We start from the raw sequence: 72,089 nt of genomic DNA on the forward strand, positions 1-72,089 counted from the left end.
GTCTACCTTTGTCCTAGGCTGGCAGCACTAGGACTGTTTAAGCTGTTTTGGGGGGAGCACACAGTTTTATTATTTATTTATTCATTTATCTGCCTTACAGGACCGCTGCAACTGACACACTAAAGTGTATCATGCGCACCAGCCCATAAGGCAGACAAAGAGGTGTGTCAAACAAAGTGTGTGCAATTTACATAGTTGGATATAAAGATTGTGCGACTTGGAAACCTATGTAAATTACAGGATACAATTTACACTTACCATGTAGGTGTAAATTGCGTCCAACTTTACATCAGGCCCACAGTTCTTTACATGGATAGTAGAAATTTCTGTCCTAGGAAATGATCTTATATTTCAACATTAACTAACTGCACAATAATATTACTCTTTTTCAGCCTCTTAGATGCAATTTCTATCATTTATTCTTATTTTATGGGGTTTTAAGTTGATATTTATTGAAGAGCATTTAAAATCCGAAAAATATATTATAATCAAAGTGATATAATAGGGATTATAGTGCTCCTACATCCATGAAACATGACATGATAGAGATTATAATGCTTTAATGTGCACTGGTTCCTGGAAACAATATTAAATGTTGGCAATTATGTAGTACTCAAAATACCTTGTATACATTAACAGATCTTTTCTTCCTTCTGTAACCATGACTATAATCTTGCTGCCTCTTTATGTTTCAAAGTATTGTGTGACAGGCCACACCTGAATAGGTCTAACACAACAAACGTCACATAGAATGTAGTCTATTGGTCCAGCACTGAACTCCAGGATAACATTGAAACTAACAAACAATAGAAAAATATATAAGCACTCCTTGTCTGCACGATTATTCCTTAACTGTAACTGAATCTAATTTATATTCCCTATGATCTTTACATTCCAGTAGCCAAAGATATACAATTATAATTATTATAGGCAGATACATATTTGCTGGCACTCTAAATATATAAGGAAACATGTACAAACACTGAGATAAATTAGTATAAAACACAACTTTGTATATCTAATGACAAACATTATGTAGTGCTAACCCAATAATACATACGTATTTATAGACAGATATAGACAGAAACTGTTTGGAGTCAATGTCAGGATATATGACATCCAAAAACAAACGTTTTTTGAGTCTACAGAATAATCATGTGGGATGTTTGATCCAAAAGTGAGGACACACTAGAATTAGTGTACTTCTGTCACAGACTCATAATATGCTGTAAATCATGGGGCCCATTACAAATTAAACAGGGTCATCCCTTCTCCATGATCCCTCACACCCATTCCCCTCAGTCTGGTGATAGTGTGGAGCCATGACACCCAGAGCAATAATATGTCCCCCAGACCTCCTCACGTGCCCCTATACATGCCCATCAAACCTCCCCACATGCCCCTGTACATGCCCATCAAACCTCCCCACATGCCCCTGTACATGCCCATCAAACCTCCCCACATGCCCATCAGACCTCCCCACATGTCCCTCAGACATCCCATAGGCCCTTTACCACAGAGAGAGAGAGAGAGAGAGAGAGAGAGAGAGAGAGAGATGTCCTTTGATGAACACAGCACAGATACTGAGAGGGAAAGAAATATATCCTGCATATTGCATTGAGTGTGGGAAAAGTTTTACTAGTATTAGCACCAGCCCAGTGACTGCCTTTGAACACGGGAAATATCCTGGTGAACACTGTTAGTTTCTGGGCATTTTCAAAATAGCCCCACCAGACCCCACATAACATTAATACCTGCCCCACATTTTATAAATAACACCTCAACTTTACAAATAATACACTTAACAGTTATACCCACCTAACATATTATATATCCACCCTCCCACATAACATTAATCACCCCATACCACTTACCTACCTTGAAAAGCAAATGGTGGCAGCCACAGGTAGAGAGGAGGGGTGAAGCAGACAGACTACAGAAGGGGAAGTAGGAGGAGAGGGGATGACTGGGATCGGAGAAGAGAGGTGGAGGATGGGAGACATAGGGGAGGGGTGGGACTAGAAGCGAAGGCATTTTATCTGTGCCTGGTTCCAGGGAAAGAGCTAGCCACCTGTAAATACAGCAATGTCGGGACTGCCCTCTTTTCAACTGTAACTTCAAAACTGGGGCCCCGCTCTGAGTGAGTGGGGGCCCTGACAGATTACTGGGGAGGGGAAACGTTGACCTTGGAAGGCGGGCCCCCTGATCAGTCCCTCACTGACACTGAAGAGCAGCAGCCACAGCAACAAGTAAGAAAGTTTCCGGCTGTTTCTCCTCTGTGTCAGTGGCTGGTGGTCTGTGGGGGTGCACCGCAAGAACAATAAAAACTCTGGATTACTTTATGTCACTCATCCAGTGTTTTAGGCACCCCTTACCATTGGCGCCCTAGATGACCACCTTTATTAGCCTAATGGTAGCGCTGGCCCTGATAACCATATTTGCAAAAGTTCTCTCGTATTAATAGGGGTGTATGAACAAAAACATTTGAAGACATGTCCAATAAGCTTAAGGAATTTGAAAAGAGTTTCACAAATGGAGTAATATATTTACTTGTTTATATTGTCAAACACATTATATCTATCCATGATTGAAAACATATTATACCCTGCTACAAAATCATTAACTACAATGTCATCTGTACAACCATGCCAACTGCTCATATCTGAAGATTAAACACCAGCTTGCTAAATTAATTGGAAGGTATTTGGAGGTGTTATGCTAGCTGCCTTTATTGCAGCTTCCAATTCCCAGGAGGACTCCTTCAAAGGGCATGAGGAGTCATTTATTTAGTTACCCCACATCCTACTGCTAAGGGGACCCAGAAATGACCTGCAAGCCATAAATGTATGTGCGCCCACAGGATATAAAGATTTTTTTAGCTTTATTTTTGCCTTTTATTTTTTTTACATCTGATGAGACCAAGGACAAAGGATTCAATTACCTACGCAGGGCATCAGAATTAATAAGGAAAATTATATTTTAAAAAAAGTGCTATTTGTGTTTATGTGTATTTTATTTAAATTGTATTATTTTTATTTTATTTATTAATTGATGTGCCTTTTTTTTTTTTTTTTTTTTTACAGTACTAGGTTTAAGCAACATGTGGCTCACCAGCTGAAGGAACTTGTAATACTACCAAAGTTCTGTTGTGGAACTACAAGTTTGAGCAAATTAATTCTGGTACGTGTAGTTCCACAACAGTATAAAATAGTATATAATATTTTTAGTATTACTTTTGGTCATGTTTTTTTTTGTTTTTTGGTGTATTTTCCAATCTGTATTGTTTTAATAAATATATAATATTTTTATATGTGCAACCTAGGTGGTTTTGAGTATAATGCTGCCATATTCTACGGTATTATATTTGTATATATTAATTTTATTTAGATTCTGGTGCCCCTGATTGTTTATATTTAGTTTGTTTTTCTAGAAATAATAACATAAAGATAAAAAAATACAAAAAAACATATACAGAGTATAGACAGGGCCGGTGCAAGGTTGCTCGGCGCCCTAGGCAAAGCTTAAGCTTACCTCCCCTCCTCCCCCAAAATTTTTTATTTCCTAATACACTTGACATTTCTAAAATAAAAATAATAACTCTTAACTCCTCCTGGCTGGCTAGGATGCAGTCCAGATGTCTGATGCAGCACTGATGTCTGACGCAGAATGCTGTCCAGGCTTCACTGCTGCCAAGGAGCAAATGCAGGATATCTAGAGGGGGGTCTCCAAATGTTAGACTTCAGAAAAAAAAAAACAAAAAAAAAGAAAACTTGACATCACCTGTTACACACTGACATGTGCCCCGCTGCCCACCAACTTCTCTCACCCATCTGCCTACTACCTATTATCATGTCACCCCTTGCCCATCAGCTGGTGTCACATATGCTAGCTGCATAACACAGCTTTACTCACATGCCCTCCTGCCCACCAGGTTATCTCTCACATACACCGCTGCCCTAAGCGCCCTAGACAGCTTTTTGCCCACCATCATTTCTTTAAAATGCTCCCCAGCCAAACTGCTTACCTTTCACATACCCTCTTGCTAACCAGATTTTTTCTCACATACCCTTTTGTCTACAAACTTTTAATAAATAAACAACTTAATGCTTAATGGTTGAGCAACCATTTTTTTTTTAGTATTTGCCCACTACTTGACTCTCCTCTGTTGCTGTCTATTAATCTATTCTGTAGATGTAATATTAAATACGCTAACACATGCAAATAGAGAAAGGTAATCTACATTACAGAGATAATCTAGTCCATTCTATATTTATTTGCATGTGTTAATGTATGTTGTAGATGTAAAATGAATTATACTAATAGAAAGCAACAATGGACAGCCAAAGAGGGAGCAAATACTAAAAAACATAAATGGTTCCTCAAGTATCCTAGAGTAGCCCCAGCAAGGTGAATTAAAGCAGTGCTTCACTATGCATGACCGCAATTTGTCACTATTTTAGTACGTTACACTATTTTGCACTATTTAAGTACATAGACCCCATAGTCTCTAACGCAAGGGGGTTTCTGAGTGTAACCCCCCCTGCCCCCTTTCCATACTCTATAGCATCCAATCTCCCCCTCCCCATTTTCTGTAGCATCCATTCTCCCTCCTCCATTTTCTGTAGCATCCACTCCTCCCCTCTTTTCTGTAGCATTCACTCCCCCCCCCCCATTTTCTATAGTATCCATCCTCCCTGTTCCATTTTGCTGTAGCATCCATTATCCCCCTCCCCATTTCTGTAGCATCCACTCCTCCCCCCTTTTCTGTAGCATTCACCCTCCCTCCCCCATGTTCTGTAGCATCCACTCCCCCCTCCTCCATTTTCTGTAGTATCCATTCCCTCCCTGTTCCATTTTGCTGTAGCATCCATTATCCCCCTCCCCATTTCTGTAGCATCCACTCCTCCCCCCTTTTCTGTAGCATTCACCCTCCCTCCCCCATGTTCTGTAGCATCCACTCCCCCCTCCTCCATTTTCTGTAGTATCCATTCCCTCCCCCGTCCCCTTTTGCTGTAGCATCCACTCCCCCCCTCCTTGTTTACTGTAGCATCCACTACCCCATCCCCCAGTTCTCTGTTGCATACACCGTTTTCTGTAGCATCCTTCCCTACCCCCCCCCCCCAGTGCTCTGCAGCATCCTTCTCTCACCCCCCCCCCCCTTGTTTCTCTGCTGCATACTTTCACTACTCCTTCCTGTTTTCTGTAGCATCCCTCTCTACCCTCCCCCCTGTTCTCTGTAATATCCTTCTTGTTTGTACCATTCCCTTTTCTGTACTTACCTTCACTTCTTCACTTTTCTTGTTTCTTGCTTCTTTCCTCTGTCTTCACTGCCTGACTCATGTCGGCGCCACCATACTGACAGCGTTGTGACGTCACAAAGCTGCCAAAAGCCAGGAGCCAGGCGCCAGGCAAATTTGAAAATGCGGTGCTTCTATAGTGCAGCATCATTTAGGTCTGCAAAAACTCTATATTGTGGGCGGGCGATCCGCTCTGGGCTATCGTGCCGCCCGCATAAACTTTACTTATTATTACCTTTTTTCAATAATCATTATCTACTCAGCCACAGGGCTACCCCCCAGAGAATATTAGAATATCAACTTTGCCCCTAGGAGTTGTTTTTTTTTGAAGAGCCACATGTTACTAACCAACGGCTACATATGGAATTTATATTTCCACCCCTACCCAACACCAGTTTCCAGTTTCCTTTATTCAAACCAAGGGGGGAAAATAACCCTCAATAGCATGTTGGGGTAATTGGATACTCTGCCTCACAGCACTGGGGTCATGAGTTTAATTCTTGACCATGTTCTTATCTGTGAGGAGTTTGTATGTTCTCCCCGTGTTTGCGTGGGTTTCCTCCGGGTGCTCCAGTTTCCTTCCACACTCCAAAAACATACGGGTAGGTTATTTGGCTGCTAACAAATTGACCCTAGTCTGTGTGTGTGTGTGTGTGTGTGTGTGTGTGTGTGTGTGTGTGTGTGTGTGTGTCTGTGTGTGTGTGTATGTGTGTGTGTGTTAGGGAATTTAGACTGTAAGCCCCAATGGGGCAGGGACTGATGTGAGTGAATTCTCTGTACAGTGCTGCGGAATTAGTGGCGTTATATAAATATACACAAGTAATACTGGCGCGTAGTATGACCTGATAATAGAATAGGGATGTAGTGGATGAGGAAATGACAAAAGAAGTTATGGATATAGAGTAAATAGAAATTGTAATTTATATAACATTAGTAATATTAAGTGGGAACCACATTTCGTATTAATGACGTGCGATATCACTTCTCTTTATTCAGTGATAGATCATAAAGATGGCTGTGAATATTTACAATCAATATTATCCAATAGCTCTGATATAAAATCAGAACAAATAACCTTTCTAATAGATGCCATTCAATTTATACTAGAACACAACTATTTCTGGTTTCAGGACACCCGCTACAGACAGGTTCGTGGCACTGCAATGGGGACTAAATTTGCCCCCAGTTACGCGAACCTGTTTGTGGCGGAGTGGGAAAATCACAACATTTGGAGCAATAACCCTTTCCTATCATATATCCATACATGGAGGAGATACATAGACGATGTCCTCTGTATCTGGACAGGGGACATAACACTATTGAAAGAATTTATAACATCCATCAATTCTAATAACATTAATCTTAATTTTACTGTCACTTACAGTCAAGATAAAGTAAACTTTCTAGATTAAGAGATAAGTATTCAGGACAATCAGGTTATTTCTAAAACATACATTAATGAAGTAGATAGTAATACCTTCATTCCGCGAACTAGTAACCATCATCCGCTGTGGCTGAAAAACATTCCAAGCGGACAATTTCGGCGCCTCAGAAGAAATTGTTCAAAAGTAGAAGACTACACTGAGCAAGCTAATAACATGAAAATTAGATTTGTTGAAAGAAATTACATTGAACAAGAAGTAAATACTCGAAGAATATATTAAGAAGATAGATAGAAATACATTATTGATTCCTGCAAATAAGGAACCAGCCATATCGGATAAGGACGTACTTTTCATCACAAGATTCACCAATCAAGCCAAAAATCTGGAGAAAATTTTAATAAAACATTGGCCAATATTACTACAAGACGAAAAACTAGCAACATGTTTGATGAAGAGACCTAAAATCATCTTCAAAAAAGCAAACAATCTGAAGAATAAATTAGTAAAAAGTGCCTTTAAATCAACAGATAAAGACAACACAACAGGAACTTGGATGGGTGAAAACAATCCTGGGTTCTACTACTGTATGAACTGTCAAGCATGCAGATTAAGCAAATCTATATGCACAAAACCGATAACACAATTTAAATCAAATTACAATAATAAAGTATACACAATTGAAGAAAAAATTACTTGCAACAGCAAAGCAGTTATATATTTACTCGAATGCCCTTGCGGAGCTCAGTACGTGGGAAGGACTATTCGTAATCTAAAATGTAGAATAGCAGAACACATTAGAAATGTGAAAAAAGGATTAACCACTCACAGTGTATCAGATCACTTTCTTAATGTACATTCAAAAAACCCCACAGGATTGAGATTCTGTGGAATAAAAAAGGTGGAAAAATCCTGGAGGGGAGGAAATTACATAGCGGAAATAGTGAAAGAAGAAACCCGCTGGATATATAATCTGAAAACACTGACTCCAAAAGGCTTGAATTTAGATCTAGATCTAGGCTCCTTTCTACATAATTAAATAATATACACTCTCTTGTTTTCTTTCTTTCTGCTCCATATGTATTTTTATTGTTACTTATTTCTGTTTATGACCAATTATGATTTCATTCAAAAATCAACTACAGTTTTGAAGTTCCTTCATTGAACATAAATCAGCTGTGATTCGAATCAGCTGTTAAACTCACATGATTTCAAACCACGCCTTCAAATTTAAGAGGATTTATAACGGACCTTTATCAGTGATCAATATTACACATCCCTGAGGAAGCCCGCATGACGGGTGAAACGCGTTGGCTATAAGCCCTTATTTTTCTATTTTTATCTTGATTTTAAACATTGTAACTACGAACTCGTTTTTACACATCCAGACGATCAAGACTCATCCACGCATGCGCGACCACATAGATGAACGCTACGTTCACTCGCTCGCTGGAGAGCCCATTGAGAGGTCGTTTTACACCGGATAACCACTAGTGAGCCGAAAATCGTCACGGGACGCCAGCACAGCACTGGTAAGACCCTCTTTTAACATACCATCGACAAAGTGTGAGTGAAAATCTGCCTCGCATTTTCACTTCTTTGGATAGAACTTATCGCATGTCATCCCGACATATCTAATTAAGAAACAACTGCGCAGATGCGCTACTCTTTTCAAAGGAGTGTTCATTTCAACTTGGTCCACAAAACTATTCCTCTGGAACTCTTTATATGAATCCTAGGAGGGATTCATTTTTATATGTTAACTAAAGTTTTGTCTTCTAAACCCTCCTGATTATCTCATATATTAACAGAATACCATTTGTTTGCATGCACTCTGGTCATATAGGACTGCATGTTACAGTATGGTTGCAGCTGCTCAGCCAGTCAACCTATATGATTATGTTACAATCTATGTCTGGTCATATTTGTTACATCATTTGTCATTACACCAGTGCACTGGCTATTGTGTTTTTTAAAACTGTTATATAAATTACGATTTTTATTTACTCTATATCCATAACTTCTTTTGTCATTTCCTCATCCACTACATCCCTATTCTATTATCAGGTCATATTACGCGCCAGTATTATTTGTGTATATTGTTGTATGTAGGGGTGGGACATCCCCTGCTATTCTGTGCAGCATTGTAGACCTTTTTTCTAGAGCAGCGCCATCTATAGCCTTTGTATATTCTGCGTTATATAAATAAATGGTAATAATAATAATAATAATAGCCACTAGCTATTCATTCATTTGATTTACTAATGGGGTGAGTGCAGGGGGTTTCTCATGAAAGAGGCCCTTTACTTTAATAATTCTATTTTAACACAGGGTGAGAGGGCAGCATTAGAAGCTACAACTGTCTTGCATCATGGCTCTCTTCACACTGACTTCAATGTTAAATTTGACACTTTGGCATAGTGATAAATGTTAGAAACCTCCATTACGCCTCAAAAGCACACAGTCTAGCAAAATACTTTTCTATTGACAAGTTTCATGGATAACGTTTCTAGGAGTTTTTAGTTTAGGTGGCTAAAGTTTATTTCTGACAAAGTTATGAAAAAAAAACCTCTATTTTTTATAATGATTTACGTTTAAATTTGGTGAATTCCCTAAAAATTCTAAAAATCACCTTACCGATAACGCTACGCATGCCACTTTGCGTGCAGTCCTGTGTTTTATTCCAGAGTGATTAGCTCCTATAAATAGCTGTTTATAATGGTAGACTCTGTTATACTTTACAAACGGTATACAGAAAGAAAAAAAAAAAAGTAGAGCCTGGCACCAGGGGAGGGCTGGCAAAGTTTAGCCCGGGGGACAAAACCCGACTTAGCTGCCTATTAGGAGCATTTTAAAGGAGAAAAAAATGCAAGCCCAGTGTGCCAGCCTAAGGTAGCCCATTATAGGACAGGCTGGGGGGCATATGCCCCCCAGTCCAGCCTGCCCCTGCCTGGCACTGTATGTTAAAGCAATGAACAGTAGTTAGGTCTTTATAAATGGAGATCCTTTGCAAGTTCAATATCTTTCTTATCCCCAAAGGTTGTAGAGTTGGTGTCTTCTTTATTCCCTTAGTGTCATTCCAGCAGAAACAGGGAAGTTATTGTATGTTATTGTTTCAACTAAACTGATACTCCAAGACTAAACAGTACAGTCTTACCGCTACGTATGTATGTATTATCCAGTATTGTTTTATTACTGTTTGTTCCTAATTGTAATGCGCTACGGAATCTGCTAGCACTATATAAATAAATGATTATGATGATGATAAACATACAGCATTGTGACCAGCCAGGGTCTCTCGTGAGCCCCTAGCGGCTGCATTTGTTAATACACCTGCTGGCCTCTTCCTGGGTGACCTCGTTTCCATGGTGACCGCATTGCACCTGTGCCCTCCTGTAGACCGCGGCGTACTGACACATTACCAGGAGCGGTGCTGGGCTCACACTGCTGCAGAGATCAGACCCCCGGGACTGGTGCACAGCAAACGTCTGACACATGCAGGCTCCGGGAGGCCTCCCGTCATGCATTGCTTTATTGTGACCGGTAGCTCAGGGAGATAGGAGAGAAGGCAGCCGGACAGAAGGACCAGGCCAGCGGACATGACCCACAGCTTCATGTGTATGTATACCTCCCATATCTATCTACAGGTCCCTGCACGGCTTTATAACATCATGTACTGTGTCACTGCACTGCACAGTAGTCTATGTGTGCTCTGTATGTATGTTTCCAGGTGATAAACTGTATCCCACATGTATGGGAATGATTATGTAACACAGGGTATATTACTAACTTATTTTCTGATGTGATGACTCTTACATGTATATATAGACTACCGTCAAACCATGCATTTTTATAATTTTGGGACATTGGCTATATTAATGCTGCAGTTGGCGTAGTTTGTTATATATGAAGATATATAGGCACTTTTAAATATTTCAACTGATTGCTGGCAATGTTATAGCAAAATCTGCTTAGTACGTTTCAACTTATCTAGAGCATTGCCCTGTAATTAAACTGATTAATCTATTTGATGTGATTATGTTTCTCTAGGATTTCACTTCCCCATCAATTGTTTAATATTTATTTTGTTATAATCTATGTCGGTATACTACATTGTATGCTCTTATTTATCCCTACTGTGTAGCCTTGTTGTTTTATTTATAAAATATTGTCTTGTTTTTCTGCCATTCCCCCTCCTTCATATTTCTTCCTACTATTGTTGGAAACTAACAATAGCTTACATGCACATAATGTGTCTTTGAAACGTCACCTTTGTAATATAATGTCTTAAAGGCGTGGACTATTATCCTCTCTATAGATGATCTCTTAAGAATGATTGTTTTCTGTCCGGTTACAAGAGTGAGAAAGAAAAACAACACCAGATTAAAATTGTAGTGTAACACCCCTCCCCCAAATAGTGCAAATTGGGGATCTGGTGTAATATATTCGGCATGAGAACTTAAAATGTAAGCGATCTGACACCTCAATGCATTCTAGTGCTGAGAGAGCTCAGTGGATGGTTGGACCTCATCCAATCAGAGTGTAGACAAAGGAAGTGTCAGATCACTTAAATTTAGGACTTCTATACCCTCCCACAATAGGCGAGTTGACCTATGACTAGGCAGCAACTGGATGGGACACCCCCACATCTAATTGTTAGGAGGCAGGAGGTGGCATTGTAATTTTTGCTGTAGATATCTTTCAAAATGACCGAACTAATGATCTGCATATTATTAGTAAAAAGTGTAAATAAAAGTCTTAATGGAATGCATTTGTAGCGTTATCGGTTGATCTCCAATACGGAAAGGTAAACATAACCATTGATGGGTAACTAGTGTGCACAGGCAATAACATATTTTACTCATAACGTATATACATACTGGTATTAGTAATAATTGGAAACTTGTAAGATACCCTATTAAGAAAAACACATACTCGTTTTAAAGAAACTATTATGACAGTATATTTTCCATGGCATGCATGCAGCTAAATATAACTGTACTTTACAGTTTATTTAATTGGTTAATTGCATGAAATATTTCATTATAGTTCGTGTTTTTAACACTGTTTCAACCTTTGCATTATGGAGGCCTGTTCCTTTTTGTAACTGTTTCTAGTGAAATCCATAAAGAAGTTAGTTTGTGACAATGATTGCCCAAAGACAATAATATACTAAACACAAGTGACATCATAATAATAGTGATACATACCACCAAACTATAGCATTCTTTTTTGATCAAGTAATTGCAGCATTTAAATTGTAATTTTGCACAGCAAAATAAAAGATATATTTTGAATATAGTATTCCTGGTAACCTTTTACACATTTATTGGTAAATGTTACATAAATAATCGTAATGCTAAATACATTGGTATTTTCACAGTAGTTTGATAGTCTCATCTAATGCTCTTTCTGTTGAAGTATAGATACCGGGCCAAACACACGATTGCGGATCGCATTGTACACAGCCAGGAACTGTTCATAACGTATGAGTGCTGCAGAGTGTAATACAATGCTGTCCAGCATATACAGGGAGCGGGGATACCGGTCCCACTGGTTCTATGATGTAATATAGAATGTACTTTATTCTGCAACTATGATGTCAGCCTGGTGACTAGTTATTGGAATGACAACCTCGTTCTAGCGTCCTCTCCTATTGTCTGATGTATCTTGCACTTGCTATGATTTGCCAGAGAACCCATAGAGCTGCGCAGGGTATCTGTATGGCATCAGTTGGCACAAAGTTGGTGCATTCTGCAGTGTGTGTCCGATAACTAACATATCATTCCCGGTAAGACGTGACTATCCGCGGGTTGTTCAGTTCTCAGATGCTGAGTAATTCTATATTGTGTATATATGGACCACATATCATTCATATGATGTGTATAGTATGCAGCTAGTGGATTTAAATGCAGATACTGTATACTGTATGCTGTGCATATCCTTGAACTTCTGGAAATCCCTTTGTAGTCGTACTGATGACATTGGTATCGTCTTATTTATGTATATTGGGATCAGATCTGTCTGTAGATATCTTGTGAACGGATGTAATTCAGCAGTGGTGGATCTGCTGGTTAGTTATACCTTTGATCTGGTTCTGAAGGGAGGGGCAGTGTCATCTTCCCACCCTCCCATCTCTCGTCATCAGTATGCGGGGCATCGCCTTGAAATAAACGATCCATATCATACCCCCGGGATGAGAAGGGCGTTTTCCTCCGCTGATCACAAGAGGACTAGGGGCTTGGTAGCATCATCCTGCCGTGATCTCTGTGTGATAGGGCGGGGACACGTTGCAGAGCCTGTGTCTGCATACAGACAGTACCTGTCACCCCTTCCAATGTGTGATCAGCAGCGCTGCACTTCCTCATGAGCTGACCCTTTACACGTGGTGCTGAAATCTATAGGGTGAGTTTTCCTGCAGAGGTAATGTGTAGGGATTTACTAACAGTGATTAATCCTCTTTAGGCTACCGGTATTTTGATAAGGAATGTGGCTGAAGATCAGATGGTCCGCATTGCAGATGTTAAACTATGTGTCTAGAATGGTACCTTCCTAATTTGTTCACTTTTCTGTGGAGGGGATGCTGTGTGTATGTGTTATAATGTTTTGTAATTACCTGCGTTTCTCACTGTGCACAATGCCAGTAAAGTGATCCATTGTCATTCTGATTATAACCTATCATTAGAGCTACAGTACCTGACCATCCTTCTCAACATTCTCTATTGTCTGTTACTTTGCTCTGTTAATGCATGCCCTTGTGCCCTGTTTGTAATGCCACCACTGCCACAAGGCATTCTTTTGTTTAGTTCAATTGTAGAGCATCTCCTCAGAAGGATAACTCAGCTGCAAGAAACTGGGTCAGCTTTTGTGGCTATTTCAGGGACTTTCCATTTTTACAGTGAAATTACTTACTCCTGAAGAGAATATAGGGTGTAGTGATTTGTCCTTATGGTCAACCCTCTTGTCTGGGAAGTAGACAGTGATATCAGCGGTGCCATCTGTAGGTTACCTTGAAATAATAAAACCAGAAAAAGTTTTAGATTACAAATGCAAGACGTTCCAGTTTCCATTGTGGCAGTGAATTGTTCTGAGTTAAACTTGGTTTGCAGCTAATGCCATGTCCATATCTCCTTGGGAGATTACTTTGTTGATTACTTCATCTTGTTTGCCAAAAATAGTCACTATCAAGGCAGATTTTGTGTCAGTCCCCCCCTCCCCAAAAAAAAAATTTATGTTAAAATTCTGGCAAATTCACAATATCACTAAGGTGTGATTTTAGATTTGCCTGGAATTGTAGGTTAATTTGTTTGCACAGTTAATCTTTTATCTGTGAAAAGAGCATATAACAATTGCACTGCTCTACAATCCATGGTCTGTTCTTGTTCTAAACAATTTAAAATACTGCTTTGTATGGCTTCTATTTATTAATAACAGTTATATTTGTAGTATGTCAGTATACATGGTTTCAGTAATGCTATTATTTAATTGGTGCGCAAAGAAAAAGTATGACTTTTTAAAGCAGTTATATTTTATTCCCCTCCATCATCCGTATCAACGCAGTAGCTTTTGGTCAGCCAGAGCGTGGCTTCATAAATCAGTCAGATCATCATATTGATTGGTTATAAAAATCAAAAACAAAAAACAAGTGAATCTTTAAAACGCAGTGTGTGTCTAGGAGAACCAAATCTATTATGTCAGCTGTCAGTGTACCATTGTTCTGCACAGAGCACTTTGCTCTAAGACACACCCTTAAGAACACAGACCTATGGTTATCATAGGATTTCATGCTCTCTACAGTTTCCTCCCTTTCATTTTAGCGTTCAACAAAGGTCATTTGGATAAGTATTGCCCTGCAATGAAATCCTTTTTTGTAAAGATTTGTACAGTATACACAGGGACATAACAACATTATGATGATTGCACCATTTATAAAATGTTGCACAACTAAAAATCTTGTCTTCTTTAATCATGGTATAAATTATTGTTACACCAGAGTAGATTCATTTGTCAATATCATTCAAATAAAAAAACATTTTAACAAGAGCAATAGATACATCAGTAATTTTCCATAACAAATACTATGATTACTTTAGAGAGCAATCGAGCAAAATAGCTGCACAATAATGTCAAGCATTTTGATAACATCGTATCAGACTATTGCTACCATGTATCGCAAAGTAATACAAGTATTTTAGATTTCTGAACAGTTCACCTGTAGTATGAAAGCAGTAGAATGGATCAATTGGCTATTTGAAGTCAATAAGCCCAAAAAGCTCTGCAAGACTTTATAAGTATAGGTTTAAAATTGCATAAAACTAATGCTGCTCATGTATCTAGGGATTCTACAAACAGCAATTCCATGAAAAATCTAAGTGTGTTTTTTTTTTTAACCTAAATCACTGTGACAGGCAAAAGAAGAATATAGATATTTACCATTTCCCTTGATTTGTTTGTCCTTCAGGCTGCTATTAATGATTTATGGTTTTGGATTACTATGGCAACCACAGTAACATGGCATATGATGCAGTGAGCAGAGAGGCTTTGAAACTCCGTCTGAGCTCTGTCTGCATTGTGACATCCTCTTTCCTCCCTTCTGCTGTCACATGATATGCTGAGAGTTTGTGAGTCTGTTTGTTAGTCAATAAAGTATTTTGAAATGGAGATAATAATTTGTAAGAGGATAGCTAGGAAAAATGACAAATCAGGAGTATGCTTAAAAGGTACTTGCTATTTAAAAAAAACTTTTAAGCTGGATTGCTGCTTCACTGTTGTTACCTGTCAATGACAAGTAAATGATTTACCTTTTTCACATAGCTTTGATATTTCATTTTACTTTGGTCGAGCACTGTGGTAGCTCCTGTCTAATAAGTGCAATAATGCATTGATGGTTGTTTTCCTTACTATTTCTAAACAAACAACATAAAAACTGTCACTTTTTTGTTTGTTTACACAACACCAAAATATAAATGTAATATATGCTGGGCCATTTATGGAATCTCGTGTCAAGGTAACTGTACAAAAAAGTTCTGCAGCCATAAGCAAATTAATCAGACATGCTTTATTTTTTCTAAACTGCTCTAGAACAATGACAGGGTAATTTACATTTGTGATGACACTCACCTCTTTCTGCACAATTGCCCCTGTTTTATGGCAATGACCGTGTATTGCGGGCCGAGGTGGTGGTATTTGCATTTATTGTTCCTTACCGAGTGTGGTCCAGCTGCATAAATGTTCTTTATTTTGCACTCAAAAGCAAAAAGTAGGGTTTGTTTTCTGTGATGTGATTTAACTGAGATTTAAATGGTGAAGAAGAAGCTTTAAGGGACATTTTTCTTCCAACAAAAGGGCTTGATTTCAGCATGTCTTCCGAGGTGCTGCAAGCCAGGCCCGAGGCTATACTTTACAAGGGGTCTCCCAGACACATATTCTATGAGAAAGCACATTTCTAGGGACACTTCAACCAATGTAATAAAAACAGCCAATAATGGCACAATTAATAAGACCATTCCGATGTCCCCTCACTTTCCTGATTCATTTAAGACATCAATTAGTTTAATCTGTGCAATATTTCAGGAGGAAAAGGGAGTTGAAATGAATGAAGGAGATGGTCCTAAATTAGTAGCAGGATGAAACTGCCACCGTACCCACAAACCTAGAAGTGGCAGACCAAGTCCGTAATGAAGGCAAGCTGTGAGTGTGCTACTTGTTACACATGACATGGACCATTAGGCACATTCGCGCACATTGAAATGTATGAAACACCCACATATTTTGCAGTTTGAATACCTTCGGAATATGATTGCTTCCTGTGAGTTACAATACTTATTTTCACAATTAGACGTGCAACAGTTTTCACAACTGTCGTTCATGATGTTTACTTCTTTCTTTTTTTTTTACCAAAAAACAGTACTTGTCTTCTCAACATTTGTCCTTTAAGATGACACTCAGATTCTAGGATTAGCTAGAGGGTGGCTCAGTGGCACTCATTCCTAATACAATGATAAATTTATTGTGAGTGGTGATGTTGATTGAACAGTGATTAACTAGAATAATTTGAAAGCTCACACTGTGATTTTTATCATATCTATTGAAAACAGAATTGAATAATACAAATTGTTCCATGGTGGTGCTTCGCTGTGACATTTTTTGTACATGAGCAATGTACCATACAGCCTGCATGTATCACTACTGCAATTACTGTTCTGAAGAGGAGTTTTATATCATGACTTCCCCATGAACAATCCAAAGTAAATATGAAATCTGCTGGTTATAAGACATAATTTCTCTCCTTACAATATATTTATTCAAATCGTTTGCATTGGGCATCCTTTAGCAATTATAGTACCCTGGTTTATTCAGCAGGGATTATTGTATAGTCTGAATTGATGTTACAACTGCATTAGAACACATACGTTATAATACATGTCTAGCATAGGGCCAGGCTCTCATTAATAGTTGCCAAAAATGTGTTGACACAGCCTTCTCACATAGATCACATGCAACAGGATAACGTATTTTGATGTGTCTTGTGAATGGAGATGATCATGCTTTATTTTGTTTTTAAGGACCACTAAGCCCAATATACAAGTTACGTCATACAAAAGTGCTACTAACACATTCACAAACATCCTACACCTTGCTGGAAGATAAGAAATGTGATATTGTACATTTGGTAACCAGTTAGTGGCTTGTTTGCTGCCACTAGCCATTTCAGGTGGAGAAATGACCACCGTCTGTGCCACTCTATAGTCTTAAACACAGGTGCTCATTGGATAAATATGTCCTCCCCACCATCACAACTTTATGTAAAATATGTTTGTTTCTGATAAGCTTTTAAAATGTGTTCTTATATATTTGTGAATGTTACTAGCCCTTTTAAATAAAGCAAATTGTATTTTAGGTTTAATGGCCCTTTAAAGTCAATGACAGAATCAGTTGCAGTAAACAGCTGTAGTAAAGCAGTTTTAAAGCTAGTCCCACACGCTGTAATATCAGAAACAATATCAGACAGTTGTCCTGGTATTGCAGTATGTTTAGCCCCCAAATAAGCCGGATGCCTTATAAGAATACATACAAATCCTTTGGATTATTTATCGTGACCACTATTGGCCTATGCCAATACCACTATCGGGCCTAAGTGACACCAGAATCTGGACACTTGTCCCCATGGCAGTATGTGGTCAGATTGGACATTGATCTTGTAGTTCGGTACCCAAGCCAAGCGTTAAGATGAGCCCGGTGACCAGCATCAGTTATAGCTTGCCTTTCAATAGAAAGACATAAATATGCCCTTGTTACTGGAATATGTCCTTCCTGACGGAGTCTGCTGTCCATCCAGAATGTTTCCCCATCCTCTATTTTGAAGCAGATTGTCCAGTCTGGTTTATTGCATTTATACGTCCTTTGCACTGACATATCTATCATGGGTGCAGCCTGTGTAATGTACCTGAGTCACGTGAGCATAGCGCCATCATAACCAGGTTTTCACTGTAGTAGTGCAGCTGTGGTCACCATTAGAGATGCTGGTATAGATGCTGGGCGCTTGTTCTAAATCAGTGTTTCTCAACTCCAGTCCTCAGGACCCCCTAACAGTACATGTTTTCCATATCTCCTTGCTGGAGCACAGGTGTTTTCATTACTGACTGCCAAAATGTAGCAGGTGGTATAATTATTTCACTGGTCACCTGGCAATCCTGCACTGTTAGTGGGTCCTGAGGACTGGAGTTGAGAAACACTGTTCTAAATGGTTACAGTCTACTGCAATGGTTAGTAGGGGACAATGTTTAATACATATAATGTCGGGATACAAGGCGAATACAATATGGCTATATAAGGCTATAATATGGCTATATACGTCTACTGTAATGTGGGCACAGGCCGAAGTGGAGTAGGCATCTGAAATTTTGTGTTCTAGTAACTGTGGGCCTAAATACTATGATGAGAATCATTAACAAGACACACCTCAGATTCAGTTCATCTTACTGGTCAAGGGTTAAGTGGGTACTGTGGAGTAGGCACTCTTTAATGTCTTAACAGCTATTTATACATAGATTACATTGTAATCCTTTAATAGGTAATACACACCTGAGCAGGGTTGATTCAAGCAAGACTTCAATAAACTTTACATGGAGGTTGTAGCAATAGGACTTTATCTGAATAAATGGATGACATGTCAATGCTGAGAGGTGCTGATCAATCCAACACAGTGAGATTGGGATGATTGTTACATATACATATTATTCCAGTTTTGATGTGTAATTAGGTCTCATTAGTATAAGATGTCACCACATTTTCAATGGCGAATGCTAAGTTTTACAAAGAAATAATGGGTCATTTATGAAGCTGCAAAAATGCAACTCTGCTGTACAGATATTTTTGAGTGAATGTTCCTGGCTTGATGGATGGGGGTTAATTGGGGTGTTGTTTGCTAACTGGATGTTATGTGAATGAATGTGCTGCATGTTCCATCCACTGACAAATGAAGGGGGTGGGGACTGCACATTTTTTGTGCTTTTCCGGGGGTAGCAAAGCATAAGCGTTGTTGATAATGGGGCCTGAGACGTTTTGAAGCTCAATTCTACCAATGTAATAGAAAATAGAGTGTGACACATAGAATGCATCTTCTGATTACAGGAGCTGGGTGAATAGGATGTTCCTTGCAGAGTGCGCCCTAGGCACTTAGTTATGCACCCACATGCACAGCTATTTTAAAGTTTTAGGAGAGCATTGCCCTGTTTAGCAACCAGTCACCAATCATTTTCCTCCGTGTAGAATCACTTGTTTCTTATATCAGAGGATGTGAGAGCTAGGCCTTGGCCTATACTCTCAGTAGGGTGCCCTTTGCACCTTCTGGGTGCACTTTAGATGGGGCACTTTGACCAATGTAATAAAAACATTAAAACACTCAAAAGTGACACATTCCAATGTCCTACTTCTTTCTAGACTATATTAAGGCATGCAAGATGCGGGAACAAGCTGTATTTTAGGAGAATGAAGGTTGTAAGTAATTAAGTTGGTGGCTCAAAAGTGATAGAAGTAGGAGTTGAAGAGACATTTTCACCTTTTCCAGCATGGTCATTACCATCGGCCCAGAATACCACAAATAGTCACCACACAAAACAAATTGCTGCATTTACATAATTTATATTGTGCTGTTTATTAGCGCACCAATCCCATATACAAGATTTTCTTTCTTTAAATAGCAAGTTAATTACCTTATAAGCATGCATTATATTTAACTATCCTCATACAAATCATTATCTCCTTTTCAAAAGCTTTCTTGTTGGGAAACAAAAATGTCTACCAGACACAGTCACAGCCAGGCCGCTACACAGACACAGACTCCCAGCTCTCAGCATGTCATGTGATGGCAGAGGGGGAGAAGTAGGAGGTTACAGTAAGGACCAGTGATGGGCAACAGACAGCCCTCCAAACCTTCATCTGCAGCCTCCAGCTTTATTGTCCGCTTTTTGTAACACTTGTTTAAAATGCATGCTGATATGTTATTACAGAAAGGGACTGTTTCTTTGATTATATGTATTATTTTAATTTATTACTGAGATTAAGGCTAATGTGCATCCTTATTGAAGTTTTGAGGGCTACACTATGTGGCCCCCAAAGTGTATCAGATTGCCCCATCATTGGTACAAACAAAGCTCAGACGGGGCATTCCAAAGCCTCTCTACATCATGTGCCATATGACTGTGGTTGCCATGGTAGTGCAGAATTATAAATCATTAATATTAGGGAAAGTAAAACAAGGGAAAGTGTTTTTTTATAGTCTGCCACATTGATTTATGTTAAAAAAAAAAAAAAAAACATTTCATGTGAAATGTGTACAAATGAGACAAATTTATTGCTACTGAAATAATACTGTTCTATTGTCATGATTTCTAAACAGCTCATCTATTATTTGTGTACAGCATAATATACAATCAGTTAAAACATGCAACAGTTATTGGCAGCAGTTCCCAAACACCTGCTTCCTGATCCATTTATAACAGTGCACCTTAATAGTTCAGCAATGAATACAGAAATATGGCAATTATTTTATATTATGAATACAATTGACCATTGACATAATTCTGTCTTACATTGATTATTACTAAATTGCTTTGTTAATATTTGTAACTCTTTTCTGATTAACAGTATGACTTACTTTAAAAAAAAAAAAAATATTTCTAATTTCTTTATTTCTACTGAATAAACTAAAGGTAGCAGATAGTATAGCCATCATGGTAAAGTAGGAAGTTCTATAGACAGACTAACTGCACAGAATTGCACTGCTTTCTCACTTGCTACACTAGGGTGTTGCAATAGGTATAAGCATACTATAACACTGTTATGATTATAGTCAGAGTCGGATTAACAATGGGGCTAAAGGGGCTACAGCCCAGTGGCCGCAGGGCAGCTTGGGGGCCCGCCGACATTCATCGGATCGGGGGAGATCCCATACCCGGCTCCGACTGTCACCTGTTCAAGGAGAATGGCAGGCAGCTAACAGAAAATGTTATGCTGTTAGCTGCCTGCTGTCACTGTAGCACCTAGCGGCGCGCAGTACAGGACGCCGAGGAAGCACTACAGGGAGTGGAACAACGGAAGGAGGTAAGGTCACGGGATGGGGCCTCCTGGGTGGGGGGACCACATGGTGGAGGGGGGGCCCTCACAGTACCCTTAGCCTGGGAGCCTCCCTTCCCTTAATCCAGCCCTGATTATAGTTAATGTTAATTGTTATATAGTTTCAAACCCACAATTCCATATTTGCCTGTCTCACAGGAAGCTGTGTGCAGAAATAAGCTATTCAGTAAAATTTACCACTGGTGCTGTCTGCACACGCAGCGATTCTGACTGCCAGAAACCATGTGGATTTGCTGATCAGAACTGATAGGTTTTTTTTTACTGGTATGCAGGTAAATCCCGTCTGCTGTTAACTACATTAGTGTGTGTGCAGTTATTGCCTACCCGCTCTGCATGGGGCCACTTGTGATCAGATCTGTGCACTGCAGTTAGGCCCAAAATATGTGTGGCCAAATTAGCCACAAATCCAGTTGTTCTGCAATCTAGATGAATTAGTTTTATCTGCAAATGTGTGGCTATCTTTAGCAACGTCAAATGAAACACTTTAGCTATGTACAATACAATTTACAGAGATCTACTTTCAAAACCAAATTTGCCTGGTCACAAATTAATTGATAGGTTAATGAAGTTAAGTTTCAGCTTGATGATTAACCAGCTGTTAGAAAGTAACTGATGATAATCCTCTTTGGCCTCTACATCTTGGCTATATTTATAGCCTGCAGCACCTCGAAATTGACAAGTTCAATGAATGTTATGTCTTCAAATTACAACAGCTGTACTATGTGGGTAACAGAAATCTGCTTCTCCACATTAGACTTAAGGAAGCAGGAAACCTCTCCCAATGGAAGCAGATGAAATATTCTTTCTGTCACACTGAGGGAAACTGTTATCTTATTTGAACTGCAAAAATGGTGGCAACATTTCCATTATTAAATGTTGGTGACAGCAGAGGCAATAGAAATATTGTTACAACCAGTGGTCAAAGTGAAAATTTATATGTGACGGTATGGAAAATGTGAGCGAGTGGAATTTGATAGGGTTACAATGAAAGCAGTAGGAGAAGAAGCAGAATGACATACCACTGTAGATTGCTCCTCTTCCATCACGGGTTACAACAATGGTTTTGCAAATGCTAGAGATGCTATTCAGGGAAGCTGCTAGCTTGCAATTGACATTGTGCTAAACAGCCAGATGTGTCGGAAAAACAGACGCGGTTTAGACTATAGGGTATTTGCTTTTATACTAGAACTGGAAGTCCCCCAGTATTTTATCAGATTGGCCCTCCAAGGGCACACTGCAGGGGCTTTCACATAGGCAGTGGTGGATGTCTCCCAGCCACAACCATGGTATGACTTAGGGCTACAGATTGCTACAGTAAACAACTTTATCACACTGCACTGTCCATCTTAAGCTCTGTTACTCCAGTCTGTGTAATACAGTTTTTTATCTGTAATACAGTTCTTTATCTTCAAGAGTTTTATGCAATTTTACAATCTTCAGAATGGTCAAAAACTGTGGCATGAAACTTTCTTTCATATCTAAAGTGATCCATAAGGATCCAGTCGACCAGTAATAAGGCGATAACCTACAGATGTACAAGTCCAGTTTCAGTCCACACAACAGGCTATGGATTTTTTATCCCAACAAATTTGATGTATTGCATGGGTAGTCAAACTCCCTACTGTCTTCCTGATTGAACGCCTCAACAAGCCCAATATTCAGCCAGTAGACTAGTTGCTGGTGGGCAACAGACACACTCCAAACTACTCGCCTGAATGGGTTTACTTCTGGGAATGTATAGATCTTAAATGTACATTACTACAAACAGTAATGTTGATGGTTCAGACATGAACTCTTGTATCCATAGTGGCGCTAACACCATTGTCACCTGCTGTAAACATTGGAATTGGTTTCATGATATTAACTTGGATTATTGGTGGGTCCAAAACCTCATGGTTGATTGTTTCTACAGATTCTCATGAGGTTATGCTTCACCCATAATTTGTTTTGAGAAGTCATACTGAGTAATTACAATGTCCCATCTGGTAGATACTGGAACTCTCAAAAAGGTCAGCTTCCTATTGGTATATATGTTTGGATTGATATATTGTTTTCCTTTTGCTATTATGTCACCATCTTTCCTGTGTTGTCAGTGATAGTTCTTATTTACTAATTGCTCTTTTTTATGATTGTTCATCTAAATGGGCAAATTCTATAGTGTCATGTAATGTTAAGTGTCTAGGATCACTAATTAAAAGGTGCAAACTTCGGAATCAGATAAATTATCCTACATCCTGTTACTTCAATAAGCCCTTTGTAAACACAGTTCTGTCCCTAGGTTGCCCACCCATAAATTCACCCAAATGGTAATTATCTGGACACTAAACCAAGGAGTGCCACAATAGCTTTTCATAAAGACTGTCCATTTTTTACATTTAATGAATGAAGATATTTTATTCATAGATTTAATTTCATAAGGGCAACCTATTCTGGGTGCACTCTACACAGATAGAAATGTTTATGGTCCAAATATCAACCAGGTAGGTGTTAGATTGAACATGATTAGACAGGATACTTTAATTTTGGGTGGAGATATGTATCTTAGCCTGGACCTTATAATAAACACCTCATTGGGTCATTCAACTATATCTTACATTGCTATTAGACATGTTAGAAAAGCATTTCATAGTTTCCATTTTATAGATATAGATAGAGAAGTATAATAATATATTTTCCTATTCTCTCTTCCCCTGTCTGGAAATATTTTGATGTTAAAAATGAAGGATTTCCCATTCTCACAGGAGCACTCTCCACACATGTCACTGTGAGAGTGAATACCCTGACTTGTGCCAAAGCTATTACAATATCCCTTTCCTGAATATATATATATTTTTAGTTTATTGAAAGCATCGAAAGCACATCAAGTAACTGAAACTGCAATCTAAGTATAGTCTCTATGGACAGAAAGGGTAACAACAATACTGAAAATCACGAGATATATAATAGTAACAATAAAGGTAAAACCAAGGCTGTAAGCTAAGATGAAGACTAGCGGTGCCAACTTTTTGTTTGACATAGGAAGGAGATGACTTGGAGCCAGGGATGAAGAAGGGTTTCGGAGGAAACAGTTTATTAGGGCAGGGAAAGATGAAGGGGTAAGTCCACTTTGGTGGGCACCTTGGGAAAAGGCTGTAGTTGGTTGTAAAGCAGAAGGATGGGGTGCTCCAGAAAAAATTTCAGATAAAAAGTTAAGCATGGGCTGGTTGTGAAGAGAGAACAGGGAGCCCATACTTTATGGAAAGATACAGAGGACTCCCGCAGGGATGTATTCCATCTGGTATGTGTGCCATATGCAGTTACATACCACTGCCATTGAAGGTGTGTAGCTTTGTAGCTTTTACCACAAGGTCGCTATTTGGTACGTGACCATGCTTATGACGTACCTGATCAACTTATGTGTGTATTTGAGAACATCTGGGATTTGCAAGGGAAGTAGAATACATTTTGGGTTACATGGGACTGTTGTGCTGGTGATGGTGTGGGGATCAGGGAAATAACCTCTTTCTATAGTGGTTGAATTTTGGGACTTGAAACTAAGGGCAATGTGTGGCCCTTTTGAAGGTTGGAGGGCCACATATGAGGCCCTTAAAGTATATCAGGCTGCCCATCACTGTTATAGAAGATGTTGGGCACAATGTGATGTTTGTGGTTTCAGTGCTGTATGTAGGTCTCTTAGCATAAAATATTCATATCTAACTGTTGTTTGGGGGGCATTTGAATCCCTCCCTTAAGTATTTACTTATTTGCGCCACCTGGAATTCTAAGCTGTCCAAGTCGCTTTGGGTGAATTCCTCATATTGTTTTGCAGGTGGGCATGCATGGTGTTGTTATATAAAATTAGGGTTAAATTGCAATAATCTTTAGGGAAGTATAATTACAATAACTGGTTTGTGAACCCTTAAAGAAATTAAGTATTTCTTTCAAAAGAATGTGCCTGGCCCTCCATAGGACTAATCTGGCCCATCACTGAGTTTGACCTAATTATCAGTGTCATTTCAGTTTGACATGCCTGGTATAGATTACTCTGTATGTTGTGGTGTGTGTCATAGTAGGGATATTATCTTCTCAAATTTGCAGTATGCATACGTATATTGTATATGTTTCTACATCAGTTAAGTTAAAAACTGATCATAGATTTCTACAGCAGGCTGACACCTAGCTCTCTCCTGAAGAGTGAAAACCAACATGGCCACTTCTAACCTGGAGAATCAGCTACAAAGCGCTCAGAAGAATCTGTTATTTCTACAGCAGGAACATGCCAACACACTCAAAGGCTTGCACGCCGAAATCCGACGGCTACAGCAGCATTGCACAGGTAATAGTCTCAAACACATGTGCTTTAATTACATGTAGTGCACAAAATTCCTTTAAGGTGTAAAGGATTCCGTATGAGTTGCCAATGTTGTGGAGGGCCGGACGACAATTAGTCACTTTAGCCTAGTAGGCCATCAGTTGCACAGAACTGGTCTGGTACTGTCATCACAATCTGGACATTATGAATCATTTCTTCTGAGAACTGGGCTGCATGAGAATGTCCAGAAAGTGTGATTCAATAATATACACACAGGCATTTTGTGACATCTATTACATTCAATATGGGGCCTATAGACAACACATTAAACAGAGATAATTGGCCTGTATGCAAAACTGATGCCCACATACTTAATACAGAAAGCTGGGAAGAATACAACCTGCATGTTTGATCAGATTTCAGTGATCTCTGTGTGTACACAACATCTTATTGTTACATAGATCAATAATCTCTATTTTCAGTTCTGTCTTCTGAGTATAATGTTTGTATCTGCACAGCCTATAACACCTGACTAGGACAAATCAAGGATATAGGATGCATTCATTTTCTACAGTGCTGGCTCTCCCTCAGCATGTACAGCCGTATGTCATGTCAGGCAGTAGAACGGATGGCACACGCTGGTATTACACCTGTCCTCACAACCTAAAAATAACAGTTTGGGTCATTGTTCATTACTGGCAGCCTGCTGCAGTGTTAACTATACTGAGATTTAAAGGATTCATTATATTGTATTATTCATTTCCATTTACAATTTCTGGTAACTTGCAGAAATGGAGCCCTTGGTATAACTAGAAACGACTGAGTCCCCATTTTACAGGCCCTTACCACCTAGCCCAGGTGTTACCACTAAAGCCGTACCCTGCAGTCATCTGAATAAATGAAAAAACCTACAGACAGTATACTTGGAGCTTTGCCAGGGACCAGCTATTGGAGGGAGAGAGGATTTTGAATATAATTACTAACCTTTTGTACCCATTTAAACCCATTCACATACAACCATGTTTTTTTTAAGTATTGCGGTGTAGTCACTTTGAGAGACCATTTGTAGAATTGCAATCTATGATCTATAATGGTCTATAATGTACATGCCAGGACTGTAATAACATTACTTCAAAGAACTGTCTGATATCACTTTAGGACCACAACCTCAATTAATTACAACTCTTTGGAGCCTCATTTATGTATTAAACAAGTAATTGGAGTAAAGGAGCAGTTCCGTCTGTCTTCACTTCCTTTCACCCTTATTTATATGATGTAATTACATTGTGCATATATAAATGTGCTTTCACACTTCCCAACTTTGCATCCTTCAATTGGGGCAAACAGGGAAAGGGGGGCGTAACCACATCACAATGGAAGCCTCATTCTCCTAACTCGCAGAACAGTGGTTCAGGGGTGACCAAGGTCAAGACAGCAGGACCAAGCCCTCAAATTGAGATTGTCCCGCCTAAATTGGGATAGTTGGGATGCACTTTACTGGGATTACCCCCTACATATACAGTCTCCATCCCTTTGAATAGTTAGCACACAAATCTTGTTTTTCCACATGGGTGTATAATCTGGTGCAGCTAGTTTACAATCAGCAAGAAATGCTGATACACCCAGCTCATTCCTTCTGGAGCTGCTGCCATCTTCACCCTGTAAGTCTTATGCTTACTACTAAAGGTGGGTACATTAAAGAAAAAAATAGGTCATCATAAAAGATGAAAAACCTGCATGTGTACTTAGGGTCTGATTCATTAAGGATCTTAACTTAAGAAACTTCTTATTTTAGTCTCCTGGACAAAACCATGTTACAATGCAAGGGGTGCAAATTAGTATTCTGTTTTGCACATAAGTTAAATACTGACTGTTTTTTCATGTAGCACACAAATATCAACTTTAAATTTCAGTGTACAAATAAGCTATCAAGTATTTGTGAATCAGGCCCTAAGTCTCCAAGGTTGTTTGTAGATGTCTCTTGTTCACTTGTTGTCTATTTAACATAATATTTTGAGGTTTGTTTTCTGATCATTTCTATTTAAGGCTTTATATACATAATACATCTTTATAGAAGTATAGAGTGTAAATGAATGATAGACAACCATTGCCTAGAAGAGCAGAACTTTATTTGTATTATGAAACAATCTAAGCTGAATGCTGTGTCTAGACTACTACATGGTCTGATCAGGAGATCATTCTATTTCTGTGGCTGTGACACTATAATATAGATAGTCACAGTCTATATTTTAAAAAGAACTGACTAAGTTCCTATCTAATGAATTATCCAAAACGAAGTAAAGTAAATACTGTTTATTAAACTCTATGATTTAATCTCAGATGGCTGTATTACAGGTTTATTTGTTTATTGTGAATGGCTTTGTGCCTGGGTGGGTGTGGAGTTTTTTTTTAGCAGTTTTTGAATAGATTATTAAATTAAATTATCCATGAATAGAGAGTGGGTGAGAAAGGCAGCGGCCAGTGTCAGGTTATTAACCTTCTTGCAGAAAATTGGGCTTTCACAGATAGTCAGGATTTGTCAAGGTGAAGCTGGATATAATTTTATGTTTAATATTATATGTTTATTCATCTTTTTTCTCCTCAGATCTGACATATGAACTGACTCTTAAAAGTTCGGACCAGACAGGTAAGAACAGCTGAGTAATGGATCGTATACTATAGGAGTATGTTTTGTATGTATGTTACGTTTATAAATATGTCTCTTGTCCTTCGTAACAGCAATATTTTAACAATGGCTGCCATGGTCTCAGTTAAGCTAATCTCCATTATATGACTCAAACAAACAAGGAATCGTTTCTTTGCTGGAGCAATATGTTCCCTGTGTGCATGAACCTGATATACAAGTAGAGATCTATGAGAGGCTGAGGACAATGGAAGGCTGTGGAGTCTGTGCCAGCACAGAATCCACAATCCACACACTGTTTTCTTTGTAGGGACATATCTTTCAGGCCTCCACTAACATTCCTTCAAGCCTTTCATTTTCTTGCTTGTGCATGAGAGTGCCGTTAATTTATTAATATATTTAATATAAAGTCCATGGCTATTTAGTGTTGTATAATATCAGCTCATGGCCTCTTTCAATACACAGTAATGAAAGCTGTATTGATGTTGATGTTACTTGCCAGCCCTATAAAACACATTATTTGGATCCCATTGTTTGAGAGAATCTCCCGTCTGCTGATGCCTGCAGTTCAGGGATGCCCCAGTCTTGAGATTAAATGTAGAGTTAATCAAAATATTCAAAATGTCTGTGCAGAATATTATCTGCGTTCTGCATTTTGCTCCAAATTTTGCCAGCAGAATTGGGTTTTAAGTGTTTCCAGTTCTACCAGAAATACACCACACAACAGAACGAATGGATGTCCTGCTCTATTCATAGACTATAAATTCGTAAAATTGAAAGTAATGTGAATGTAAATACAATGCAAAATGATCATTCTGCAGACTTGTGAGCAAAAGTGGAATAGATTGTATAGCCGACACTTCACATCTCTGTATAGCCTGTTGTGCTGTAAACTTCAATTTGCGTGACCTTTCATCACAATTGTGCTCATCTATTTTTAAAACTCCTGCAGATGCTGGTTGTTAAAAGAGCTGATTATCCATGTTGACAACCAGCAACTGTAGTCTGTAGGCTCTGGAGAATCAATGAACAGCAGGGTCCAGAATTTTCCAAAAAGAAATAATTGTGACCCCAATTTGTGATTTGTTGCACAAATAAAAGTAAGATTCAGGTTCACGAGTAGCCAGATTCTTAAGTAATGACCAACCAAATCCTAATGTCTCTGTTTTTTTAATGCGCAGGAAGGTAATGTAATATGTAATCATGTACTTGATCTTGTTTAAGTTTGGAATTCCTATAAGGCTTCAACGCATGTCTAACGCACAACAATTATTTTGTATCCAAGCTACGCCTAGCTAACATATAAATCAGTTTTACTGTTTCTATCCAAAGTAGAATTACTACTTTTTCACAGTGTAATTTGTCCTAATGCCACTTCCTTACTTAGGGACATAGGGCCTGATTCATTAAGGATCTTAACTTGAGAAACTTCTTATTTCAGTCTCCTGTGGCAGCACTTTACAGATGGGAAGTATGTTCTCATTTTTGTATGTTCTCCCAGTGTTTGCTCTGGGTATAAGTTAAATACTGACTGTTTTTCATGTAGCACACAAATACTTGATAGCTTATTTGTACACTGAAATTTAAAGTTGATATTTGTGTGCTACATGAAAAAACAGTCAGTATTTAACTTATGTGCAAAACAGAATTCTAGTTTGCACCCCTTGCATTGTAACATGGTTTTGTCCAGGAGACTGAAATAAGAAGTTTCTCAAGTTAAGATCCTTAATGAATCAGGCCCATAGTTATCATAGGGTGAAAACAGGTGTTTTGCTTTGACAGAGGCAAGCTTAGCCTGCACATGCAGGAACCGGCTATCCGGGTCAACAGTACACATATCCCCCCACACTGGCCGGAGATAGGGTATTTCTTACTGCCACAATAAGTGGAGATTGAAAAAAATCAGCCTTATCGCCACATGATAATAAATTGACCCCTCAGTCATAATATCTGGCACTTAACCTTATTACTGTCTTTTATTTATATAGTGCCAATCATATTACGCAGCACTGTATAGAGAATATGTAATCATTCACATCAGTCCTTGAACCACTGGAGCTTAAAGTCTAATAGCCTAGCACACACATCAAGACCCATTTTTGTCAGAAGCCAATTAACCTACCTTTATGTGTTTGGACTGTGGGAGAAAACTGGAGCACCCAGAGGAAACTCAGACAAACACTGGGAGAACATACAAAAATAAGAACATACTTCCCATCTGTAAAGTGCTGCCACATATCCTGGCACTATATCAATAAGTGTAATAATCATAGTAATGACAGCAAGAAAAACTGATTTGCAGTTAGAGTCCTGGGGAGCTATGAATCGTGTATCTTTCATGTGTGCCCAGGTTTAAATGGCCAGAGTCTCAATCCTACCTTTAGTTGTACATTGTGTATCTTTAATTACATTTGCTGCCACAAGTATATAGAGCGAATCCTAGAAACAGAAAAAAGACAGTTCAAAGGGGTCAAGTTAATATTTACATACATACTGCAAGTGCTCAAACAATGACCATGGAAGCTTTCTAGACATTTTAGGGCAAGAGATTCATAGATCGATGATCATGTATTTATATAGCACATCAAAACACAAAAGTGTGGTCGCACACAAGGAAGACTAACATCTGTTAATTATAGGCTAATTCCGTTACCATATACAGATGGGGTGCTCTCTCATATGTATCTAAAGGATCAGAAAAAAAAGGAAGAAAACGAAACAGAAGAGGCACTCCAGTCCCCACAGAGATTATTAAATATTAATTAATCGGCACTGGGTGTCCTAATAATAATTTAAACCACTGGATCCTTCATTTGCTCAAATATTCAAACATTGTCCAAGGTTGGGCAATTGTGGGGGTGATCTTATATGTAAAAGGACTCAACTTACTATCAAGGAAACAGTTTATATATACATGGGTGTTAGTCTCTGCCTTTAACTCTTGTTAATTTATCCCAGGGTACTGAAATTAGAAAATAAGTGGAAAAAGCACAAACACTCTGAAATAGAGCTTTCTATGCTATGAATGATTTATAAATCAAGTTACCAACATGTCCCTGAAAGTCCTCAGTCTTGGGTGACGAGCAATGAAATTTTGGATGTCCTCAGCCTGGTCGTAAGTGTCGTATCCCCAGCGGACATAAAGCAAAACGTGGTGCTGGTACGACCCTGTACCCCAAACATTTCTCGCTCCCCACTGTACGAATTCAGGAGTGAGAGCAGCTCCAGGCTATTGAATATTAATTTAAGAACAAATTCCATAATACTGAAGCAAGGCAAATGCTTGGGGGCTATCACAAGCTTGAGGCCCTGTACAGTTGCCCTTTTTGCCCCCTTAAAGCTGATCCTGCTCAGGGCGATATAATATAAAGACTTTTCCAGAGCAGGACTTGTTCCATCTTGTACAGTAGACACTCAATTGGACTGGGGAGGTCACATCTATATAAAGTGAATTTACTGCTATGTTCCTTAAACTATTTCAGGGATTTCCCAGCCTTACTGAAAAAGCAGTTTCATAGATGGGATCACTGCCACAAGACGGGATACCTCTTGCTCTACTCGTATGAAGGCACCAGGTCTCCCTTGTATGGGCGACAAAAGCACAACCCACCATAACACCATCAGCCTTCATTAATGTCAATCAGCAGGATGAATCCAGTGAACTGATCAGGGCTTTTTGGTGTTTGTGTTTTCCCACTCTTTCAATTGGAATTAAGCAGGAGAAATTAGGGTTCCCAGACCAGACAATATTTTTCCAATCCTTCAGTAGGCCTTGGTGTAACAGCTAATTTGTAAAGTGCTAAAATCCATCAACCTTCTAAAATAAAATGTACAAGCTGTTAAAATTGTGTATATAAGCTTTAAACCCATGCTGTGTCTTTAAATGTGTCACTAGGCAGCGGATTAACTGCACTTTGCTGCATCTGTGCCATACTTCTACACACTCCCCTGTGGGTTTCAGAAGAGACTTACAGGCCAAATATAAATATTTCCCGTAATCTTGTTACAGCTGAGATGATGGCTGAAAGTTAGATTGTTAAAACTGGACCCTTGAACAGCAAATGGCCTTTTCTTATTGATTTACTGGCCATTAGTGTCCTTGAACACATGAGTCCTTCATGTTATGCTGTTTTAAGAAAAAAGCTCTGCTTGCAGACTGAAATCTGAGCTCGTGAAGGGATACAGTACTGCAGTTCCATCAATATTTTATTTCTTATGATGACTGACTGAGCTGTCACTGTATTGTACATTGAAGGGAAAATGAGTCCTACAGAGAAATAGGATGCATTTCAATTTCATTTTCTATAAATCCTCAGTAAATGCACACGAGGCAGAAATGATTTCCAAAGGAAAGTAGTTTTTGAAATGCTCTAATTTACAAATTAATTGAATTAACAGGAAAATTTACAAATATAACATGATGAGTACAGTTTAGTTTGTGGGTTGTGAAATATTCTTAAATCTGCAATAAGACCATTTTGATGATTAATTGAGATCTTAAAATAACTGAATAGTATTAAATAGGCAACATTGCAATCTTCAATTTAGCATTAAAAAAAGCTTACACACTTTTAAACATAACATTCATAAAAAATAAAACTAATCCAAGACTACTTTTTTTTAGAAGACTTTTAAAAACTTGTGAACATGGCTTCAATATTCTAAAACATATCATATTTTTGAATATAATGGTAAAGGGATTGGATTACCCCTTTAATATTTTATTCACACTAAAACTACTGTATTACAAATTACATCTTTTGTAAATTTGACCTTAGAAAAACTATTTTCTTATCCCTTCACATGGCAGTGGTCTTTAATGGGTTAATTCCTCCAGCCTTGAGAAGGACAGAAAATTAGTGGCTTTTAAAAATGTCCAATCGTCTTCCTGGGCCTCAACAAACAAGGAGTCGGTGGCATCTGAGCTGATGAAGGCATTAGTGTCATAGACTATAGAGTCTATTGTGACGTCAGTTATTGCAAAAGTAAAGCCCAGTGCGCCTGTGCACAACAAAACTAATCAAGAAGGAAGTATTGCCCAGACTGTCAGGTCTTTTCTTTCCAAGAGCACAGAGCAAGCACAACTTCACAGTTTGATGTAAGTAATGTGCAATATCTTGTGTAGTGTCACAACAAGACCCACCTGGACACGCATGACACATGGGTGATACACAGGTAATCAGTACCAAACCAGCTAATTTGACTGAACGAAAAATACTAAAATGTCCCCAAAACTATCTCACACTCACTATAGAACAACAGGTACTGCCACTGCTAAAATTTACGCTCTTATGTAGTCTTCAGTTACTCCCTAACCGAATTGCAGTCACAACCAAATTTAATCAGAGATACTATAAACCAGTTTTCTGCATAATGCAAGTGTAATAACCAAACATATCTGACACTCTTTAAGAATGTAAAGATTAATAAATGTGATTTAATATGACAAAAAGTTACAGTGCTTATCGGATAAAAATGGTGATAATAAATTGACAGAAATATAATTGAAAAATAGTTTCTTAAAATAAAACAGAAATAAACATTAACGGTCAGAGCGCAATCACATGTTCTTTTGTACAATCATGACCAAAAGTTTTGAGAATGACATTGGTTTTCACAAAGTTTGCTGCTTCAGTGTTTTTAGACCTTTTTGTCAGATGTTGCTATGGTATACTGAAGTAAAATTACAAGCATTTCCTAAGTGTCAATGGCTTTTATTGACAATTACATTAAGTTTATGCAAAGAGTCAATATTTTAAGTTTATGCAAAGAATCAATTTTTGCAGTGTTGACCCTTCTTTTTGAAGACCTCTGTAATTCACCCTGACATGCTGTCAATCAACTTCTGGGCCACATACTGACTAATGGCTGCCCATTCTTGCCTAATCAATGCTTGGAGTTTGTCAGAATGTGTGGGTTTTTGTTTGTCCACCCGCCTCTTGAGGATTGACCACAAGTTCTCAATGGGACAAAGATCTGGGAAGTTTCCTGGCCATGGACCCAAAAATATTTTTTTAGCCCCGAGCCACTTAGTTATCACTTTTGCCTTATGGCAAGGTGCTCCATCATGCTGGAAAAGACATTGTTTGTCACCAAACTGTTTTTGGATGGTTGGGAGAAGTTGCTCTTGAAGGATGTTTTGGTACAATTCTTTATTCATGGCTGTGTTCTTAGGCAAAATTGTGAGTAAGCCCACTGCCTTGGTTGAGAAGAAAACCCACACATGAATTTTCTCAGGATGCTTTACTGTTTGCATGACACAGTACTTATGGTAGCGCTCACCTTCCCTTCTCCGGTCAAGCATTTTTCCAGATGCCCCAAACAATCGGAAAGAGAAAATGACTTTACCCCAGTCCTCAGCAATCCCAATCTCTGAACCTTTTGCATAATATCAGTCTGTCCCTGATGTTTTTCCTGTAGAGAAGTGGCTTCTTTGCTGGCCTTCTTGACACCAGACCATGCTCCAAAAGCCTTCGCCTCATTGTGCGTGCAGATGCACTCACACCTGTCTGCTGCCATTACTGAGCAAGCTCTGCACTGGTGGTTCCCTGATCCCGCAGCTGAATCATCTTTAGGAGACAGTCCTGGCGCTTGCTGGACGTTCTTGAGCGCCCTGAAACCTTCTTCACAACTATTGAACCTCACTCCTTGAAGTTCTTGATGATCCGATAAATGGTTGATTTAGGTGCAATCTTTTTAGCAGTAATATCTCTTTTTGTGCAAAGCATTGATGACTGCACGTGTTTCCTTGCAGATAACCATGCTTAACAGAGAAAGAACAATGATTTCAAACACCACCCTCCTTTTAAAGCTTCCAGTCTGTTATTCTAACTCAATCAGCATAACAGAGTGATCTTCAGCCTTGTCCTCATCAACACTCTCACCTGTGTTAACAAGAGAACGAGAGAATCACTGACCTGATGTCTACTGGTCCTTTTGTGACAGGGCTGAAATGCAGTGGAAAAGTTGTTTTTGGGATAAAGTTCATTGTCATGACAAATAGGTACTTTGAAATTAATTGTAATTCATCTGATCACTCTTCATGACGTTCTGGAGTATATGCAAATTGTCATCATAAAAACTGAGGCAGCAGACTTTGTGAAAAATAATATTTGTGTTATTCTCAAAACTTTTGGCCATGACTGCATGTGCAAAAATAAATATAAATAATACATGGTTATATAATTAGTTGAATAGGTGTTAAACCAACAAATTATAAAATTATACCAAAAACTGGTAATAATTTCCTGTTTTATCCCTATTAATCAGCAGTATATATCAGTAATGTAACAACCAGCAGTGCCGCTAATAGAATCCCATAGTACAATATATAAGTTAGTAACAAACAAAATAGATATAAGACAATATATTTGCATGATTTCTGGGGTGGTTCCTTCACTGGTTGATATATTAATATCTTGTTGTGTATTGCTGTATGAACAATATTTCATGAATTTATTGCAGTTTTATTAAAGATTATTTCCTTGTTATAATGTATATGTACTGTATGTATATTCCTAATTTCTGTTAGAAGGAAATTTGTATTTTACAATATTATTTTTTTTTAATGTTATTTAGCACAAATCAAGTTTTTGTTTTCAATTTTCTATATATATATATATATATATATATATACACATACAAGTTAACCCGTGCATGATACTCATGCATTCTAGTCAAATCAAGCTACTTAAGGTGTTAAAAAGGTTCTTGTCATGCATTTGGGCCATAGCCCAGGCCTCCTCAGGGGAAGAGCATTACTTCCCGACGTAAGCGCCCTTTTTTAACGTGGTTTTGTTCACATGTCACCACCTCATCATTCTTCTCCATCACCTCATCCTTCATTTTCATAGCCACATCTATCCAGATGTCTATCCAGACACAGGGATCTCTCTCAGCGGTCCTGAGTATCACACTCCTCTCACTCTGTCACCCCCGGCAACCACCAACCACTCCCCACTGTCACCCCCGGCAACCACCAACCACTCCTAACTGTCACTTCTCCTTCAAGAAATATATATATATTTTTTTTAAATCTTTATAAACACTTTTAACAATTAACAAATTAAATTAACAAATTAAAAACATCTTAGTATACCAAATTTCAGCCCTTTCTGAATTTTTTTTTACACACACACTAAGAATTTAGTAGGTCAGTGTATAACTCCGCCCAGCAGGTGGCGCTGCAGCTTGGTTTTATTTTTTCCACACACACACACAGACAGACTAACACACGCCACTAAGCATTTATATTATAGATATATGGGCCATTAATCCCATAATTAATATTAAAGCTTTTTATGGTCATTTTATATATCTGTATATTTCATGCACCTGTATAGGTTATATTTAAATTTCAAAAAAGAGAAGACCTCCCCTGTATTTGGGTTTCACTTGTTGCGTACAGTTATTGTAGATTTAGTAATTCATTAAAAAAAAAATCTCAACAATAACATATTTTGTTATAATTAGATATGATTGATGTTTTTTTTACTTAATGTAAGATCATATCAGTTATACTCTACGGCCTGATTCATTAAGGATCTTAACTTGATAACTTCTTATTTCAGTCTCCTGGACAAAACCATGTTACAATGCAAGGGGTGCAAATTAGCATTCTGTTTTGCACATAAGTTAAATACTGACTGTTTTTCCATGTAGCACACAAATACTTGATTGCTTATTTGTACACTGAAATTTAAAGTTGATTTTTTTGTGCTACATGAAATAAGTTTCTCAAGTTAAGATACTTAATGAATCAGGCCCTACATTTGTAGAAAATCTGTCTTATATGTACATGTTTTTTCCAAATTCATAAAAGGCCAAGATATAGGCAAAACAAAACCTTGTAGATAGATAATAAAGGTAACCTGTAACCTACATACTTTTATTCTGGTTTATATGAACACATGGGACCCACTCACAAAATTCCAAACTATATACTATTTTTTAATGGATAATCCTTATAACCTGTGCTCCAAGTCAGATTCTCCATTTACAGTCAAAGAAACCAGTTTTTACTAAACTTTTCACACTTTTGGATTGGTTATGACCCCAAACTAAAGAAATATGAAAGCTGCCTATTTCGGGAGACTTAACCCTTAACTAAATGTATTTCTTTTTTCCAGGGGATAGTACTTCAAGAACCACCGAGCTAAGAAGAAACTGCGAAGATCTGGAAGCTCAACTTAAAGAAAAAGAAAAAGAGAACAATGAGATGATAAAAGAGTTAGAGCAAAAAAATGCAATGATAATGGTGCTTGAAAATACAATAAAGGAAAGGGAGAAAAAATATTTAGAAGAACTGAAAGTTAAAAGCCATAAGCTAAACATGTTGTCCGGCGAACTGGAGCAGAGAGCTAGCACTATTGCATATCTTACATCACAACTGCACACAACCAAGAAGAAGTTGCTCAGTACAAGTGGGGCCCCTGAGGTTGTTCCTCCCGGGAGCCCAGTAATGTCCAGTTACAAGCCAGCTCCCCCAAAGGAAAAGCAACCTGAAACTCCAAGAAGAAGAATGAAGAAGAGTCTGTCCACACCCCTTAATGCTGACTTTGCAGAGGTCTACAGGCTTGGGGCGGATGGTCGTAAGATAGTGTTGCGTGAGCCTGTGGACGCCATGCCCGACCCAACTCCATTTTTATTGGCAAGACAGTCAGCGGACACTCAGATCATCAAAGAGCGACCACTTGTTATACCTCCTATTCGTTCTGATTCAAGTAGTCCAGCTAAAGAGAAGAAGCAGAAAGCCCACATCGGGGTCGCACATAGGATTCCCCATGCAACCTCTGTCCAGAGCCAGCTTGTACCCCAGCCGGAAGTTGAAACATTAGCAGTGGATCAAGTTAACGCCAGCAAAGTTGTTAGGAAGCACTCAGGGACTGACAGAACTATTTAAATATATTTATCTAAACACATTGATAAAACTTTAACAAATGTCGCTTTTTATGCACTGTATAACCAAGATAAATACAAAAGGTAGATTTGTTGTTTTTTTAAATTTTCCTATTATTTTGAAATTTCCCTGCATGCCAAATATAAACAGATTTTCTGTTGAGGAAAAATAATCAGCTGTCCCGAAATCCTTAATGCAAATTACACAATGAATAAGTGCTATAGTGATATATAAGCCTATGTAAAGCTTGCTCCAGATCGTCCATCTAATATCTAGGACTATGCTGAAAAAAGCACAGCATTGCCACTTGTACAATATTAATAAAGAACACAGCAATATTAGTCTGACAAGCAACAAGCAGTATAAGGCTGTTACACGTAATATTCTATTCTGTACACTGTATAACAATGCCTTTACTTTACAGGCGGCACGTAAAATAATGCAGATATATGTGTATGTCTGATGGAATTTAATAAGACAATGTACTCACACCGATTCAGTGCCATTATTTATCTTTTCATTGTATTTAGTGATTTCCTTTAATTACAGTGCAAACGGATTGCCAGATACAACCTGTCTCATTTAATGCATCTAATTCTCCATGCTTCGTTTCCAGTGTTGGGTGTTTGCATGGAGCCTCTCCTAAACAAGCAATTCAAAATAGAAGTGGGCATAATGTGAAAATTCTGATTGAGTAAATATGTTTCAAAAACGTTATACACCTTAGCTATAACTAGGATGTATATATATGGTACTCAAGATGCCAGACTATTTTCTTTTCAATTGATACAGGGCAGTTGACTTTTCTACATATATATATATATATATATATATATATATATATATATATATATATATATATATTAAAAACAGCTTTAATGTGTACTTTATTTACACCCCAAAAAACTGTAAAAAAAAATAATTTGAAAAACATCTAGTTAACAATTTTACTTAAAAGTCCCCTTTTAAATTATTCTGCACAGGGAACGTAATCTTTATGTTTGAAGGACACCAATTTAATACTGCAAAAGAAAACAGAATATACTATGTGGTTGCTATAAACTCCTTTATGCACAACACACCTGGCTGCTGCTCTCAAGCTGTACAAAAGTAAAGAGATGGTAAGTTACGTGCTCTGCAGAGGTGAAATGAAGACTCATCCATAAGCGCCCGTGAATAGTGCCATCTAGTGGTCAAATGATGAAGCATGGCACTATATACAGTATATACCGGTATATACTATTAAGCTTTGAATGAAACATGACGTGAGTCTTATATGTGGAAGTCCTTAAACATTTTTGTTTTCACCCTTGTACAAAGACTCCCAATTAGTGGGCTATTTCTCTAGCATTGACTTAATTGTTAAGTAGGCAATATTCACTGCTTTGGACAGATCACATCACTAGTTATTTCGGTAGCTGGTCACATAATGGCCATTTCTGTTGCTTGCACAAGCACCGGGTGACAAGATCAGTGATCAGTTTAGCCAAATTGGATACGGATTTAGCAATTTAACTCCAAAGGCCTAACTGGGGCCGTTCAATGTGGTTATCAGGAATCATCTGTGGTCATATTCTGACTGCAGTTACCAACATGCCCAATAATTGTTACCAGGCTACACACATGCCCAGTACTGCAGTGTATATGGCCAGCATATCAGGTTCTATAACAAAGTTATTTAAGCGAGTCTAGAAGATCTTTTCAGTCCCTAGAGTTCCCAGAGATTGTGTAGGGGGCAGTGGTAGTCTTGGAGAATAGGATTTTAAAGTAGTATTTCCGCTGACATTTGGACCAATTTATTGCACAGGATAATTGCATTAAAGTTTGACAGATCTGTTTGTATGATGATGTTGTGAATGTGACTACAACAGGTTCTAAGCAATAAATATTTTTTATTATTATGTTTAGACTCTGTAAAAACAAGAACATGACCTGCAAAATGCCTCCAAATATAATACTACATTATTGTTCTTATTATTTTTAATAATAATAATTATTATTATTATTTTAATTCAAATAATAAAGTTTGGAAACGTTGAAAATATGTAAAAAAGAATTATTACATTTGTAAAAAAAAATAAACTGAGTGTGTAGCAAATGAAGAGTAAAAACCTCAGACAAAAGGATGGACACTCATCAATAATCTATTCATCATCATCACCATTTATTTATATAGCGCCACTGATTTCGCAGAGCTGTACAGAGAACTCACACATCAGTCCCTGCCCCATTGGAGCTTAGAGTCTAAATTCCCTCACACACACACACAGACACAGACACAGACTAGGGTCAATTTTGTTAGCAGCCAATTAACCTACCAGTATGTTTTTGGAGTGTAGGAGGAAACCGGAGCACCCGGAGGAAACCCACGCAAACACGGGGAGAACATACAAACTCCTCACAGATAAGGCCATGGTCAGGAATTGAACTCATGACCCCAGTGCTGTAAGGCAGAAGTGCTAACCACTTAGCCACCGTGCTGCCCATACTACCCTAGTAATCGAGTCTTGGTGTCAGATGCTTTTGATTTCAGGACTCTGTAGCTAGCCCCTCTTTCTGTAGGTACCTGTACCTTATGTAACTGGCTACAGTAGCTGCTTCCAACAGTTGGACAGAGAAAGAAGTATGGGGAGTATGAGTAATAATGTAATTATAGGAGGAAATTCAATGTTTAAAGAAAAATATTGATCAAAACTATTAGCTATATAGATAAAGAGATCTATCAAAAATAGACGTGTACAATAATATAATAAATTTAAATATGAGGTCAAACAAAAATGTCCTTTGAGTAAATCTCTGGGCATACCAGTACATTTGAATGACTAAAGAGTTACAAATCTGAAGCACCAAGTGTACTCGCCTCTGAACTCCCCGAGTCATTAAGGAAAGTAAGGCAAAAAAAGGAGTAAAAGTTCTCTGGAACAAACCATGTTACAATACAAGGGGTGCAAATTAGTTTACTATTTTGCACACTGGCTGTTTTGTCGTCTAGCAAACAAATACTTGAAAGCTTTATTCTTACACAGAAATGTAAAGTTGATCTAGGACATGCCTTACCCCAACTATCAATCTGTCCCCACATTTTAAATGACCTCCCCCTCCAATGCAACATGGTTTTGCCCAGATGAAAAGTTACTCCTTTTTTATGCTTTGCTCTCCTTAATGACTCAGGCCCATTATCTGTAATGCTTGGAACATTTACTTTCCTTGTAAGAGATTTTTTGTCAATTTGAACCTCCATATCTAAAATATACAAAATTGCATTTAGAAATGACTTGTGTTCCCCCATACCACCCCTGGCATTCCCCTTATTACATTGTATGTAGAGCTCCTCACAGTGACTGTGGAAGGAGGCATTTGGTGATCATGTCTGTGTGTCTGTCATTACCAAGTATGGGACCCGGCCCTGTACTGTTCAGACTTTGTGGATATGGTATTTTCTGGTTGATAAAAAAACTTATGGTATATCATCTAGTGCAACTGAATTTAATATAGGATATGTTATGTTACGGCAAAAGTTACATTAGTATTATCTGCATGAAATGAAAGGAGATGCCTCTTAGGGTCTGATAACAAGAGCTGGGTAATGAGATCTCTGTATCTCAGACTGTTCACATCTTATGCTGCATGTTCATTACACAGTAAATCTAATCTTTTATTCTCTCACTAATGCCAACATTCTCCTTTCAAACATAATGCATGGCTTTGGTAGAGACATTTTATTACTTAGTTTTTCTCATGGGAGTAGTTATTTCTATATGAATGTTTAAATATTATTTGTAATATTTTATCTGTAAGATGCATTTTCCCACAGTCTACCAATATATCATGTCTGTTACCTTTTTCCTGTTCTTGTCTGAAGCCTTTCTGCTGTTAGCATCATTTACTCTTGGTATACATTTACTATTAGCTGTTACAGCCTCTGCGTTGGTGGTTTTTATTCATGTAATACATATTTTATCCACCAGTTATATATTTGCAAGTTCTGTTCCAGTATAATGTACATTTCTGATGATAGGACCACTTATTGATCGTTCTCTTAGAACCAATATGATTTAGTATGTTTAGAAAAGTCCTGGCTATGCCTTCAGCGATCTATATGTGGAACAAGAGGTCTGGAGTAAATATGCTTCCTCCGTACTTTGCTATGCATGTTATATCAATGGCAGATAAAAGGGCAAGAAAACCGTGAAACTAATAAACATGAGTAAAATTCAGCAAGAAAAAGGGTAAATGTCAGAGCATTTGGTTCATAAAAACGACAGTACAATCCAAGTATGTAACTGTCATAGTGGGCCCACAGCTGAGGTACAAGCAATGGAGTCACCGCAATGGTCCACATTCAGCAAGTCCATAACTTGTCCATATTCTGCATATTTTTATATAATTTTTGTTTAATTATTTTTCCTGTCTTTTTTTCATTGCCAAACTACCAGGTTAGTGACATGAAGGGCATTACTCAATGAATACATTAGAAATAGGTGGGCATTTTGATTTAGGCTGCCATCATTTTTCCTTTCTGTGCCAGCTTGCATTTGTACAGCACAACTGTGGCATATGTATAAATGGTTATGTTTAAAGGAGGGCGGATATCGGAGAGAAGGTTTTAAACCAAGTCTGTATCGATATAAAAAAAAAAAAAAAACTTTGCAATTTTGGTTGTTTTTATGGTGCTGATTAAACATAAAAAGTAGTGATATCTTGTAAGATAAAGTTCCTGTTTTGGAAATGTAGTTGGAAGACAAATGACTACACTTTAATTAAGACTAATGGGAGAAAGAAAGAGAACTGTATACTTAAGAGTTTAAAGTGATTGGACTACCCATGGTTGGCAATGGGCTGCCCCCAGGTGGCCGACCTTGACCTTGACCTGTGTTCAGACACTGTGAGTCATTAAGGAAAGTAAGGCAAAAATAGGAGTAAATGTTCTCCGGGACAAACCATGTTACAATGGAAAGGGTGCAATTTAGTTATTATTTTGCACATAAGTTAAATACTGGCTGTTTTTTCATCTAGCATACAATAATTGATAGCATTATTTTTATACTGAAATTTAAAGTTGGTCTAGGACATGCCCTTCCCCAACTATAAATCTGTCCCCACATTTTAAATTTACCCTCCAATGCAACATGGCTTTGCCCAGGTGCAAAGTTACTCCTTTTTTAAGCTTTGCTCTCCTTAATGACTCGGGCCCTGTATATCTACATACATATTTACAGCAGGGAAGAGTGACAAAACACTGGCAGACTAAGTTTATTGATCCTCTGAGACAATTTGCAATCAGTATTTTGTCAGTATTCCCTGCTGCATATATTATACATACCTAAAGCTGGATTTACACAAAATTCAGGTGGAAATCATGGTTACATGGTAAATTATGAGCCAGCGGCTAAAGGAAAGTTAACATCTCTCATTGCCAGACAAGTTGCCAGCTACAATATACAGACCCCACAACACAAAATACTCATTGCATACATCCCCATTATTATTTGGTTGATGTTTTATTGTTTTTAACTACACCCATTGCTCCGCTATTGTTAGAGAAGAGGTAGATTGCTGCTCTTACAAGTTGGATGTATAACATTTATTTATATGGATGCACATTTGACGCCATCATCATCATTTATTTATATAGCGCCACTAATTCCACAGCGCTGTACAGAGAACTCACTCACATCAGTCCCTGCCCCATTGGGGCTTACAGTCTAAATTCCCTAACACACACACACACACACACACACACACACACACACACACACACACACACAGACAGTCAGAGACAGACAAACAGACAGACAGACTAGGGTCAATTTGTTATTAGCCAATTAACCTACCAGTATGTTTTTGGAGTGTGGGAGGAAACCGGAGCACCTGGAGGAAACCCACGCAAACACGGGGAGAACATACAAACTCCTCACAGATAAGGCCATGGTCGGGAATTGAACTCATGACCCCAGTGCTGTAAGGCAGAAGTGCTAACCACTGAGCCACCGTGCTGCCAAATCTATATGTATCAGTGTGACAGGAGACTTACGTCGCTACTGAGTTGTTTTGGGGATCTTACGCCTTTCCCCTATCTACTGCTGTCTTTGACCTCCTGCTTATCTACATTCATAACACTTCCCGTTACATGCAGACCTGTCGTCACTCACTGTCACAATAATGGACAGGTCACTGCCTCCCACAAGATCATCAGCTTACTCATCTTACTCATCTCCTACTGCTGTGAACATTGTGATGGTTTGATTGGCTATGCTGTAAACATTCCAATGATCTAATGAACTGGGTCCTTACTTGCAATGTTTCAGCGGTGCTTCTCAGAGACTTCATTCTTATAGTCCTGCACAGCAGCTTCCTGGTTCAGCTTCAGTTCTATATATAGGGCTGGCTCCGAAGGCACCTGCATTATGAGCAAGTGTGGACAAATATTTCCAAAATCTAGCAGCCAGTGCCAATAGAAGCTGCTGTATGCTGAGCCACATCTGGTGCCAAGTATACAAAACTATACCATTTCTGGTACGTTGTATCATTTATTGAACCATACCTGGAGCCAAAGTTAAGTTGCTATTAATATAGTGGAGCAGGACATGCACAAGTTGAATTAAGAACATAATTAAAGCAATAGTGGATATGAGAACCTAAATCAAGTAGGACTAAATGTATCAATCCTCGATTATCTAAACCCGACGATCTTCAACGTTTTGCTGGAATTACTTAGAATGAAAATTTTATTAAAAGGTAAAACTCAGTGGGTTTAGCCTTTAATATAATTGCCACTTTAAATACAGATGGCAAGTCACTGAAAATCATCAGCCTTAGATAACTGACGATTGGTACACTCACCCTGTAGTGTCTCTCTCTCTCTATATATATATATATATATATATATATATATATATATATATATATATATATATATATATATATATATATATATATATCACTTACTGGATAAACCCCATTTTACAGCTTAACATTTTTAAAGCATTTATCACATTCTGAATTTAATGATGATGAAGAAAGGCACACACTATTTACACAAACTTTGTAACACAAGTGTGTTCTCCTTTACCTTTGCACATCTTCTATATATAGGTATTTATGTTTTAATATGGGGTTTATAATATGGGGTTTTTAAATAAGGGGCATATTAATATTGAAAGGCACAAACAATAATAAAAATATTTGACAACCACCATTTATTTAAATGTTTACCTTATATCCAAATATATAAATATACAAACATTTTAACATGGAAAATATATTATCTGTTATTTTGACACAGTTTGCATGTAATAAGGTAATCTAATCAGCGTTGAGGGTGAGGCAGACTCCTTGCAGCACCCAGTGTGAAATGTGTTTTGTTGTAGAAAGATCAGCCTCAAAAACCAAACCAACTCCCATAGCGTTCCTCCTCATAGATGTAGTGTAAACGGGCGTCCGGAATGTGTTCTGCAAAATACAAAACAACCATGAAATCTATGTGCAGCAATATTTTCTTCCACTATCTTTTAATTTTACTACATACAGATATTCAGTGTATTTTACATACATTGTATTAAAGGTGTGTTCGATCTTTGAAATACATACAATCCCCTTATACCTTAGACACCCAGCTGCTAACTGCAGGGCCGTAACTAGGGCTGTGCGACAGGCGCGACCGCCCAGGGCGCAACGCTGAAGAGGGGCGCAATTTAGGAATAATTTAGGTTAATTTGGTTAACATTGAGGGCTAGGGGGGCGGCATTTGTCTTTCTTGCCCCAGGCTCTAGAATTCTAAGTTATGGCTCTGGCTAACTGGATGGTCACAGCACCTGTTCAATCAGAAGCTAGGTGTTTTTTCCGTGCACCAGATCCCTCCTCCCACACAAATCTGCACCAGATCCCTCCTCCCACACAGATCTGCACCAGATCCTTCCTCCCACACAGATCTGCACCAGATCCTTCCTCCCACACAGATCTGCACCAGATCCCTCCTCCCATACAGATCTGCACCAGATCCCTCCTCCCACACAAATCTGCACCAGATCCCTCCTACCACACAGATCTGCACCAGATCCCTCCTCCCATACAGATCTACACCAGATCCCTCCTCCAACACAGATCTGTACCAGATCCCTCCTCCCACACAGATCTGCACCAGATCCCTCCTCCCACACAGATCTGCACCAGATCCCTCCTCCCACACAGATCTGCACCAGATCCCTCCTCCTACACAGATCTGCACCAGATCCCTTCTCACATACAGATCTACACCAGATCCCTCCTCCTACACAGATCTGCACCAGATAGATCCCTCCTCCCATACAGATCTGCACCAGATCCCTCCTCCCATACAGATCTGCACCAGATCCCTCCTCCCACACAGATCTACACCAGATCCCTCCTCCCACACATATAGGCACCAGATCTCCTCATCAAACATCATTACAATCAAAATAAATTTGTAAAGGTGGAAACCCCTTTTAAGCCAACATATAGACTTTTACAGAAATCTCTGCTGATTTTACCTTGCACCTCTATTTGGTGCGAGGAAAAATCAGCGGAGATTTTACCGTAGTAACAGTAAAGATGTGCAGCCGTGGTAATTGAATTCCCCCCATAGATTTTTACCACTGAAGCATTATGTTTATATAGTTCTGTTTTTCTATAACCGGGATGTCAGAATGTAGAATTCCTCTAGGAGATCTCTAACTTTCAATGGTTCTGAATGAGTTTATCTTAGTACCTGCAGATCCACTAGTGAGTCCACATACACAGAATAATTCGTGGAGACTCAACTGCGTTTAGGGGGAATGACCACTGATTTGCACAACGTTTCAATGTTATTTAGAGCGCTTTGACAAGTACATTGTCCACAATGGCAGCATTAATGTATTGACAGCTATTTACAGGGATATATATTACAGACAAGGATTTGACCAACACTTAACTACCTTATGGCCACTTACCTGTAACTTGAGACGATGAGCTTCAATTGGGATAACCTTCAACACAGGCAGCTCCACTACAAGGACTTTGGGTTTACTTTTAATTAAACATGACTTCTCTACGTCCCAGTCAGCTCCCTCCAGGTAGAGGCCAGAAATAAAGCATCCTGCACAAAATACATGGCAAGACTGAATTCACATGTAACAAATCTTCTATATATACACATTACCCAGAATAACATTAATTCTCAGTCCTGTCCTTGGTGGAACATATCAAATCTGCATTAAGGGTTATCAATGCCAGAACACAACTGTGATAAACAATGCTGTGACAACTGCATTAACATATATATTTCCAGCCATAACTGAAAAGAAATAAAGCGTCTATTTATCAATAATTGATGATAGGGCTGATTTTCTATCAATGCTTATTATGGCGATAGAAAATGACCTATCGCCATCATTTAGCAATAAAGTCTTGCCAAGACAGATGAGCGATAATAAGTTGTCTTCGCGCTACTGGCCCTGAGCTCTAAGAGTTAACTTACCGCTTCACTGAGTCAGTCTCAGGGGGTATGTGCATGCATAGCCCAGCTAGCTGGTTCACGCACACACAGTGGATCTAAAAGCCCTGGCTTATGCTTTCAGTCCCACTAGTTGTACAAAACCAAAATGAAAATTAAATAGTAAAAAATAGATGAAAATAAGTAAAAATAAATATGTACATTTTTTTAAACTACTGCTGAAAAAGATGCTTTATTCAAATAGAGCGTTTTTATCATTAATTACCTTATGTTATTGCCATACTAAAGTTGGCGATAATAGAACACGGATGCAGCAGTAGATCATTTGTCCACACAATAGCTGCTCCGTGCCTGGCGGAAGTCATATTGACCCCAATGTGGCAATCCTTCAATGGGTTACAAAGTGTTCCTATTTGCCTCATTTGATTTGGTTCCTGGGCAAAGCACTGGAATCAGAGGCTGCTACTGACATCCTGGTTGCAGCACTAGATGGACAGGGGATGGGGGGTGGGGGTAGGCATTTTTTTTGCATCATTTTAAAACAGCAGCTTAAGCTTCATTCAAGCCTCAGCTGCCGATTTAAGTTTTGCAACAGGGAAATGGTTAACTATTACCATGACCTAATAAATTTTGATTCAACGCACAAACAACTGTAGTAAAGAGAGCATAAGCTATGCAAAATCTAGTAAGAGTTGTTATTTTTAATTATTGATTTTTCAAAATCATGGGGCTTACATTTTTGGCTTAAAGTATACATCCAAGCAGATGATTATTTTCGTGCATTTGTATGAGTTCTTGCAAATAGTAGAGTGAAAATGATGCTTACACATTTTTCCTGCATTTTGTGCTGCAAAATACATTTTTTGTTTGTTTGTTTATTTTTTACACCAGCACAGCTGAAGCAATGATACATCTGTTTGTTCCTCCATAGAAAGGACTGTTTTGTTACCTGATCTTTGTGGCTTTAATATAAGAAAGGATAAAAACTTGTGTTTCAGTTTTGCTATGAACAAGCAGTCCTTCGTTTTTCTTCTTATTCTGTGTAAACACACATTCACTTACTTTTACATTTCTTAACCTTTTTGCTGTATGGATTTTTATCTGATATTCAATGATGCTAATGGTGCTACTGTGGTCTGTCAATGCGGATGTATGCCGGGTGTACCTAACACCATGAGGGTTCACATTTGGTATTATTGCAGGGCAGCTGGTATTCTTCAATGATATAATGATTTTCAGTAGTCCTTTGGACCAAAGAAGTTGAAGGGCGCCTACTGTCTACACACGTCTGCATTTACTGTGTGCAGATGACAGATGCACTATGAGGTATGACTTGATGCAGAATGCTTCACCAAGTCCAGCTCTATGAGTCCACGTGGTGCAGAGGTCATACAAATGGAAATACTTTTACTCCAACATGCATGACTAATGTTCCCACAAATCAATCCCATGGATACAATAAAATCTACAAACCCTGTCCAGGTCTCTCTGTGACCTCATCCGCTGTAGAAAACTTGGTGACCTGAGTGTACAAAGTGGAACGGTCAAGTGGCCATCCATTCTTCCTGCAAGTGGCCTGAACAAGTGCAGTCAGGTAGGACTCCGGAATATGTAGACCTGATAGCCACATCACATTGGGCTCAGTATCATTCACCTGAAACAATAAATATAACCATCAATTTAGAGCAACTTGCATGAATTTATGGCAAAGCCCACTAAGGAATTCTAAAGAAATAGTATAGAGCTACAGACATGACAGATAAACAGACATGATGCACGTCTGAGCTTACTCCCCCATCATGAACTCATTGTGGGGTCTAGGATGGCACCTGATGATACAAACTACTGGAGCTTCAGGCATTTCAGCCTAAATTTCCCCTCTCTCAATTTCCTAACACCGGAATTACATCTAACAGACACAGATTTGTCCTAGTGGTGGAACTTACATGCTTCCACACTGTAGCATGTTAGCAGTAATTAGCATCGCTGACTTGTAGCACTGGGGCTATGGGTTCCATTCCAGGGCACTCTCTGTGTGGTGTTTGTTTGTTTTGATGATATTGTCACGTGTGTGTGTGTGTGTGTGTGTGTGTGTGTGTGTGTGTGTGTGTTAGAGAATTTAGATTGTAAAATGGGGCAGGGACTGATGAGAATAATAAAAACATTCTCTGTAAAGCGCTGCATAATATAATGGTGCTATATACATAAAGGATAATAACATAGTAACAACAAAAATGTCAAAGCTGCAAGTATATACACTGAGCAAGTAGCACGAGTAAGTATTGACAGCTAAGACTTCATTAAAAAGAATTCCCAGAGCATAAAAAGTAATCCATGAGCCGTATATCATACCCATGATGTGTACTGAGTGTACCGCCTCCTGAAGTGAATCATCCAGTTTCCCAAAGACTTTAAGGTATCAGGAGCCAGTCTTCTCCATATGTTTGGAATCTGCCCATTGAACAGTGCTCGAGCCACTTCATCTAACTCATTGCTCATTCCAACTTCCCCAGCTAAAGCCTGCAGACATGACAACAGAGTGTAACGTAGTAACAAACAAGAGACAAGCTGTTTTTATACAGATGGATCAAATGAGTGCAATAGATTAATAAATCAAAATGTATCTTGATGTATTAATGTTTTGATGCCTCAAATCATCATTCCTAAAGGTATTGCGTTAAATAATGTTCTTAGTATACTTATAATAAGCCCTAGTAATGTGGATTGTCCATTGCTTAATCTTATTTAAATGACACTATAAACCTCATTCTTTCCCAACCTTCCTTTTCCTCTAAAAACAATGTTGTTGCTCTATCACAGTACACATTGAACATTACATTATAAATGCACTACTGAGGGCTATGACATGACATATTAAAATAATGCGGTTTAACAATTAAAGGCTATACTGAAAGGCTAAGTGCCACCGGTTTAATTGTCAGCAATCACATCAACAACAAAAAAACAGCAATGTGAAGATACCAAGAATCACAATTACATATCTGCATATAAAAACATAGTAAATATTCAAATACAGCACAGTACTTTCATACAAGGTAAAGTATGAGCATGAAATGGAACAGACTGAGCCAGTTGACCACTCTCTCTCTCTCTCTCTGTATCACTCACCTTCTGAAGCTCAGCCAAGGACCTTGACATGCGACTTATCAGATTATTAAATCTTTCCAGTTCCTGCAGTAAAACCACGGTGGTGGGTGATATCTCCAACCCAAAATTCTTTCTAATTTGATCTAGATCAAATATTTGGGGCAGCTTGTTCTCAATATCCTTTGCCACTTGGCCAATGTACTCATCTCGGCTTATACCCGTGCCAGATTCACCTGGAGAGAAATTAAGGCAAGGTTTCACGTTTTGTGAAATGTTTATACAAATGGTGTAATATATTCAGTGGCGGATCCAGGGGGGGGGGCTTGCTGCTGGCAGCTGCACACTGTGCAGGTCCATTCGGCAGTGATAATGTGCTGCCCGGCTGCTCTGATTGTGTTTTAAACACAATCAGAGCAGCGGGACAGCACATTATCACTGCCGAACGGACCTGCACATACTGTGCGGCCGCCAGCAGTCTTAGAAGTTAGAAAGAGGGCGGGGCCTAAATCGCCCCCCCTATATCGCCCGGGGTAGAAAAAATTTCTAGATCCGCCCCTGAATATATTTGACCGGAGATCTATACCAATGACATTTTATCACTAATATGCTTTAAATATTCCTTATAATGAACTTAGTAAGCTGTTAACAATCCATACATTTATTTATTTTTATTTTTAATGAAAAAATTGACAATGCAGAGCGGGGGAATAGAAAAAGCAGACACAAGTTCAATTGTATGAAGTACAAGTCTCTAGAGAACCTGTCCCCCTTCATGTCATGTCTGCCATGAACTGTCTCCTACCTCCAGTGTTTCCTCTTTACCCACCTGTCAGTCAAGCAACATAAGCTCTCACATCTTCAATAATGCACAGTTATGAAACCCTTTCATTGTTCCTGTGACTGGTCCTTTCAGACTAGTGTCCCAATACACAACCTGGCTGTAAGCTGACATGGGCAGACCCAGTACAGTACCTGTTTGTGGCTGCAGCTCCAGGAGGTGAGACCACATATCTCGAGCTGCCTGTGTATAGTATCCAATTTCAGCGTTAGAATGGAGGCCAAACACCTCAGGGGTGTTTGCGAGTGGAAGTGATTCTATCTCCTCTGTTAATAAAGAAATATTTACAATAAATACATAGATTCTTTCACAAGATGTGGACACAGAGATACTAAATATAAAAAAATACACGTTGTGCAGGCAATGCAGTTTGATGGATTAACATATACATTACAGTTTCTTACACTGAGGGTCATGTTACCCACTGACCCACTGTACTGTTCTTCTATATATATATATATATATATATATATATATATATATATATATATATATATATATATATATATATATATATATATACACACAGTGCTTTTTTTCCCATTGAACGCTGGGAACGGCGTTCCGGCACCTTTTTTTTTTAAACTTTTTTTTAACTTTTTTTTTTTCTCTGCGGTGCTGCTACAGTGCAGCACCGCATCTGTGTGTGTGTGTGTGTGTGTGTGTGTGTGTGTGTGTGTCCTGCTTCCGTCGGCCGGAAGCAGGGCAGCGGGAGGAGCAGCGAAAGTATGCAAAGAAGGTAAGTAATACTGACTACAGAAAGCGGGTAGGGGCGAAAGTAGAAGAGGGCTACAGAAAAACAAAGGGCGAGCAGAAAGCAGGCTACAGAATAGAGGGGGAGCAGAAAGAAGGCTACAGAATAGAGGGGGAGCAGAAAGAGGGCTACAGAATAGAGGGGGAGCAGAAAGAAGGCTACAGAATAGAGGGGGAGCAGAAAGAGGGCTACAGAATAGAGGGGGAGCAGAAAGAAGGCTACAGAATAGAGGGGGAGCAGAAAGAAGGCTACATAATAGAGGGGGAGCAGAAAGAAGGCTACAGAATAGAGGGGGAGCAGAAAGAAGGCTACAGAATAGAGGGGGAGCAGAAAGAAGGCTACAGAATAAAGGGGGAGCAGAAAGAAGGCTACAGAATAGAGGGGGAGCAGAAAGAAGGCTACAGAATAGAGGGGGAGCAGAAAGAAGGCTACAGAATAGAGGGGGAGCAGAAAGAAGGCTACAGAATAAAAGGGGAGCAGAAAGAAGGCTACAGAATAGAGGGGGAGCAGAAAGAAGGCTACAGAATAGAGGGGGAGCAGAAAGAAGGCTACAGAATAAAAGGGGAGCAGAAAGAAGGCTACAGAATAAAGGGGGAGCAGAAAGAAGGCTACAAAATAAAGGGGGAGCAGAAAGAAGGCTACAAAATAAAGGGGGAGCAGAAAGAAGGCTACAGAATAGAGGGGGAGCAGAAAGAAGGCTACAGAATAGAGGGGGAGCAGAAAGAAGGCTACAGAATAGAGGGGGAGCAGAAAGAAGGCTACAGAATAGAGGGGGAGCAGAAAGAAGGCTACAGAATAAAGGGGGAGCAGAAAGAAGGCTACAGAATAAAGGGGGAGCAGAAAGAAGGCTATAGAATAGAGGGGGAGCAGAAAGAAGGCTACAGAATAAAGGGGGAGCAGAAAGAAGGCTACAGAATAGAGGGGGAGCAGAAAGAAGGCTACAGAATAAAGGGGGAGCAGAAAGAAGGCTACAGAATAGAGGGGGAGCAGAAAGAAGGCTACAGAATAAAGGGGGAGCAGAAAGAGGGCTACAGAATAAAGGGGGAGCAGAAAGAGGGCTACAGAATAAAGGGGGAGCAGAAAGAGGGCTACAGAATAAAGAAGGGGAGCAGAAAGAGGGCTACAGAATAAAGGGGAGCAGAAAGAGGGCTACAGAAAAAGGAGGGAGGTGGAAAGAGAGGGCCACAAAAAAACCAGGGTGCAGAATAGGGGTGAGAATAGCTAGCGGCCATATGTGAGAAAAGTTGGTAGGCAGCCGCAGCAGGGGACATGTCAGTGTGTAACAGGTGAGTGATGTCCAGTTGTTATGTTTGCTTTATTAAACATATGGGGCCTCCCCTCTAGATATCCTGCGTTTACTCCATCAGTCATCTGGACTGCAGCCTTGCCAGCCAACCAGGAGGAGGTAGGAGTTATTATTTTTATTTTACAATTGTCAAGTGTGTGAGGGGCAAGGAAGGGAGTAAATTTATGTGTATATATATATATATATATATATATATATATATATATATAATTTTTTACTTTTTTTCATAAAAGATTAATAAGACGTGAGTTCCGGCACCTTTTTTTTTACAAAAAAAGCACTATATATATATATATCACTGTGCACAAACAAGTTCTAGAATCTGCTGATCTTACCAACAAAGTCATCTTTAATGTCACCACTTGGAATTTTGTAATCCACCTCCTCATTCTTATAGAAGTGGAACAGCTGGAACGTGTCAAATATAAAGTCACCCAAATATTCATCCATGTAGATGGTGAGAATACGACGGTCAAAGCTGTCAATGGCTCGTCCCCCATACATGACCTGCAGAGATACAGTCAGATGTCAGAATGCTACTTCTTGGGAGAAAGATCTGTCTAAAACGTTCAATGGTTTTTAAAATAAAGTGGACCATTTAGCGATAATCCCGACATTGGAACCATATGTCCGCCATGTGTTAACTATACGCAGTTAAGCTAGCAAGCTCTCATATAATGGTCATATTGGATGTTTCAAACAATACAATTAGTTACTCATGGTCTATTACTAAAAGTAAGGCATGGAAGTTACCATAAAATGATCAATATGAGCAGCAAAATGAAGAAAAAAATAATTTCACCAAATGGCATTTCTTCTGTACACTAAATTAAATATTAAAAATATGTCTGTTGGTAACAGAAAAATGTCTCCAGCATACAGCTTGTCAGGCTCAATGGGCCTGAGCCACTAAGAAGAGTAGCATAAAACGGAGTAACTTTGCACCTGGGTAAAACCATGTTGTACTAGAGGAGGGGGGGGGGGGGTAAATTTAAAATGTGGGGACAGATTTATAGTTCGTGTAGGGCATTTCCTAGATTAACTTTCCATTCCAAACTCAGCAATGCAAATCATTTAAAAATGATCACGTAGTGTACATGCTTTATTTAATTATAATTATACATAACTGAGGGTGCTACAATGTAACAGTGTGCCCCTCTCCCCACACACTTACCTCATTGCAATAAATTTTACAATATGGCCACTTCAATAATTATTTCAATCTACTACTTTACTGAAGGGCAGATATCCCTCGATAATTGCTATTTCAGATAAGAATATTATGTGTTTACTCTTTTGTTCAGACAAGCTTAAGAAAGACATAGAGAGAAGAAACTGAACCCTTCCACTACAAATACTTCATGGCTAATCCATTAGGTTCAAGAAGGAAATTAAACGCTTAATCTATGTCTGAGATGCTATTGTCTAGGATGCTACAACTCATTATTCCTTGTGATTTACAGTAAAATGAATGTATCAGCCTCTATTCCATATGATAGTTAATAGAAATCAATGACAGTAAGAAACAGTACACACTATAAGGACAAACAAACCTCTCCGATGAGGTACTTGAGGCTGCCCCAGGGTATCCTGGTATCATGCTGTGTGTAAGCTTTGGTCAGATATGTATGTAATATCTCCATGCACACCTGAATAAGGACAATATAATGTACACTGTCAGAAAAGATCAGAAAGAAGACAACATGCAACTTATGATGAATGCTATAAACAAACACAAGTTCATTAGTTCAGCAACAATCTAACAAAGGTGAAATAACAGCACCACCGCTTCATTAAATAAAACGTCTGGGGGGCGTGGCCTGTCAGCCATACTGGAAAGACGGATATTTCTAGATCTCTGCCTCGCACGAGCAAATATCCCCTAACATCATTCCTCCAGGCCTTCTAAACAACTTTAGCCTGCACCTGAAATCGGGGTCACCTTTCCCTAACCATTTGGAGACCTGAATTGCATCGGTGGCTGCTATATATCCCCACCTAGGTGCTTCTGTGTGGATCCACGGGCGCACGCCTCGTCTGGCCATTGCTGCGGACAGTCAGCACCCCCCTGGACTTTTGCCTACCTCCCGTAGACACCTGCTCCCCCAGCCGACATTCAAACTAACCTGTTGGTAGTCTTGTGCCGCAGATCTTCGGTTAGCGGCGAACCGGAAGTCCCCGATCCGCCATCACCTACACTTCCGGTATCGGCCGGCCGGCTCGCGATACCTGGATCTTCCCCCCGGGAGACTACTGGGGACAAAAACGGAGACTCACCTGCACGGAGGATTCGTGGAGCTGCGGGATATTGTCGAATACCAGGGGTGTGCTGGCGCTCTGTCCAGACCTCCTGTCTTCTCCTGCCTGGTGCCGGAGCCCATGTGTTGCATCTGCTGACACTCTGCAGATGTCCTTCTTGGCTGGCCGCTGGTGATCCTGCATATGAGGTTCCCATCTGTTTGATGTCTGGTCCCTGGCTTCTGGCATTATTCCGGTCCCGGTGAGTGAGGTTGGAGAAGTGCAGTCTATTATATAGCCCTCGGCTGGGGTGCTCTCAGAGGCTGAGAACTGCTGAGTTTGTGACTGTCCTCTTTGCTGTTGTCTTGGGCTGTGCTCTGCCCTGACAGCTCGAGAGGTCATGTAGAGCCTGAAGATCAGGTATCCAGCAGAGGCTCTATACTGAATATATCTTCCAGTTTGCAAGTTGAAAGTGAATCACTGCTGCCACCCTGTGGCGATTTTTGCTACTACAATTTAAAAATCTTTCCTTGAGTTTAAAGTCTCTGTATACCCCCAAACACATTGACTGTTCTTGTGAGATCTAACTCTGACTGACGGTGCCCCGATTCGTCTGCATAAAATAGCACCCTCGCCTGGTATGTAATCTCTACCATGTTGCCCAACCCTGGGTAAGACCCCTCTCAACTGAGCCGAGAACGGTGTGCATCCTCCCCCCCAACCTCCTTCCTCCTCTCCCCACCTGCTCTAACTACCTTATCCAACTGCCAGACCAACTAGCTTGATCACACCATGGCGGCCAAACCAAAGAAAGTGACTGCAGGATCTTCAGCTAATTTCTTTGGATCAAAAGGGAAGCCCTCCTCTCCACAAGCTGATCGCCAGGGGACATCAGGTTCTTCTTCGGCTGAAGTTGAGCTTGACCCTCAAATTCAAGCGGTGATGTCCAGCCTCTTAGAGGGGGTGAAAACAGCTTTCTATCAAGAGCTATCAAAAGTGGTCAACGAGTTCAAAACAGAGTTGAATGCCCTGGGTAACAGGACAGACGCCCTGGAATCCAAAACCGACGACATCTGTCGATCTAACTCTGTAACTGATAAGGAACTTTCCCGCCTCCGTGAGGAGGTGGAAATTTTGAAAGAAAAGCAAGAGGACTCCGAAAACAGATCCCGCCGTAATAATATCCGAATTAGAAATGTGTCCGAAGAAATAGGTAACGCAGATCTCCATGCTTTCCTCAAGGACCTCTTTTTCCATCTTCTACCGGACATCTCTGAGACTGATTGTCTTATGGATCGGGCTCATCGTGCCCTGAGAGCTAAACCTCCAAATGGTCAACCTCCACGAGACATCATCGTTCGCCTGCATTATTTCCGGACCAGAGACCGCATTCTTACCGCTACCAGAGATCGCTCTGTGATTACATTCCGGGACATGGACATTCAACTATTCCAGGACCTAGCTCCTTCCACAATACAAAAACGGAGAGACCTTCAGCCTGTCACCAGGATTCTTCGACAGCACAACATCCGTTACCGATGGTGCTTTCCGTTCCAGCTCCAAGTTTTTGCTGACAACTCCTCCCACTTTGTCAAATCGCTGGATCAGGGCCAGAGTCTCTTGGACAAGTTGGGCATCCTTCCTGATTCGGCAGTCCTTCAGGCTACTTCTTCCCAGATCCAGCGCCCGGTGCTCCCTCAGCCTGATTGGTCCCGCTCTTCAAGACGTCGCCCGCGGGAGGCAGAGCCACCCTGATTCGGATTAATCTACACGTATGGCTCCTCTTATGTCCGTTCTTGCCTTTTCTCTGCTTTAATTTTTCCTTTTAGGTGGACTCTCAATGTCAGCTGATATTTGTTGCCCTCCTATAGTTTCAAATACTTTGTATAATACAGGGTCTTTTGTCTATCTTGTTTTTTTTTTTTTTTTTTTTTTTTTTTTCTCTCTCTGTTTGATTAGCGATCTTATTTTGGTCGTTGGAAGAGAGAGTAAATGCCCTTTTCCTAGACCCTCCCCCTTCACCTCCCTAATATCCCCTAACGCCCTTCCCTCCCCCCCCCCCCTCCCTCAATATCATAAATGTTATATATACACGTTGTATTTACTTTGCACACCATTCTACGGCTAGATTTTGAACATATATTTATATTTTCTACTGTTATTTTTATCATATTTTTATTCACTATATTTGATTTGTGGGTCTCCTGGGGTCTGAGCGGCTTCTACCGCCGTGTGAATTTAAGGTTCACCCCCCCATGCACCCTTTGACATTGTTATTTTTACTGTACTCTGGTACTGGATAATGCCTTTGAATCCGTACAGGATTCCTTTCTTTCAGGGTTTTCGCCCAATTGGGCTTCTTATCTTTCTATCTCCTTCCTCTTTCCTCTGTGACTTTGATCCACTCTCTTACTGGCTCTCTAAGCTTGTGTCCATCCTACAAACTAACTGGTTTTGTTCCCCACCTAATTGTCTAGAGATATTTTTGGAGGTTGTCTCCCCGCTTCTGCCATGGCTTTGAAGATTTTCTCTGTTAACGTGAACGGCCTCAACTCTCCTCGTAAGCGTACGATACTCCTGGGTGCCTGCAGGAGAGAAAAAGCAGATATCGTATTTCTTCAGGAGACTCACCTTACGGGAGCCCACACTCAGCTTCAGGGTAAGCAATTTTCCCAGACCTTCTTTGCCTCAGCGGATTGCAAGAAACGGGGCGTTGCTGTCTTAATCCATAGTAAGGTTCCCTTTCTTCATTCCAAAACCCATGCAGACCCAGAAGGCCGCTTTCTGATGGTGATCGGCACTCTCCGTTCCGCTCCCGTTACACTGATTTCGGTCTACGCCCCGAATCAGAAGCAAAAGCCTTTCTTCACCAGACTTTTTAAGCAGGTCGAGCGGCTGGCGCAGGGCCATGTTATTATAGGCGGTGACTTCAACGTCACCCTGGATCCGGCACTCGATAGGTCTCCCTCCTCCTCCTCCCGGCGGGTCATCTCCCCCTCTCCTGAATCTTCTAGCCTATCCACACTCCTTACACACCATTGTTTACATGATTCGTGGAGATTATGTAACGCGGATGCTAAGGATTATACCCATTTCTCTGCCCCGCATCAACTTTACACGCGCATTGATATGCTACACATTTCACAATCACTCGCTCATCATGTGGTACGGGCAGACATTACCCCCCTCCCCTGGACAGATCATTCGGGCGTATCCATTGTATTAGATCTTCTCAAGCCGCCCCCCCAGCGCAGTAGATGGCGTCTAGACGACTCCCTTTTACTAAACAGGTCTATTTGTCTAGAGATTATGACCTCCATTACCAATTATTTCTTAGAGAATTCAACCCCTGACATAACCCCAGGAATTGTTTGGGAGGCGCACAAGGCTACCATACGAGGCCAATTGATTAGTCAATCATCGGCAGCTAGGAAAAAGGCAGCTGAAGAAATAGCATCTTTGGAACTTAGGTTAGCCTCACTCCTTTCGCAACATCAGTCACACCACGATCCGGCCTTACTCCCGAAGATTGCCTCACTGAAGGGTCAACTAAATACCATCCTTTCCCGTAGAGCAGCTGTTATCATGCAGAAACTTCAACAGCGTTACTACGATAAAGCGGATAAAGCTGATTCTGTACTTGCCAGAAAGCTCCGGAAAAAACTTGCCCTACAGCACATTGATAAAATACGTCAGACTCCCTCTGGAAATGTAACATATGACCCAGCAGGGATAGTCAGGGAATTCAGGGATTTCTACTCCTTCCTTTACAATCTTGATGCTCCCCCCCCTCGTCTGGATCCCCTGACCCCTTCTTTATCTGACTATCTTTTATCAACGCCCCTTCCTAGAATTACCGCCACACAGCAATCCCATCTAAACGCAGACATTACTTTGCTGGAGGTTTTAGCGGCGATCAAGTCCTTGAAGTCCTCCTCAGCTCCTGGCCCGGACGGCCTTACCCCCCAGTACTATAAAAAGTTTGCCGAGGTTCTTGGCCCACACTTGACAAAATTTTTCAACGAGGTACTGGAGGGAGCCTCCTTTGACCCTGCCACTACTAGGGCAAATATAATCGTCATTCCTAAACCGGGGAAAGATCACTCCCTCTGTGCTAGTTACAGGCCCATCTCGTTGCTGAACGTGGACCTGAAAATATTTGCAAAGATTCTAGCCTCTAGGTTGAACCCACTGCTTCCAGCCCTTGTCCACCCTGACCAGGTGGGCTTTATCCCAGGGCGTCAAGCCCCTGATAACACCAGAAGGATTATTGACTTAATTCATACAATAAACAACGATGGTCTCCCTTCCCTCATTATGGCGCTTGATGCCGAAAAAGCGTTTGACCGTATCTCCTGGTCGTTCATGGAGGGAGTGCTTCAAGCGATGGGTTTTAAAGATAGATTTTTGACAGGTATTTTAGCCCTCTATAGGTCCCCGTCTGCTACTGTGTCTGCTAATGGCCTGACCTCGACACCCTTTCAGATCACGAATGGCACCCGCCAGGGATGCCCCCTCTCCCCACTCATATTCGCTCTTGTTATTGAGCCTCTGGCAGCTAGAATCCGACATAATCGCGAAATATCAGGCATTCAGGTGGGCCCCTCTCTACATAAGATCGCTCTGTATGCGGACGATGTCCTACTGTCTATTACTAACCCCAACACGTCGGTGCCCCCTCTCCTAGATGAACTTGACCTCTATGGCTATTTTTCGGGTTATAAAATTAACCCAGATAAGACAGAGGTCTTGGACTTTAACATACCGGCTACAGACAAGCTGCTGTTGAATCGCTCCTTCCCTTTTCAATGGGGTCGCCACAAAATTAAATATTTGGGTGTTTTCATCACTAAGCACTATCGACTGCTTTTTCAGGCTAACTTTCCTCACCTACTCGACCAAGTAAAAACAGACCTTACCTCGTGGTCTCAACTCTATATTTCCTGGATTGGCCGTATTAACACCGTCAAAATGAATATCCTCCCAAGACTACTGTACTTTTTCCAGACCCTTCCCATCCGCATCCCACCTTATGTTTTTAAATTCTTACAATTTCACGTCTCTAGATTTGTCTGGTCGGGTAGACGGCCCCGAGTCCGACTTAAGGTACTACAGAGGTCCCCGCGGGGAGGAGGACTGGGGATTCCTGACTTCCGAAGATATTATCTCTCTGCCCAGCTTGCTCAATGTGTTTTGTGGTCTGGTCCGACGGAAGCCAGAATTTGGTCCAAAATCGAGGCTGAGGGTCTGGGACTGCTCTCTGTATCTTCTCTCCTATGGCTTCCTAGAGCTCGTCGCCCTAAACGACTGTTACTCCATCCAATAATCGCACATTCTCTATCCATTTGGGATTCGTCATCCCAGAAATTTGCCCTGTCTCCCCATCCCTCCCCGGTTATTCCGCTATATAACTCTCCGGAATTTCCCCCAGGTCTTCATTACAGTGCATTTCAGCCATGGTATTCGCGGGGAGTCACCTACCTTAATCATTTATCCACATCGGCAACGTTTCCTCAGTTTTCTGATATCCAATCACGTATCCTTATTCCCTCAAAACACTTCTACCAGTTCTTGCAACTCCGCCACTTTTACAATGTTGTTAAAGACCGTCTCCTTTCCCGACCCCTCTCCACATTTGAAGCCCTCTGTCTACGCCAATCCTCAACCAAAGGACTAATTTCAACCCTCTACTTCGAACTTGCTCCTTCCTCTTCAACCTCTAGGGCCTCTCACGAACTGGCTTGGGAACGGGACCTTGGTGAGGAGCTCTCGGAGGAGGAATGGTCTGACATTTACGATAATACCGCTACTAGCTCCATCTGCGTTAGAATCAAGGAGAACGCCTACAAAGTGCTATACCGATGGTACTATGTCCCTTCGCGCCTATGCAGAATCCTCCACGACTCTTCTGATCGGTGCTGGCGAGGGTGCTCTCAAGAAGGCACATTCCTCCACATATGGTGGTCGTGCCCAAAGTTATCAGGCTTCTGGGTTGAGATTAGAGACCTGGTTAGTGCAATCCTCCAGGTGGACATCCCCCTGGAACCCAAATTCTTTCTTCTTTCTTTGGGGGCTCCCTCGGCATCCCGACATCAAAACAAATTGATGAGGCACATTGTTTCGGCAGCTACCTGCCAGATAGCAGCAGACTGGCGTATGCAATCCCCTCCCTCTATGCAGTCTATAATCAATAGAGTCTGGCAGATTCAACGGATGGAGTATATGACCAGCATTATTCGGAACACTTCGAGAGCTTTCATCAAGGTTTGGGACCCATGGTTAGCCTTCTTTCAGGCATGCCCACCCTTTACATAACCCAGCCCTAACACCTCACTTCTGTCTTGGACTCATTTCTTCTTATGGATCTAGTCACCTCTCACTTTTCCTCTTTCTCTTCTCTCTCTTCTTTCTTTCGCTACACCTTCTCTTTCTCTCTCTCCTCTCTTATTAAAAACCTTGGGTCATTCACTACCATTACATTTAGAGGTTCGTTTGACTAAGTGATTTGCTTGTTTTATGCTGATCATTGATTTGTTTTTCTTGTTTTTTTCTCTATTTCTGTTATCAGTATTCTTTTTGTCATCCGTCTTTTATTGTTATACTGACCTTGCAAAATAAAACTTTAAAAAAATAAAATAAATAAAACGTCTGGGCTGCTCTTCTAAAATACTGCTCGTTCCAGCCTCATTTATGTCTTGAATCATGCGGGGAGTGGCATCTGGGCCGCCTTTACTCCAGGCGTCACTATCGCGTGTTTCAGTATTTATTTTATTACATAGGTATTTGTGCTCTTATAAATGCACTAAACTGTAAGAAATGCATCTGGATAGAAAAAAGCCATCAATGATGCAAAACAAAATGCGCCCAGCTGCATATAGCTAGGAATACCACAAACTGCTGATCTCTCCCCATCCTATAATGTCACATTTTTCAGATGTTACCATCTTGATATTCAGATACATGCATGTCCTGTAAATATGGGCACATTTGAACATGAACAGGCACAAAAGTGGTATTTGCAACTCAGATCTGCGGTTAAGTACCACATCCATATATTACAAATCCATATACTGACTTCGTGCAGATGAAGCATTGTGTTCCAAACATTTCTGATCTAAAACTGACCACAAACGGGATGATCTTACCACTAAGCAAGAAGGACAGGGTTCCAATTTGCCCATATAAGTGGGTGACCATATTGGAGAAATATTGGGCCAGTTTGCCAATGTCTGCACCTTTATCACTGCATGTGAGCAGCATTAGGCAGAAATGACACCGTTCTAATAGTACACCTAAATACACATGGTAAAGTGGCCTTGAAGCACAGTAGATGAAGCCTGATCTGTTTATTTGGTAAGACAGTGTTACCAGTCATCACCTGTACTTCCTAAAATTGCTGGAAAGTACAATCAAGCTATTGTCTAATAAGTAATGTTAAGCAACCATACCTGGAAATCAGACTCATTGAAATCGTAAGGTACATTCCAGCCAATCTTCCCAAACTTCCTTCTCTCCTGCACCACAGCATGGAAAAATGTCAACACATAGACCAATGATTTGAATGCTGGATGCTGACAGGCATCAAGAGCTTCATGGGTGATCTTGAAGTATGTCGCTCTCATGTTCAACTTCAGCCCATTAGGAGGTTCTGTAACAACCTGCAGAGCACATGTATGAACTATTTATCTGTCGCCCATATTAATTCATTTCTAAAATAAAATCTGGAAGTCTCCACTGCACGGGACTTCAAGTTAAACATCAACAGGATTAAACACTGTCACCATCACATAATTATAAGGACCATAGTGTATTCCGAGGCTCCCTGGACAATTAGTATTGCTATTACTACTTACATATATGTTCTTGTTTTATTAATTTCCAGGGAATATATTTACCTTGAGGGATTTCTGCAGAATTCCAATAGGGAAGTCTTTGGTGGGATCTGTCGTGAGCCAAAGCCGGAAATCTGGGTGTGGTTTCCTGATCATCTCCAGTGCTTTTTCTAAATCCTTCAGCCACTTTACCAAGAGGTGGCAGTTTTGTAACATGAGCCACTGGCCACGAGATACTGCTATCTCCAGGAGTTGGAGGGCAACCTATCACAACAAACATAGCTTATATCATATTACTGCCATTGATTTCTAAAGCACCACAGAAAACAAAACAAAAAAGGGGTAGTGAGGGCCATGCTTGCGAGATAGATTACAATGTACATGCACTAACATGTTTATATATATATATATATATATATATATATATATATATATATATATATACACATATATATACACATATATATACACATATATATATATACACAGCCTGCTCTTTTCCATTGTGCAGCTAGGCAGCTCTCCAGAATCGGGCTTGTTACCTAAGAATCTGGATTTTACTGAGTACCATTCCTGGACTCTAGAAGTACTGTATACAACTACTGCCCTGCGTATGCCTGAAGGGTGGAAACAGAGTGTACCCCATGTGAAGAATTATCATCATATATACAGATAAGCTTTAAAGATTTTATATCTGGTACGCACATTATATATTGGTGAGGTGCGGGAGTTCCAGTGTGTTTCTGATCTTTCTACAAATTCACCCTTGCTGTTTGAGTGTTATAGAAATGCCTCCTTTATGCACCCATATGGATGATTGAGTTTCCTGTTCATGGCACATTTTCTGTATTTCTAGTATATACAGTATTATACTATATGGCGCCCCTCCCTATTTGTTTTGTTATAGATTATTCCAGATCACCATCTGGCTTTGTGGGAATTGTGGCTGCCTCCTGAACATAGGAAATCCTGTTTCCAACTTGGACTTTAATTGAACTTCTTTGGTCTAATTGGAGTTACGCATTGCACTATCTATTCTTTTTGATACATATATATATATATATGATTTTAGGAGGATAAAGATTTGTACAAAAAAAAATAAAAAATGACTGTACTACTCAACAATATAACTCCTACACAGGGCCGCCGAGACAGGGGGAGACGGGGACTAATTACCCGGACATGCCACTGCTGACTGTTTTTTTGTTTGTTTGTTTTTTAAACCTACTTTTTTTGGGGGGGGGGGGGGTGGCTCTGCCCCATTTGTTGGTGGGGGAGCAGAGTACTAAAAAAAACCAAAAAAAAACTACTCACATGATTGCTGCGCTGGTGTTCCTTCTCCCTGCTCCATTCACACTGAATGTCGGGCGTGATGTCATCACGTCACGCCCGATGTTCAGTGAGGAGCAGCGCAGAGAGGACCCATCAAGAAGACAGAAGAGAAGAGATGAAGGAAGCCAATACAAAGGTAAGTAAAGGAATGGAGTCAAGGGGAGGAAAACAGAAAGGCACCGAGTGATGAAGAAGAGGGGTGGGGGCAGAAGAATGGCACAGTGATGAAGGGGAGTGGGGGGAGCATGGCACAGAGTGATGAAGTGGGGAACAGCATGGCAGAGTGATGAAGTGGGGAACAGCATGGCACAGAGTGATGAAGTGGGGGCAGCATGGAACAGAGTGATGAAGGGGGGAACAGCATGGCACAAAGTTATGAAGGGGTGCAGCATGGCACAGAGTGATAAGGGGGGGGAGCGGCATAGCACAGTGTGATGAAGCAGGGGAGCAGCATGGCACGGTGTGATGAAGGGGAGGGGGCAGAATGGCACGGTGTGATGAAGGGGAGGGGGCAGAATGGCACTGTGTTATGAAGGGGAGTGATGAAGGGGGGGAAGCAGCATGGCACAGTGTGATGAAGGGGGGAGCAGCATGGCACAGTGTGATGAAGGGAGGCCAGGTGAAGGGGGGAAAAGCAGCATGGAGGGCGCAGTGTGATCACAAGGGGGCACAGTGTGGTGATGATGAAGGGACACAGTAATGTGTGTGATGGCACAGGGGGCTTGTGGTAATGTGTGTGTGGTGGCACAGGGGCTTGTGGTAATGTGTGTGTATGATGGCACAGGGAGCTTGTGGTAATGTAGTGTGTGTGTGAGATAGGTGGTGGCTAATTAATGGGTGCAATTTTGTTTGTGGGGTGATGGTGAGGCAATTTAATAGTGGGGACTATTAATTTAAGATGGGGTGGTTTGGGGGCTATTGAATGTGGGGGTGAGTTTGGGGAGAATGAGGTCTCTATTAAATGTGACTATGAATTATTTAATGGCAGTGATGGTTGCGGGAAATAGGTATATTTATGATATGTAAATACTATTTATTTATTGCTGGGGCTGTTTGGAGGGAGGGAAATAGTATTCCCATTTATAAATAAACCTATTATTTTAATGTTGGGGCTGGAGGAAGGCCTAATTATTAATCGTGGGTGCTATTGATTTAATGCCGGGGCTGGTTGGAATTTTCTAAATGTACCCATTTTTTTCTCCAAATAGGGCCCCCAACATTGCAGGATCCAGACAAGCCGCAACTAAAGAAACCTGCAGTCACAGGTGGTGAAAGTGACAAGAACAGGTAGGAGAGAGCAGGATAGTCTGTGAAACGTTCTGATTCTAGTGGGACAATCCCAATTTTTGGTGATTTGGCCTGGTCCTTACACTAGGCAGAACAAACTGTGAGCTCTTTATGTACACACTGCATTCTTTATATAGTGCACACTATGGTGCTAGATGTCCTGAAAGTCAGGAGTGATGGGACATATGTCATGCTCCGGGGCGAGCGGTCACAGCACCCTTGTGCCAATGGTGTATACAACAATGCAGGGTTTTTTTCAGTAGGAGGGTGGCCTAGCGCTTTTCACCTGCTAGCAATGCCCCAAAGATGCATAGCCACATACAATACCACTTTTGCGCCGCAGTGCAAATTTTTTTGCCATGCTCAAAGGGGGGCCCCATGAAGTTGTTGTACCGGGGCCCTGAATTCCTCTTGGCAGCCCTGCTCCTACACAGCATTTTCTCAAGTAATGGAAGACACATTTTTGAAAATCCCTTTCCTCTATATTACCTATATTACTGTACATCACACCAACAGCATGAAGTGTGAAGGTGATCTTACTGCTTGATGTGTACAGTCATACAGGGACTCTCACCATGCCGGTCTCATCACCAGGGGCGGGCTGGCCCGGGGGGCAGGGAGGCATCGGTCCCCCGGGCCGCTCAGTCTGACCCCTGTTTGGGCCCCATCCCCCCGGATGCATGTATTTCTTTTATATCACCTGCGGCCGTATCACAAAGTAAGCGATGTGGCCGCATCACATGACAGGCATCGCGTGTCAATGCTCAGCACTTGCAATGCTCAGCACTGAAATGCCAGACAACGGATGTTGAGGAATTAACCCCTAAATGCCATTATATTACAGCTCTTACACCACCTTTCATTGCTCAGGGTTTGGTGGTATGCTAAATTGCTTTATACCCTTCAGGCAAAATCCACAACTGTCAGCATAATCCCTTAAAGCGATTTTTGGAACATACGCATTATATTAAAAATTTTAGCTTTCTGGGTTTAAGAAAAAAAATGTATATCACCATGTAGTGCCAGTGGACAGAATAGGACAATATATAACATCATAGTACAGTATACGGTGGATCAATTTAACAAAGCAACACTACTTACAGATACATAACAGATGGGGAATATAGTACAGAATATATATATATATATATATATATATATATATATATATATATATATATATATATATATATATATATATATATATACACACACATACACACACATACACATATATAGAAAAGACAAGTTACTTACTTTTTCTTGCCCCTGACCCATGGCAAGGAATTTAAGGCGGTTTCCTCCAAATCCTGACCTATCTGCCAACTTCATGAGGTCACTGGCAGGATCAGACCCCGGACTCAGGATGAAGACAATAGGCGAAGTTGGAATGCTCTGTTCAAATATAGCTTCTAAGCTGATGACTGGTGGCTGCACATACCTAAGTATTGTATCAAGCATTCTCTGGTTAGTAAATTAGTCTTAAGAGTGTATGTGAGTGTGACTCACCAGAGTGGACTTGGTATATCTACGTCCATATGTCCAGAGGCACATTGTTAGTCTAAAATAAACTTGTTCCATTTGTAGGTAGGTGCAAAATTGCAAACCCAAAGGCATTAGGTGCCTGATATCTTCATGAGCAAAATGGAAACTTACATGTGTAGGCACTTGCTTCATGTGGATGGAACTGTAGAGTGTAAACTGGGTGGAATTGTAGTACCATTTCCTTTATAAATGTAACAGTTCTTCCAAATAAAGAAAAAATACTCTGCCAGATTTTACATCATCCTCTTTAATGTTAATAATTATTTTGGATAAAGATAGTGATGAATCATGGAGACTGTTCACATTTTGTGATACAAGGGTAAGTGCTTATGAACTTCTGATTATCTTTGTACTGAATATTGAACTATGATTAGATCAGTATAACCATTACATATTGTAATCGTTAAGAACCAATATTTAAATACAGGTTGCAGGATGGGAAATTTACAGTGGTTAAAAGACTAACACTAAAAGACAAATGTTAGATGGCTGTTTCACAGAGACCATTGAGAAGACAGGTAGTGCTGCGGCAATCTCATAAGATGACATTATATGTAACCCAGAGGGGAAAGATCTGGAAAGCGTTATTTTCCAATTAGTCTGCTGCACTTTCCAGCAGTGAAATGGTTACAGCAGGCAATCCATAAATTGTAAATGAGGCGCATGCACTATATTCCTGCCTATACCGCAGATGCTCCCAAAGGTGCTTTATTCTGACTGTCTAGTCACGCTGGCTCCAAAGACAAGTCTTCCAGTAGACACAAGTATGTCACTGCACGCAGCAGACACGTCAGGCTTGTATACATAATAATGTAATATCTATACCTATATAATGTATACATTATATACACACAACTTATAGGTTGTTGACACTATAACTAAATACAAAGTCAGAACAATCCCTTGTATTTAAAACAGTACATTAGACTTGCAACACACCAACCCTATAACCTACGTGATGAAGCAGATCTTTATTTCTGCCACTGCTCCCATATTTACTCTTAGGCACAAGTGTAGCCATACCCTGGTCTAGGGAATAGGGTGAGCAGCATACAGTACAGCCTATGATCAGTAGGCTGTCATTCACTTAAGCTTTTCTAGTAAAACACTGCTCATTCACCTTGTTTTTGGACTGATTTTGGCAGCCTTCATGGCCCCTCGCTTTCATTTTGTACAACAAATGTATGTACTCCATGTATGCATTAGTATATGGATTCCCTATTTCTAATATCTGTATGGGCATCTGGGATTAGTAGTTTTTTTCTGGTTCAATTCTACACAACCTTTTTGGTGGCAGATGTTTCAGGCTTGTTTGAAAAAAGACCTGTGCATACCATAGCCAGGGTCAGCTTTAAATACACAAAATCTCCACCTCAGTCTGTTCATTGCACTACAAAATAGAATATCACTTTTGTAGACCTCCCATGTCTAAAGACATGTCCTGAGCCTAGCCGGTAGTAGAAAGATAAGCATACCCTATTGCTCTATTCCACACATCAACAGGCACAAGATTTTCATATTCAATCAACAGCCATCTTGTCAGGTAAATGTATGGACTGTACCACATTTGTGGGCCCTATGAGCTTCGAGTTGGGGTTGTAAAAGATCCCCACCACTTATAGACCAAAGACACATCTTGGAATAAACAATGATAATAGTATTTATATTCCATCACACTAAATTAAGCTCTAGAAATGTAGATATAGAAGAGTCATGTCTGTGCAAGTTCTGTCATGGACTTGAGTTGTTGTAGTCAACAGCTTTCTCAGTTATATAACATTCCACGTAGTCGCTGGCCTACATAGAACATGCATTATAATGATCACTCACTTTCCTTCTGTGAGTTGGTTACTTACTTCTCTCCCATGGTGACTGTGACATAGTCTGTTACGGCTCTGTATACACGATCTACTCTGAAGCATCGCAGGAGAAGAAGTTTTTGAAAGGTAGAAAGTTTGTCATTGTAGCCTAGAGGGAAAGGATATTGCTCCAGTGTGTCCAGGTCATACCACTAAATACAGAAGGATAAGAGGAATGTAAGATCTTCCAAGCAGACATTACTCCCACATTAACACAAACTGGTGCATATCTCACTTACAACTTTCCATTCTGACTCACGTCTCTCCACATCATCAGGAAGTGACCCAAACAGTGATGGGAACAATTCAGACAGACGGATAAGGTCTTCCCATCCTTGGTCTGGGAGCCAAGAACATGGCTTCTTCCGCCTGCTTTTCTCTAGGGAGATGTTTCCTAAAAGAGAAGGAAGAATCAGAATCCACTGAACTCAAACCAAAAACTGGATTCTTATCACAAGACATACTATACTATGCCAAAAAGATAACTAAATAAACCTGAGATGTCCCCCAAACATAGTGTGGTCTGTTGTCCGCTGTGTGATTCCTGCACTTAGCTTAGAACATCTCACAATAAGAGGCACTGCAGACAGGTCTGCAGACACATAGTAATCGTTTATCTGCTTTTATTACCTTTTAAGAAAAAGTCCAGTTCTTCCTGTGGCACTCTGCCATCAGCTTGCTCTATCTTTATGGTCATATTGAAGGAAAACAGCAACTTGTGTCTCTCAAATAAGCCTGAAATGAAATGATCACATTACTGTGATTTTAAATCATTGATCCTATAATCTGCACAATTTTTAAAAGAAGAACTGGGACACCCATGTGACTGACGTTTACTCAGCCCATGACAAACATCCCACACGTTATCTTAAGTCCCAAATACAGTAAATTAGATATTGGGGATCTATTACAACTTATCCTGTTCATCTGATTGCTCAGGAGTTTAATTTATTAGAAAAGAAGTATTGTGAGCTAATGCTTTTGGGTGATAAATGGCACCTTCCTGGGAATTATGGGACACTTGGGAGCTCTCATAAAGCCACAGTTTACAGACAATAGTACAATAACGGTGTAAATGTATAATTCAACACTAAAAACGATGAGTTTCTTAATACAATGTTATTATTTAAAAGTGATAAAATATTATTATTTATTTAGAAAGCACCTTCATATTCCGCAATGCAATACAAAATACATAATGCATTCAGGTCATAACAATTCCATGGATATAACATAAACACAACCATGAGACAATAGGGGCTAGATTTACTAAGCTGCGGGTTTGAAAAAGTGGGGATGTTGCCTATAGCAACCAATCAGATTCTAGCTTTCATTTATTTAGTACCTTCAACAAAATGACAGCTAGAATCTATTTGGTTGCTATAGGCAACATCCCCACTTTTTCAAACCCGCAGCTTAGTAAATCTAGCCCTAAGTGTGAGAACTCTGCTCAAAGTGCTTAGGATCTAAAGGGATACTAGGAAACAATAGGTGAGGAAACATGTAAATGGAGTGTATTGTAAATCAGTGAGAAGTTCTGATGGATTAGCTGAATGAGGCGAGTTATTTTAGGGTTAGGTTATATGTTGCCTGAAAAGATTGGGTTTTGAGGGATCATTTACAATCTTGGAGACTCATATGTATCTGGTTACATGAAGAAGAGAGTTTTAGAGAATATGTGCAGCACAAGAGAAATTCTGAAGGTATGAATGGGAAGAAGTGATCAGAGAAATATATGGAAGGAGGTGTCTCCATTTGGGTGGAAATTAGGGAAGATATGTAAGGAGATACAAGCTTGCTCTGGGATTTGTGCACTAAACATATGTAATAAAAAAAAACATTAAAAAGTGTATTTACATGTTTATGTTGCATATAATACATCTCAAGATATTTGAGCCACTGCAGCATAGAGATGTGACTTGACAGTGTTAATAGTAAATGCTAAAGTCACATTGCCCTATTTGTATACACTATAATAATATAATGAAATGTGATATACACAAGAGAGAATCTTCTATTGACAGTTATTAATAAATGCAAAAGTTGCGTATTCCATATAAAATTAAATACAAACACCTTCACATCTACTGTTTTCCCCTTTAAAAATCAACTGGGACTTTTCTTACCAGCAGTGGTCCAAATGAAAATGTTAATTAAGTATTGACAATAGGTGGCTGTGACATGATATAATATGACCGTGATGCTGATGATTTAAGTACTGTCAGCTGGAGGGGTCAATAGACAGGCAACCACAGTCATCATCATCATTGCGTATCGTTGCACTAACCCTTTCGATACCCCCAAGAGAAACGCCTCCTAAAAGGAGTATCTGGGGATGTGTGCACATGTATTGTGTCACTATTATGTGACCCTTTACTGTACTCAGT

The 72,089-nt window shown here is 39.9% G+C and overlaps 2 protein-coding genes across 6 annotated transcripts in view; one reads left to right on the forward strand and one right to left on the reverse strand.

Moving 5' to 3' along the window:
- Window positions 1-10,025: 10,025 nt before the first annotated feature.
- On the forward strand, window positions 10,026-38,638 carry CCDC92 (coiled-coil domain containing 92). Of its 5 annotated transcripts, none has more exons than XM_075177147.1 (4): window positions 10,026-10,297; window positions 25,461-25,631; window positions 28,213-28,254; window positions 37,380-38,638. In XM_075177147.1, the coding sequence occupies exons 2-4, from the start codon at window positions 25,502-25,504 to the stop codon at window positions 38,150-38,152; spliced, it is 945 nt and encodes a 314-aa protein (XP_075033248.1). In that variant the 5' UTR covers window positions 10,026-10,297; window positions 25,461-25,501; the 3' UTR covers window positions 38,153-38,638. The 5 variants fall into 5 exon arrangements, with proteins under 5 accessions (XP_075033248.1, XP_075033256.1, XP_075033282.1 ...); XM_075177155.1 differs by having other exon boundaries at window positions 25,464-25,631; XM_075177181.1 differs by lacking the exon at window positions 10,026-10,297 and adding an exon at window positions 12,377-12,470.
- A 6,487-nt stretch (window positions 38,639-45,125) lies between these two features.
- DNAH10 (dynein axonemal heavy chain 10) overlaps window positions 45,126-72,089 on the reverse strand; it is a 145,858-nt gene continuing 118,894 nt past the window's right edge. The window contains exons 66-79 of the mRNA XM_075177193.1: window positions 70,333-70,437; window positions 69,942-70,096; window positions 69,700-69,854; window positions 67,556-67,739; window positions 63,743-63,943; window positions 63,296-63,505; window positions 55,163-55,258; window positions 53,945-54,116; window positions 51,684-51,815; window positions 50,733-50,944; window positions 49,956-50,123; window positions 49,077-49,257; window positions 47,101-47,246; window positions 45,126-45,601 (exon numbers count right to left, since the gene is read on the reverse strand). Of these exons, the coding sequence (XP_075033294.1) occupies window positions 45,455-45,601; window positions 47,101-47,246; window positions 49,077-49,257; window positions 49,956-50,123; window positions 50,733-50,944; window positions 51,684-51,815; window positions 53,945-54,116; window positions 55,163-55,258; window positions 63,296-63,505; window positions 63,743-63,943; window positions 67,556-67,739; window positions 69,700-69,854; window positions 69,942-70,096; window positions 70,333-70,437 (2,264 nt within the window). The 3' untranslated portion in view covers window positions 45,126-45,454. The remainder of the gene's footprint in view (window positions 45,602-47,100; window positions 47,247-49,076; window positions 49,258-49,955; window positions 50,124-50,732; window positions 50,945-51,683; window positions 51,816-53,944; window positions 54,117-55,162; window positions 55,259-63,295; window positions 63,506-63,742; window positions 63,944-67,555; window positions 67,740-69,699; window positions 69,855-69,941; window positions 70,097-70,332; window positions 70,438-72,089) is intronic.

This window comes from Mixophyes fleayi, chromosome 1 (assembly GCF_038048845.1).
Source record: "Mixophyes fleayi isolate aMixFle1 chromosome 1, aMixFle1.hap1, whole genome shotgun sequence".
Taxonomy (NCBI): domain Eukaryota; kingdom Metazoa; phylum Chordata; class Amphibia; order Anura; family Limnodynastidae; genus Mixophyes; species Mixophyes fleayi.

Coding starts and splice junctions, on each gene's coding strand:
- CCDC92 (XM_075177147.1), top strand. CDS start 25,502: ATGGCCACTTCTAACCTGGAGAATCAGCTACAAAGCGCTCAGAAGAAT. Junction 25,632..28,212: donor GCTACAGCAGCATTGCACAG/GTAATAGTCTCA, acceptor TTTTCTCCTCAG/ATCTGACATATGAACTGACT. Junction 28,255..37,379: donor TAAAAGTTCGGACCAGACAG/GTAAGAACAGCT, acceptor TCTTTTTTCCAG/GGGATAGTACTTCAAGAACC.